Raw genomic sequence first — 72,089 nt, forward strand, 5'->3', positions numbered from 1 at the left:
TAAAAAATCAAACCTGGATTTTGTTTTTAAAGTTTATTTTAATCTTTTTTAAAATTTAATTTTATTATTTTGTTTTGAGACAGAGTCTCACTCGGTTTTTTGTTGTTGTTGCTGTTGTTTTGTTTTTTTGAGACAGAGTCTCGATCTGCAACCCAGGCTGGAGTGCAGTGGCACCATCTCAGCTTACTGCAACTTCCGTCTCCCGAGTTCAAGCAATTCTCCTGCCTCAGTCTCCCGAGTAGCTTGGGACTACAGGCATGCGCCACCACGTCCAGCTAATTTTTTTTTTGTACTTTTAGTAGAGATGGGTTTTCGCCATGTTGGCCAGGCTAGTCTCCAACTCCTGACCTCAAATGATCTTCCCCGCCTTGGCCTCCCAAAGTGCTGGGATTACAGGCATGAGCTACCAGGCCTGGCCATATTTTAATCTTTACAATAAAAATAATACACACCCATTATAGAAAATGTAGACAGACAATTCAAAAGAATAAAAGGAAATTATATACAATCTTTATACTCAGAAACAATCTGTTAATAATTTGGTGTCTTTCCTTCCAGTCTTCTTATTATGGATTTTGTTTGTTTTTCTTTTTTTTATATATATAGCCCTTAAATTGGTATATAATATTATGGATTTTTAAAAATAATTGTAATCATACAATTTTGTTTTCACCTTTTTCTCCCATTACAATATTAGCATTTTCCCATTTTATTAAGAACATAACTTTTAATGACTGTTTAGTAGTCCATTGTATGAATTGAATGTTGATCATTTAATCTCAGTTTCTCCATTGTAGGACATATGGGTTCAATTTTTTATTCGATTGAACAAACTATTTAAAATAACTGGCCGGGCGCAGTGGCTCACGCCTGTAATCCCAGCACTTTGGGAGGCCAAGGCGGGTGGATCATTTGAGGTCAGGAGTTCGAAACCAGCCTAACCAACATGGTGAAACCCCATCTCTACTAAAAGTACAAAAAAAAATTAGCTGGACGTTGTGGTGCATGCCTGTAGTCCCAAGCTACTCGGGAGACTGAGGCAGGAGAAATGCTTGAACTCGGGAGACGGAAGTTGCAATAAGCTGAGATGGTGCCACTGCACTCCAGCCTGGGTTGCAGATCGAGACTCTGTCTCAAAAAAACAAAACAAAACAACAACAACAACAACAAAACCAGGTAGTAAATTCTTATATGAAGTGAGGCATCCTTTGAAATATGAAAAGCCACTCCCAGATCCAGTCTATTTTTATAAGTTTGAATTCTCATTTACTGGAATTTGTTTAAGGTAAAAACACACCTGAACTTTTTTTTTTTTTCTTTTTTTAAGTTTTGGAGTTGTTTGAGGTTTTCCTACACATTTATGTTTTTTTAAAAAAATCCCAAATTATTGTCCTAAGAATCATTTGTGTTTTTCTGAAGCGTTTCAACATCATATATATTGGTAAATACCTAGATTTAGTGAAAAGAGTGATTTTGCCCCCTTCTTACTTATTCCTCCCCACTGAAGAGAGAAGAGAAACTTGGAGAGAATGGGTGCCAGTAGAATAGCAATTAGGGTTGGGGCACCGGGCGTGGTGTGGGGAGGAAAGGGACTGAGTGAGTATCAGGGGAGTTGAGGCAAGTCAAAGGTAGTATACCTGCCTCCAAATGTTTGCAGCCTAGCCAGTCAAAATGAAATCAAACCGGTGTGTAATATTTGGAGAGGCAGATTCTAAGTCACACAATGTCTTATTCTCTTATAGCCCTACTCCAGGATCTGGCCTAGTAATAGGCACCAAGAAGATAATAAATTCATTAATTTGACAGTAGTATTTACTGAGTATCTACTATGTATCAGGCACTGTTCTTGGTGCTTAGGGATATATCAATGAACATAAAACACACCAATCCCCTCACTTTGTGGCATTCACATTTTAATGGAAGAAGACAGATAGTAAGAGCACGACATTAGTAATTCAATTATATTTTGTGTTAGAGATAAGTGCTATGAAAAAATGGACAGGAAAAGGGAGTTTGAAAGTGTGTTGTGGGGGTGACATGAGTGGGAGGGGGGTCTCAGTGTTAAATAGTGTAGTCAGGATAAGCTTCATTGAGAAAGTGACAGTTAAGCAAAGACTTGAAGGAAATGAGAGAGTTACCCATCAGGATACCTGAGAGAAGAAAGTTCCAGGCAGAGCAGCCAGTGTCAAGGCCCTGGAAGTGGGAGTGTATCCGAAGAACAGCCAGAAAGCCAATGTGGATGGAGAGGAGCCAAGCTAATAGATTAAATGAAGAAATGGCTAGACATGTGATCACAAAGCAAAATGTTAGAAGTATGAAAAAAAATCCTACCCATACCATACATTAAAGGGATGAGGGCTGGGCGTGGTGGCTCATGGCTGTAATCCCAACAATATTGGAAGGCCGAGGTGGGCAGATCACTTGAAGTTCAGGGCTCAAGACTAGCTTGGCCAACATGGTGAAACCCTGTCTCTACTAAAAATATGCAAATTAGCTTGGCGTGATGGCGTGCACCTGTAAGCCCAGCTACTCAGGAGGCTGAGGCAGGAGAATCACTTGAACCCAGGAGGTGGAGGTTGCAGTGAGCCAAGATCACACCACTCGACTCCAGCCTGGGTGACAGAGTGAAACTCTGTCTCAAAAAATAAAATAAATAAATAAAAATAAAAATAAATAAATAAAGGTCTGAGTACTTGAGCAACTGCTGAGTTGGAAGGAAGTTATCTGATGAAGACGGTTCTAGGTATGCTCCCTGAAACTTGAGTTGTAAAAGGGAGGGGAGGATGCAGACGGGATATAAAATGGAGCCAGGGCCTCAAACTGCCCCACAATCATTGTCCAGACTTACAGGTTTCCAGAGGCTCTAGGGGATAATCTGTTTCCTTGCCTTTTCTACTTTATGTAGGCTGCCTAAATTCCTTGTCTCATGGCCTTCCTCCATCCTCAAGGGGAACAATGGCTGGTTGAGTCTTTCTCACTTGGTATCACTGTGACCTCTGCTTCCATTGTCACATCTCTGTCTTTGACTGACTCTGCTGCCTCCTTCTTTCACTTATAAGCACTCTTGTGACTACATTGGGCCCACTGGATAACCTTGTATAAGCTCCCTACTTTAAAGTCAGATGATAGCAACCTTAATTCCATCTGACACCCCAATTCCCCATTTTTCTGAGGATTAGGATATGGACCCCTTTGTCAGGGGCACATTGTTCTGCCTATCAGATCAAGTAACTCTGGAATGGGGGTAAGGGGTCTCTCTCCACTAGCTGTTTTGTAATGAGCAAAAAGTCAAAGGCTTTCTTCTGAAGTATTTGTGAAATAAAGTTTGATGGCATTGAACGTGACTTTCATTTCATAATATCACTGTTGAATGCCTTTTTTTTTTTTTTTTTTTTGAGATGGAGTCTCACTCTGTCACCCACGCTGGAGTGCAGTGGCGCTATCTCAGCTCACTGCAACCTCCGCCTCCCGGGTTCACATCTTTCTCCCTCCTCAGTCGCCCGAGTAGCTGGGACTACAGGCACCCGCCACCATGCCCAGCTAATTTTTGTAGTTTTAGTAGAGATGGGGTTTCACCGTGTTAGCCAGGATGGTCTCGATCACCTGACCTCATGATCTGCCCACCTCGGCCTCCCAAAGTGCTGGGATTACAGGCGTGAGCTACCGCACCTGGGCTTTTTTTTTTTTGAGATGGAATTTTGTTCTTGTTGTCCAGGCTGGAGTGCAATGTTGTGATCTTGGCTCACTGCAGCCTCTGTCTCCCTGGTTCAAGTGATTCTCCTGCCTCAGCTTCCTGAGTAGCTGGGATTACAGGCGTGTGCCACCACACCTGGCTAATTTTTGCACTTTTAGTAGAGACGGGGTTTCACCATGTTGGCCAGGCTAGTTTCGAACTCCTGGCCTCGGGTGATCCTCCCGCCTCGGCCTCCCAAAGTGCTAGGATTAGAGGCATGAGCCACAGCGCCCAGCCATGTATTTTAAGTTACTGTAAACTTTCTTCTCTAACTACTACTGAGGCACTTTCAGAAAGCTGTGGCATTCAAGTTGGTAGAGTGTTTAGAGGCCATCAATTCTAACTTGTCTTCTGATACTGAAACTCATATTTTCTGGACAAATGCTCAATTCAGCTTCTCTTTAAACAACACTTCCGGTGTCTCAGAACGAATAATTATGAGTTACTACTTTTTAAGGTTTTGTTGTTAAAAACTCTCCCTTCCTGCTAAACTGAACCCTGGCTCCTTTTAATGACAAACTATTCTTTTTACTTTGCTCTCCAGAGCTCTAGGAAATATCTTCTTCACTCTGCCCTGTGTTCATTGTACACAGGGCAGAAGGAAGACGGTTTGAAGAAGAAAGGTTTGAAGACCTACCTCAGCTACCCTGCTAAGACAGATTCTGTTCTCCAGCTTGAGCATGTCCCCATGGGAAGATTTTCCAGAGCCTCCCCAATTCTGGTCTCTCTATCCTGGAGGCTCTCTGGTATGTTAATGTCCTTCTGTAACTGTGGAACCCAGAACTGGATATACAACTCCATGGTAGAGTCCATTAGGATATTACCTCCCTTGACTTGCTTGCTTGAGCTTTCTACCTAAGTGGCCCAAGCTTGTACTTTCCACTTTTTTTATTTTTGAGATAGAGTCTCACTCTGTTGCCCAGGATGGAGTACAGTAGCACAATCCCGGCTCACTGCAACCTCTGCCCCCTGTGTTCAAGGTATTCTCATGTCTCAGCCACCTGAGTGGCTGGGATTACAGGTGTGCACCACCACGCCTGGATAATTTTTGTATTTTTAGTAAAGTTGGGGATTTGCCATATAGGACAAGCTGGTCTGGAACTCCTGGCCTCAAGCTATCCACCCACCTCAGCCTCCCAAAGTGCTGGGGACTATAGACGTGAGCCACCATGCCCAGCTCACTTTCATTTGGGGACTATAGACGTAAGCCACCATGCCCAGTTTACTTTCATTTTTAAGAAAAAAAAAAAAAGTCACACTATTGATTCATAATTTGTCAGTAATATAATCCTGCAGATCTTTTTCCTATGAGTTGTTGCTAATATGGTCTCTTCCATCTTGTGTTTTTGAGATAGACTTTTTTTTTTCTCTAAAGCTCCTAATACTAGATTTTATGTTTATCCCTGTTCACTTTCATCTCGTAGGTTTAGGCCCTCTGTTCCTGTTCTGGATAATTCAAAATCTTCAAGCATTTGAATCTGAATCGGTGGACTAGCTTCCCTCCTAAATTTGGATCATTTGCAAAATTTATGCTCGCTTAATTTTCATGAAAATGTTTCTGTCATTTAAAATGTATTTCTTTTCTTTTCTTTTCCATACTTATACTCACTTCTAGCACATTGGAAATTAGCATTGTCCTTCAGTTTGAATCATCAGTTTAATCTAAACGTATCTTGCTTTTTTCCTTTCTGTAGAGCAGACAACCATAATTGCTTAAGCAAGTAAAAGATAGATTATAACATTTTCTAAGTATAAGTGCATTTAGAACAGTTTCTCAAAGCGTGGCCCACATACCACATATATCTGTATCACCTGACTATTTTTCTTAAAATGCAGACCCCTGGGTCCCACGCAGGCCTTTAGACTCTGGTAGTGGGGCTCAGAAATCGTCATTTTTGTGTAAAACACAGGTGATACTATGGACACTGGAGTTTAAGAACCCTGCCCTAGAACTTCAACACAGTGATCTACAGCACTGGGTCTCAACTCTGGCTGTACATTAGAATCATCTGGAGCCCTCTTAAAACTGCTGACATTCAGGACACACCTTGTATTAACTAAGTCATTAGCCAGGCGTGGTGGCGGGCGCCTGCGTTCCCAGCTACTCGGGAGGCTGAGGCAGGAGGATCACTTGAACCGGGAAGGTGGAGGTTGCAGTGAGTCAAGATCACACCATTGCACTCCAGCCTGGGCAACAGAGCAAAACTCTACCTCAAAAATAAAATAAAATTAATTAATTGGTTAATTAAGTCAGAATCTCTGGAGGTGAGACCCTGGCATCTGTATGTTTAAAAGCGTTACCCAGGTAATTCTAATGTGCAACCATTATTGAGAAGCACTGATTTATATGATCCACAGTATAGAATTGAGGATTTAATACTACTGAACAATTTGTCAAATCTCATAAAACCCTTTTAGCTCATAAAATGTCATCTGTTTACTTTGGACTTTGAATTACATGTCCTAGAGTTAAAAGTTACTTATTGTGAGAAGAGACATGAGGTGCCTCTTGTTTGGCACTCAAAATTCCAAAAGCAACTGCCACCATTATTCTTCAGACAAAGAAGGTTGAGAGACACTAGTTGTGTGGCACAGTGCTAGGCACTGCTGGCAGTACTGGAGGCAAACTACAGTAGTAGAAGGCATGGTTCTCAAGAAACTTAGCCCAGTTGAAGAGGCAAACCTGGAAGAAACCAGAGTGAAACGTTATGCAAAAGCTTAATGTAATAAAGTACCAAGCTGCAGGACACTTGTTAAATATTAGTTCAGAAGTTCAACAGAAGAGATCAATGAAGTCTGCAGTGGTCAGGGGATAATTTGCCAGCAGGTGGGGTTTGAGCTGCTTCTTGAAAACATTTCAGTATTTAAATTGATGGTGGAATGAATGGACAGCTTCCTAGATGAAGATTATGGTATTAGTTCAGATGATTTCAAATGCAAGTAACAAAATCCCTGAATTATCAATGGCTTAAACTTTTACAGATAATTACTAGTCCACTTATCTTAGTCTGCTCAGGCTCCTATAACAAAATACCATAGAATGGGTGGTTTAAACAACAAACATTTATTTTTCTCACTCTCGAGGCTGGAAGTCCAAGATCAAGGTGCCAGCACATCTAGTGTGTGGTGCGGGCACTCTTCTTGGTTTGTAGATGGCTGCTTTCTTGGCTTTACCCTCACATGTTAAAAAGAAAGAGGGCTATGGTCTCTTCTTCTGCTGATAAGGACACTAATCCCATCATGGGAGCCCACCCTCAGGACCTCGTCTAAACCTAATTACCTCCCAAAAGTCCCACCTCCAAATACCATTACCTTGAAGATTAGGACTTCAACATAAGAATTTTGAGAAATAACATTCAGTCCATAGCACGACTTCACAAGATATCAGAAGCTGGGCAGTCCCAGAGTTTGTGTAGCAACTCAACAATATCATCAGTATTTTTATCTTTTTGCTTTGACATCCTCAGTGCAATGGCAATGTCTCCCTTCATGGCTCCAAGATGACTGCCACAGAGTCAAGCATCCTAACTCTGGTAACTTAAGCAAGAGATTGATGGAGCTCTTTTCCATGATCATCTCTTTTTCGGAGAGGAAAAATCTTTCCCAGAAACTCCCTCAGAGTTCTCCTTATGTCTCGTTAGCCAGAACTAAGTCACCTAGTCACCCCTATATCCTTTACTAGCAAAAATTTGCATGACCGGCTTAAAACAATTGTGATTTACCTCTTGGGGAACACACGATCACCTGTAACATAATCAAGGTTCTGTTACTAAGGAAGGAGGGGGAATAACTGGTAGGCAACAAGCCATATCTGCCACAGATGTAATATGAATGAAAACTTATGCAGCAGTAAGGAGGCCAGCCAAATTAGAGTAGAGAATGTGTAATGTGAAAAGTTTGGCTCGGTAGGGAGGAACCAGACTGTGAAGCCCTTAAAAGCCAAACAGAAGAATCTAGAGTTAATATAATAGGGGAGAAAGAGAGAGAGAGAGAGAGAGAGAGAGAGAGAGAGCTATCAAAAGATTTTAAATAGGAGGAGGATGCAGTAAAAGCAATATTTGAGGAAGATCACTGTGACATTGGTGTGTAAATAGATTGGAATCAAGGAGACCAATAGATAATAGAGACCTTGCCTAAGGTGGAAATAGAGTGCTAAGGATAGAGTGAAGAAAAATAATAAAAGGAAAATCAACAGAAGTTGATGTGTGGCTAGTTTGGGGTATTGAGGAGCTGGATTAAAAGTAATGTCAAGATTTCTAAACTGGGTGACTGGGAGAATGGTGGGAACAAAAAAATTGGGAGGGACGCCTGGCTTGGAGAAAAAGAGAAATGCTGAGTTTGGTTTAGGATATATTAAATTGGAGGTATCAGTGAGCAATCTGAGTCGATGTGTTCAATGGGCAGATAGGCTTTTCAGGGATTAGAAATAGCACTTGGTGCTAGAGACTTTTGCACAATAGCGTCATGGTTAGGAGCAGGGATGCTGGGGCTGGACTGCCAGAATTTGAAATCTGGCTTGGCTGCACCATTTACTAGACATGTGACCATGGGCAAGTTACTTAATTTTTCTTTTCTTTTTTTTTTTTTTTTTTTTTTTTTTTGAGACGGAGTCTGGCTCTGCCGCCCAGGCTGGAGTGCAGTGGCCAGATCTCAGCTCACTGCAAGCTCCGCCTCCCGGGTTCACGCCATTCTCCTGCCTCAGCCTTCCGAGTAGCTGGGACTACAGGCGCCCGCCACCTCGCCCGGCTAGTTTTTTTTTGTATTAGTAGAGACGAGGTTTCACCGTGTTAGCCAGGATGGTCTCGATCTCCTGACCTTGTGATCCGCCCGTCTCGGCCTCCCAAAGTACTGGGATTACAGGCTTGAGCCACCGCGCCCGGCCAATTTTTCTTTTCTATTTTTGGAGACAGAGTCTCACTCTGTCACCCAGGCTGGAGTGCAGTGGTACGATCTCGGCTCACTACAGCCTCCACCTCCTGGATTCAAGTCATTCTCCTGCTTCAGCCTCCCAAGTAGCTGGAATTACAGGCGTGCGCTACCCTGCCTGGCTAATTTTTGTACTTTTAGTGGGGACGGGGTTTCACCATGTCGGCCAGACTGGTCTTGAACTCCTGACCTCAGGTGATCCACTCGCCTCAGCCTCCCAAAGTGCTGGAATTACAGGTGTGAGCCACCGCACCTGGCCCCAACTAGTGTTTTAATTTCTAAGAAGCAACTTCCTGCCGTTGTCTATGTCCCTATTTCCTCCAAATTGGGGGGAGGGGGACAGATGTGTGTCTTAATTTGTATGTGGAGAGGGAGATCAGATGCAGGAAGGGGATGAAGTGACTTTCCTAATGTCACATAATAATCTGATGGCTGACTGGGCGCTGTCCCTGCCTATAATCCCAGCACTTGGGGAGGCCGAGACAGAAGGATCACCTGAGCTCAGGAGTTCAAGACCAGCCTGGCCAACATGGGGAAACCCCATCTCTGCTAAAAATACAGAAAAAATTAGCCAGGCATGGTGGTGCACACCTGTAATCCCAGCTACTCAGTAGGCTGAGGCAGAAGAATCGCTTGAACCTGGGAGGCAGAGGTTGCAGTGAGCTGAGATCGCGTCGCTGCACTCCAGCCTGGGTGACAAGAGCAAAATTCCATCTCGAAAAATAAAAAATAAATAATAAAGAATAATCTGATGGCTGAGTGAGTTCCAAAAATCTAGTTCAGCATCACAACTGCTGACCAGATGAGCAACGCTTATCTTGTGGCACGTTTCCAATTTTCAAAAAAGTCTAAATGGTTTATTAAAATTCTCTATAAAATAAAGTGGTGTTGTTCTATGATGCAATCCCTATACTAACCACATGGTGATGCTGCAGACAGATGTACAGATTTGGCGTTTAAGAATATTTTTTATGTTTGTAAATTATGGTACAGTTACACAAAGATTATGCAGGCTTTTAAAAGAATGAGGTAAACCTACAGATTTGTAAGAAAAATCTTCAAAAGATACCACTAAGTGAGAAAAGTAAGTCACTGAACAATATAAAGAACACGCTCATATTTGTCTATTTTTTTTTAAAGAATGTAAATATATATGCTGGTACATATATGATTTTTCTCCGCAGAATAAAAAAAAAAAAGACCAATAACAGTTGTTACTTTGGGCAATGGGACTGGGGTCCAAAAGAGGGGAGAGGGTGACTTTTTGGATAACTTTTTTTTGGCGGTGGGGGCAGTTCAACAATTCTCCTACCTCAGCCTCCCGAGTAGCTGGGATTACAGACAGGCACACGCCATCATGCCTGGCTAATTTTTGTATTATTAGTAGAGACGGGGTTGCACCATGTTGGTCAGGCTGGTCTCGAACTCCTGACCTCAGGTGATCCGCCAGACTCCGCCTCCGAAAGTGCTGGGATTACAGGCATAAGCCACCGCGCCTGGCTCATAACATTTTAAATGATTTGATTTTTAATAATTTACATTAATTTAAAACTCATTATTACAAAAAAAAATCCATTCGTTGTACGACTTTACTGCAGAAGTTAATAAAAAATCTCTTCTCCTTCATCTCTCTCTCTTTTTTTTTTTTTTTTTTTTTTTTTTTGAGACAGAGTCTTGCTCTGTCTCCCAGACTGCAGTGCAATGGCACAATCTTGGATCACCTGCCTCAGCCTCCTGAGTAGCTGGGATTACAGGCACCTGCCACCACGCCCTGCTAATTTTTGTGTTTTTTTGTTTTTTTAGTAGAGACAGAGTTTCGCCATGTTGGCCAGCCTGGTCTCGAACTCCTGACCTCAGGTGATCCACCCTCCTTGGCCTCCCAGAGTGCTGGGATTACAGGCGTGAGCCACCATGCCCAGCCCTCCTTCATCTCTTAATCTGACTCCCCAGAAGACAGAGAGCCCCTGCTGAGAGTTTGAGATCTCATCACTCAGAATGTGGTCTCCAGACCAGCAGCATCAGATCACTAGGGAAGTTGCTAGAAATGCAGATTCTTGTATCCTACCCCGGACCTGTTGAACTTCACAGTGGGGCCCAGTAATCTGTGTTTTAATAAGCCCTCCAGTGGTTGTAAGGCATAAATCATTTTGTTTTAGCAGATTGGATCAGATCTTTTGGCAGGGGAGGTTGAGAATACTACTGGCCGTGAGAACAAACAACTCAAAATGACACGTTTCCATTTCTCCAGAGAACTCTGGCTGAAGAGTTGGCAGCCCCTTGAGCCCACTGTGACCTCACTGTGGGGTTGAGCGATGACTATACTGTCATCCAGACAGTGGATATTATAGGTATTATCCAGAAAAAAGGGAAATGCCAGAAGGAGAAAGGAAAAAGAGGGAGGGTAGGAGAAACTTAAAAAAGGATGAGTAGGGAAAGGAAAAATGGGGCAGAGAAAAAGATAATGCAAATAAAAAAAGTAAAGATTCTATGGTGGCAAATAGATGACACCAATACCTCAGGGCCACTCATTTATTTATTTTTATTATTTATTATTATTATTTTGAGACAGGGTCTCACTTTGTCACCGAGGCTGGAGGGCAGTGGCGCGATCTTGGCTCACTGCAACCTTTGCCTCCCCGGTTCAAGCAATTCTTGAACCTCAGCCTCCTGAGTAGCTGGATTTACGGGCATGTGCCACCACACCCAGCTAATTTTTGTATTTTTGGTAGAGATGGGGTTTCACCGTCTTGGCCAGGCTGGTCTTGAACTCCTGATCTCAAGTGATCCACCCCTCTCGGCCTCCCAAAGTGCTGGCATTACAGGCGTGAGCCACCGCGCCCAGCCCATTTATTTAATCACTGTTTATTATTCTTCCATTCTAAACCTCTGCACCTTTAAGTTCATTTCCTCGGCTTATCCCCACATTTCATTGTCTATCATTTACCAAATATGATAGGGTCACCATTTCTTACATAATTCAGTATGTTGACATGTAGGGAAATGTTTGCCAGTGATTCCCTGCTCTTTGGCCAAAAAGTAATGCACTCTCAAAGGTGCTGAAAAGAATCTTAATCTCCCTATGATGGTAGGGGACAGTGTGGGGGGACTGCTGAGGAGTTTGTGCACTGGGGTGGTATGAGGTATATTCAGGAGAGCAAATAAAAGCACCCTAGGTACAGCAGTATCAACAATCAAGTCAACCTATGTGAAGCTAGATCGGAGGGGATCTCACAGATTTCCTCAAACACTAACCCCAGTCTCACGTATACATCTGCATCTAGCACCGAAAGCCAAGGAAAAGCTCCTTCAATCTGGGGCAGGGTAATGGGAGACTGTATACAAAAAGGGATCTTTCTCACAGTGTTTTTTGGGGAAAACGTTAAACAATTCTGAGTATGGGAGTTCAGCGCAAACAAAGATTTGAGAACTTTTAGCCTATTTATTCTGACAAAATACCCAGCATGTATCTACAACTTTCAAAACATTGTTGTGTCTCACGACGATGCCTGTCCCAGTCAAGGAGCCAACATTTGTATTTGCCTGAGGAAAAGGTTGTGATGGGGGCAAGGGTGGATTTCGCTTGTAAGGCTGCTCGTATTTCACTGTGTTTCTTTGTTTTTTTAATTTGATGACACCTTCAAGAGATAAATGGCGACAATTTGTTACACCAGATATTTGACAAATTGGGACAGTATTTTATTTTAATTGTTAGAGACAGGGTCTCACTCAATTGCACAGGCTGGAGTGCAGTGGCGCCATGATAGAGCACTGCAGCCTCAACTTCCTGGGCTCAAGCAATCCTCTCATCTCAGCCTCCCTGGTATCTGGGACTACAGGTGTGCACCACCATGGCTGGCTATCCTTATATATAAATATAAATATAAATATAAATATAAATATAAATATAAATATAAATATAAACATAAACATAAACATAAATATAGTATATGTATATATGTATATATGTATATGTATACATACATATATGTATGTATATATAAATATCTATATATGTATATATAAATATATGTACATATATAAAATATATATACACATATATACACATATAAATATATTTATATATAAATATATATGTATATATGTACACATAAATATATATTTATATATAAATATATGTACATATATACATATATATGTATATATGTATATATGTACATATATAAATACATATTTATATATACATATATAAATATATAATGTATAAATAAATACATTATATGTATTAAATGTATAAATAATAATAATAATAATAAATATTAAATGTATAAATAAATATATATACATATATACATATAAATATATATTTATATATAAATATATGTACATATATAGATACATATTTATATATAAATATATGTACATATATAAATACATATTTATATATACATATTTACACATATATATTTATATAAATATATACACATATATATTTATATAAATATATACATACATATATTTATATAGTTATATGTGTATTTATATATATACACACGCGCACATATATATATGTATTTTCAGAGACAGGGTCTTGCTCTGTCACCCAGGTTGGAGTGCAGTGGTGCAAACATGGCTGGCTCACTGCAGCCTCCACTTCCTGGACTTGAACAATCCTCTTGCCTCAGTCCCCAAGTAGCTGGGACTACAGGTGCACACCACCAAGCCCAGCTAGTTATTCATTTTTTGTAGAGAAGATGGGGTTTCACCATGTTGGCCAGGCTAGTCTCAAACTCCTGAGCTCAGGCATTCCGCCTGCCTTGGCTTCCCAAAGTGTTGGGATTACAGGTGTGAGCCACTGCGCCTGGCCAATTTTAAATAAATGAGCATTTACTCACATAGAACCCTTGACTTACAAAGCTGGTGCCACCTTAGAGATCATCTGAGGCCCACCAATATTGTTTTGGGGAGTTTTGAGTAAAACACCATGCCCAGGCCTGACTCCAGACAAACTGAACCAGAATCTGAAGGGATGGGACCAAGGGGCATTTCCACTTTTAAAGCTCCACAAGTGATTCCAACATGCAGCCAGGATCAAGAAACAGCTCTAGTCTCACTATTTCATTTTACCAATAAAGATCTAGAAGTTCAGACAGATGAAGTGACCTGCCTAAGGTCACACTGCCAGTAAGTGGTGTCTCACAACCAGCTCCTCTGACTGCCAACCCAATGTTCTTTCCACTATGTTCTTTTTTTGTTTCTTCTTATAGAAAGAACTTAGGGTTTTACTGAACATTAAAGTTATGCAATTTACAATTGAGAGAGAAGAGCTAGAGTCCAGTAAGTATTGGTGGGGCATCTCCAGAGGGCTCAACTCAATTGTGGGTTCTCTGAAGACTACTATGCCCAGGACATAGCTCCTGCCAAGTCTCACTGATGGCAGTCAAATGACATTTTGCTAAAGGCAATGACTAACACTGTATGCAGTGTTCATTAGTCTTGTGTTGGGTCACTTGTTCACAAATTAGTTTCACCTATGATAGTAAACATTCACTGACGAATGTTCTCACTTTCAGGAATTAATTACATTAAAGCAAACAATAGTGGGACAGATCAGTGGTTCTTAATGTTTGAATTAGGGTGGTTTATTAACCTTAATATTGGTTAGGGCAGGGAGTCACAGGTCCCATTGGAGAACTAGTGAAAACTACAAACTTCCCCACAAAAATACACATACATAAATGTTGCATGTAATTTCCGAGGATTCACTGACACCCCTCCCATCCTGTCTAAACTCATACATAGACTCCAGATTAAAATCTCCTGGACTAGATGATTTTGAAGCTCTCTTTTAGTGTTTCTCAAAGTGTGGTCCATGGACCACAGAATCAGAATCACTTGGGGTGTTTGTTAAAGAAGAGATTCGTAAGACTGCCACAGACCTACTGTTTCAGAATCTCTGGGGAATGAGGTACAGGAATCCGTATGTTAAAACAAACAAACAAACAAACAAAAACCAGACGGTTCTTTTGGAAACTAACACTTGAGAATCAGTGCTTTATTCCAACTCAACATTTTTAAATGCTTTCATCTGTTGAATATTTTAGGTTTTGTCTGTTCATCTATCGAGTATAGCAAACAGTATGCTTAGTATTAACTCATTACAGAATATTTGTGTGTATGTACATAGGAAAAACACCTGGAAGTGTAGATGTGGGTGTGTGTATATATGTGTGTAAATATATATAATAGTGTTAATAGTGGGAATACAGATCTCTATTTTTCCCCCTTTATCCTTCTGTTTTATTTCTCTCATTTTTTTTCTTCCTGTGTTTTAAAAAATATGCTTCTTGTTTCTGAGCTCAATTCCCCCATCTGAGAACAGGTGCTGTAACTAGGTGAACTTCAAGATCATGTCTTGTTCCAATGGTCCGTGACTCCATACTATCCTCTAGGTTCCCTCGTCCATCTCACAGCATGAACTGCATAGGTAACAACAGTGTTTGGAGAATAAGCATGTATTATTTTTGTATGTATTACGTTTGAGATGCCTAGCAACCGTTTTTGTGCCCGCAAAATTTTTCTCTTCTTTGTCAAGGAGCCAAAACGGAAATAGTCTACTATCTACGGCCCTCAAAAGTTCCTCCTCTCTCCTTAGCCTTAGAAAATACCGTCCGCCATAGGCATGGGCAAAGACTTCATGACTAAAACACCAAGAGCAATTGCAACAAAAGTCAAAATTGACAAATGGGATCGAATTACAAGAGCTTCTGCACATCAAAGGAAACTAGCATTAGAGTGAACAGGCAAGCTGCAGAATGGGAGAAAATTTTTGCAATCTACCCATCTAACAAAGGTCTAATATCCAGAATCTACAAGGAACTTAAACAAATTTACAAGAAAAAAACAACCCCATCAAAAAAGTGGGTAAAGGATATGAACAGACACTTCCCAAAAAAGACATTTATGTGGCCAACAACACGAAAAAAAGCTCATCATCACTGGTCATTAGAGAAATGCAAATCAAAACCACAATGAGATACCATTTCACGCCAGTCAGAATGGCGATTATTAAAAAGTCAGGAAACAATAGATGCTGGCGAGGCTGAGGAAAAATAGGAATGCTTTTACGCTGTTGGTGGGAATGTACATTAGTTCAGCTGTTGTGGAAGACAGTGGGGCGATTCCTCAAAAATCTAGAACCAGAAATACCGTTTGACGTATGCACACGTATGTTTATTGCAGCACTATTTACAATAGCAAAGACTTGGAACCAACCCAAATGCCCATCAGTGATAGACTGGATAAAGAAAACGTGGCACATATATACCATGGAATACTATGCTGTCATAAAAAAAAATGAGATCGTGTCCTTTGCAGGGACATGGATGAAGCTGGAAGCCATCATCCTCAGCAAACTAACACAGGAACAGAAAACCAAACACTGCATGTTCTTACTCATAAGTGGGAGTTGAACAATGAGAACACATGGACACAGGGAGGGCAACAACACACACGGGGGCATGTCAGGGGGTCGGGGCCAAGGGGAGGGAGAGCATTAGGAGAAATACCTAATGCATGTGGGGCTTAAAACCTAGATGAAGGGTTGATAGGTGCAGCAAACCACCATGGCACATGTATACCTATGTAACAAAGCTGCACATTCTGCACATGTATCCCAGAACTTAAAGTAAAATTAAAAAAAAAAAAAAAAAAAGACAGAAAAAGAAAAAGAAAATGCCGTCCGCGCATATTTCTTAGGAGCATAGGAAGGGTTGTGAACCAAAAAGCCAGGGCGTGGTCGCCCCGCCCACCGGCCTCTACATCACCACCCCTCTCGCCGCTTTCAAGCGCGGAGATTGGCTGTAAGCAAGAAAGAGCCCCGCCCCTAGTCTTATGACTCGCGCTGAAGCGCCGATTCCTGGCTTTTGCAAGGCTGTGGTCGGTGGTCACCCGTGCTCTTGACCTAGGTCCAGCGAGCCTTTTCCCTGGTGTTGCAGCTGTTGTTGTACCGCCGCCGTCGCTGCCGCCGTCGCCTGCTCTGCGGGGTCATGGTGTGCTTCCGCCTCTTCCCGGTTCCGGGCTCAGGGCTAGTTCTGGTCTGCCTCGTCCTGGGTGAGTTGTCGGGCCCTCCCGATTAGTCTGTCCGCCTGGGCCCGGGGCGCCAGTTCAAAGCTACAACCTGAAAGACTGGTCCGAGGGGGCGGGGGGTGAGAGGCTCAGCAACTGACACTGGGCGGCGGCGGTTGGCCCGGGGAGGCGAGCGGTGACCTAGAGAAGGCCTGACAGAGGGATGGCGGGGAAGAAGGGCCCAGGAGAGTAAGAAGGGGCCGGTAACGGGGGGTGGACGCCGAGGGTGTAGGCTGGGAGGAGTGAAGCGTGGAGAGGGTCAGGGTGGAAAGAGTAACTTGGGGAAAACACTGAGGAGTGAGCGTAGGAGGGTGGTACATGCAGATTTTGGGCGCCAGAGACAATTAGGAGAGTCCTGGTTTGCTGAGATCAGGGAAGAGTTTTGAAGATGGTGGAAAAACTATGGGGTGAGATAGGAAATTAAGAGAGGAGACCATGCCTGCCTGGAGTAGAGTGTGGGTGGGGGACAGATGGGACAGATAGGACAGTAGAGCCTGAGGGGCAGGGGCAGGGACAGGGTTGGGCATTTTGAAGGTTGGAATTTGAGGCTGTGAAGAAGGGGTGATTCAAGAGATTAGGAGTGATGCTGGGTTTGAGTTTGGTAGTCATAGTTTTAAGGGCGAAGGAGCCTAAGGTAGCTGGGGCAATTTCCAGGAAAGAAAACTTGGACCCAGCCTCTGGAGACTAAGGGGTTCGGTGGGAACTTTGATGGGGAGTGCACATCTGACTTGGAGGTATTAAGGATGTCGATTTTCTCCCAGTTTTGCTACTTCCTCCCAGCCAGACGCTGACAAAAAAATCCCCAGACGTTTCAGTTAGGAGGGCCTCCCAGATGAGAGGTTTTGATAGACTGAGTTTGGTAGACTACCTCTTTGCCTTCAGAGTCTCTTGTTTTCTTTCTTCCCCATCACACTAGCCTATTACCTCATTTTTTTGGGGGGGGGGGTGCAGGGAGCAGGTAGACAACTTGCTAAGGATTGGGTTGTTACCAGGGCCTCATTAGAATGGCTGGATGGGGCCGGGCGCGGTGGCTCACGTCTGTAATCCCAGCACTTTGGGAGGCCGAGGCAGGTGGCCTCACCTGAGGTCAGGAATTCGAGACCGGCCTGGCCAACATGGTGAAACCCCGTCTCTACTAAAAATACAAAAATTAGCCAGGCGTCGTGGCACATGCCTGTGCTCCCAGCTACTTGGGAGGCTGAGGCAGGAGAATCGCTTGAACCCAGGAGGTGGAGGTTGCAGTGAGCCGAGATCGTGCCATTACACTCCAGCCTGGGTGACAAGAGTGAAACTGTGTCTCTAAATAAATAAATAAATAAATGGCTGGGTGAATGTTCGCTGATTGTGTTGTGCCCTAATAGGCAGTGGGTCCCTAACAGCTTTAATGCCTAAAGATGAACTTTGACTAGTGTCTCTTCCTGACTTGATTCATGCTGTGCTTGTTGCTACCCACCTGCTCTTGCTATTTGTGACTTAATAAAATAACATAAAGAACAGACCCAGATGGAAGTGGGGAAGAAATAGACTTATTAGGGGTCTGAGAAAGCAGTGAGAGGTATACATTTTGTAATTCACATTTCAGTAGAATAAAATCAACACCCTGGAATAGTCATTCTCAACCAGGGGACATTTGGCAACTTTTGGAGACATTTTTGGTTGTCACAACTGAGGGATTGCTTTTAGCATCTAGTGGGTAGAGGCCAAGGATGCTGCTAAACATCCTAACTAAGCACAGGGCAGCCCCTCACAACAAAAAATTATCTTTCTGAAAATGTCATTGATAAACCCTGCTCGAAAACCATAGTATTGGAAGGGTTCTTGATTATCTAATTCAGTGACTCTCAAGGACCTTTTCATGGGTCTATGAAATCAAACCTTTGGAATAATGTTAAGAAGGTATTTGTCCTTTTCGGCTGGGCACAGTGGCTCACGCCTGCAATCCCAGCACGCTGGGAGGCTGAGGCGGGTGGATCACCTGAGATCAGGAGTTCAAGACCAGCCTGACCAACGTGGTGAAACCCAGTCTCTACTAAAAATACAAAAATTAGCCGAGTGTCATGACACATGCCTGTAATCCCAGCTACCTGGGAGGCCAAGGCAGGAAAATCGCTTGAACCCGGGAGGCGGAGGTTGTGGTGAGCCAAAATTGCGCCACTGCACTCCAGCCTGGGCAACAAGAGTGAAACTCCATCTCAAAAAAAAAAAAGAAAGTATTTGTTCTTTGTCCTTTTCACGCTCATCCTCTCACCAGTGTACAGTGGAGTTTACCAGTGGCTACATAACATGTGATGACCTCACCACTCTGATGTTCTTATATTTTATTCATTTCTCAGTTTTCATTTCTAATACTCTAAATACCAATACATATGACTCACATAAACCTCTCTGAAGTCCTCAGTGGATAAGAAAGTAAAGGGGTCCTGGCACCAAAACGTTTGGGAATCCCTGATGTAGTCCAACTGTTCATAGGGTGCAGGAAACTCTTCTGTAGCACTTCTGAAAGGTGGCCTTGAGGCAGGCTTTGCTTGAATACTTAATTCCAAGCCTTAACTGTCCCTTGGAGCACTTACTGAGGGCCAACTGACCTTAAGAAAGGATTGTTTACAATGGAAAGTACCTTATCAGTGACTAGAACACATCTGACCAAGGCATCTGTTAATCAGTAGTTCCCTGCCAGTTGAATCTGTGCACAAATACAACACTGCTATTGTTTGGGGAAAGTGAAAAAAATAATAGTTGTCCTACTTGTTGGCTTTCATGTCATTAAATTTTTTTTGTTTTTTAATGAAAGCTTTTTTGTTTTGTTTTTACAAAAGCAGTGCTTACTCATTGCAGAAAATAAACATGCAAAAAGAAGCACATAAAAAAACCCATCAGCTCATCTGCTAGTTTGCCATTTATTGATCGGGACTAACTAGATTCATCCTCTTGGAAAATTTCCAAGATTGATCCCCTCCACCTCCACGTTCAGAGCAGGATTTGGAAAAGTAAATATTGATAATGTACCTAGATCGGATTTTTAAGAGGTTCCAGGATGAAATAGAAACCATTTTTCTATACAGCTGCATTTTCTGATGGCTACTGGTTCAGTGTGGAGCCCAAAGTCCTCCCATATGGCTTTTTCTCTCAAGAATTTAGCAGTTGCTTGGTGGTTTTTGTGCAAGTTACTTTTCTGTATCAAAATGGATACCAAGAATAGGTTTTTGAAAACTCAGTAAATATTTGTAACGTACCTACTATGTAGCTAGATCAATAAATATTTGTGAAGTATCTACTATGTAGCTAGAACTGTGCCTGCGTACTGTACAGGGTGCCAATGAAGAAGGACCTGTCCTAAATTTATAGTCTTATTAGCATTAGTGCTCTAGCTGTGCCAGTTTGACTTTGTAACTTTATAACTCTATCCCAGCTTCACCCGTAACCTTTTAAAAACAGCAGCTTTAGAGTAAGTACAGAAAAGGATTCTTAGAGGCTATATATTGGTCTTTTTCATAGAGATTAAATTATGCTGGTGTTTATTTGGATGAATTGTAACTGACCAGATAACTTTCCGAAGAGAAGCTATATGATTTAGAGGTGTTATAAAGTGGATAGTGAAAATCCTTTCTTTATATAATTGCCTAATTACGGTCCTTTTGTGACATCATAGATTTCAGGATTCTTCTGTGGTTATTGATTCTTATAACTAGCTTGACTTCTGTTTTTTGGTTTCTTTGTGTTTTTTTTTGTTGTTGTTTTTTGGTTTTGGGTTCAGATTTTTCTTTTTTAGATTTGAGTCTTTTCTGGGTGGGAAAAACCTCACAGAAATATTCTTAGTGTCCGTCACTGGTAGGAGCCTCTCCCTTCCACACATGTTTACAGAATGCCTATTGTGTCCCAGCCACTATATTAGGTGAAAGTGACAGAGGAATGGATAAGACAGATGAGGTTCCTGCTCTCATGGAGCTTACATTTTAGTGGGAGAAGAAAGCTCAACAGATAAATAATATAATGTCAGATAGTGATAAACACTATGAAGAGGTTGGGTGTGGTAGCTCACACCTGTAATCCCAGCATTTTGGGAGGTCAAGGCAGGCAAATCACCTGAGGTCAGGAATTTGAGACAAGCCTAGCCAACATGGTGAAACCCCATCTCTACTAAAAATACAAAAATTAGCTGGGCATGTTGGCCGGCACCTGTAGTCCCAGCTACTCGGGAGGCTGAGGCAGGAGAATTGCTTGAATCCAGGAGACGGAAGTTGCAGTGAGCCAAGATCACGCCACTGCACCCCAGCCTGGGGAACAAGAGCAAAACTCTGTCTCAAAACAAAACAAAACCCTATGAAGAAGATTACACAGGTAATGAGAAAGGAGAATGAGTAGATGATAGGAATGGGTGATGGTGGATGATCCTTCTTTATATTATGTGGTCAGAGGGCCTTCCATGATTGGGTGACATTTGGGCAGAGACCTGGGTGTTGGCAGGAGGCCAGCCATTTGACCATATGGGGAAATAGGAATAAACCTTATCATTTGCAAAATCTTAGGTTACTGGCCTATTTTCCACTCTTTTTTGTTTCCTCCTAGTTTTAATCAAGTCTCTCCTATGGTAGCAGTCTGTAAGAGCAGAGACTACTTTATGTACTGTTATCTCCCATTTCCTACTTAGCATAGGGTCTGGTACATGGTTAACCCTTAGTAAATTTTTGTTGAAGATATTCATTGGTGGGCACTAGGGATATGATGGTAAACTAGACTCATTTAATCTCCTTTTTCTTCCATGAATTTTAAATGATGTTTTGCAAGAAGTACTTTTGGATTGAAAACTTCAAGATCAGTGCTAAGCAGTACAGATAATTATACAGTAATTTACTAAAGTATAATCCCATATAATAATGCTTACCTGTACTCCTTCAGATATACCTCCATAGTCTTGAAGGGGATGATATGGAGAATTAGGAAGTCCTTGGTGAGGAGAGTTAGGTTTTCACAAAGTTAGGTTTTCTCTGAGAGAAAACAAGCACTAAGATTTTTCTGTAGACTTAAAACATTTCATTTAACTGATAACTTTGATTTTGAGGTTCTACCAAATTATTCTAGTTATAATAGAGATATTGGAAAGGACAGGCTTGCATTAGTTTGTTAGTCATTGATTATCACATCTGATAGAGTTATAGATATTCAAATATGTCCCAAATACCAGATTAGTTTGTTAGTCATTGATTATCATATCTGATAGGGTTATAGATATTCAAATATGTTGCAAATATCAGATTATCACATCTGATAGGGTTATAGATACTCAAATATGTCCCAAAAGAACAGCTTTGTTCCCCTATATCTTTGGGTAGATTTTGTCTATAACCAAGGATTATTTCGTAGCACTGGAGCTGATTTAAATGACCCTTGATGCAGGAAGGCTGCTCTTCTTTCTGTAGTGCAAAAGCATTCTGATCATAATTTTTTATTAAAGTGATCAGAGATCCCCTCAGACCCAAAAGTATACTTTGTAAGTACTTGTTGGTATCCTGCTATGCATTGTGAAAGAATTCTGGAGGTGTGCCAAACACTCCTCAACAATAAGCACTTTCCATTCGTTGAGTAGTATTGAATCTTGTTTCCTACCCACTCTCTGGCCTTAAAAAATTAAGTCATTTTATAGCTTAAAAACATATTTTTATTAACTTCTAATGCTCTTTTTCATGTGTTCAACATTCTTACTTTAAAATCATATTACTTTTCTGTTTTAAGAAACTTACCAAAAAGCAAGGGTATAAGGTAACTGAATGCAATGAGTGTACCTATTATTAGGAATTATAAAGGAGAAGCGGTTAATCTGACTTAAACCTGTAGGAAAACCATCACTCCGAATAGAAAACAAAGACAAATAGGTACTGTATGCCTCTGTGTCCTGTATTTTAAGAAGACCTTTTGCTCAACATCATTCTAAATTCATGAGTTTGAGGATAAGAGTCCAGAATTTAATATGATGAAAGTAAACATAAAGCTAAAACTTGGGAAGGTTCCCTTTAGGTGCTGTGTTTACTAAAAAGGAGACTTGTAAATTGGTATCTAACTTGTTTGGCAAATTTCTTTTAGCTCTGAAGGGTTTATATGCTTTCAAAGAACCTATTGGAGAAATATGCACTATAATTCTAAACAAGGGTAACCTGCCCAAAGTCTCACAGCTAGGAAGTTGGACTGCCAGATTTGAATTCTAGCTCTTCAACTCCAGGAATGGGGACTCTTAATCACTTCATTTTATGATCAATCCATTATATCTTAGATCATTGTTCCATTTCTTTTTATTGGTCTTGTTTTATTGCTAGCATTATGTTCTTCCCCCACCCCTAATTTTGTGTGTTTATATTTTTTCAGCTACATTTTGGGTGAGATAGACTTGCAAAAACCTAGCCACTTTTTGCAGTGTCATACGCTTGGGGAAGTAAGGTCTGTGTTCTCTGTGAGAGGTTTTTTTTTGTTTGTTTGTTTGTTTGTTGTTTTTTGTTTTTGTTTTTTGACCAAGTCTTGTTCCATTCCCCCAGGCTGGAGTGCAGTGGAGTGATCTTGGCTCATGGCAGCCTCTGCCTCCAGGCTCAAGCAATGCTCCCACATCAGCCTCCCGAGTAGCTGAGACCACAGGCATGCACCATCACGCCCGGCTATTTTTGTGTATTTTTAGTACAGATGGGGTCTCGCCATGTTGCCCAGGCTGGTCTTGAACTCTTGAGCTCAAGTGATCTGCCCCCCTCCCCTTGGCCTCCCAAAGTACTAGGATTACAGGTGTGAGCCACTGCCCAACCAAGGTCTGGATTCTAAAAGAATTTACAAATGACCTTTTTGGAAAACAGGATTGAGAGGATATTTGACTTTGAGAACGTTGATTTTGAGGCATACCTTTTTCGTTTGTTTAGAGTACAAACTCTCAGCTCTAAAATTACACACTCTAGAATATATTCATCTATGGTTTTTTAATGTCATAAAGCCTTTTAACAATTGGGTATTGTAAAATCAAACACAGCAATAAGGATGGAAATTGCTTGCTAGAGACTTTTTAACAAAGTGTAAATATTTCAACTGTAAACTTACTTTGTGGGAAAAGCTCTGTTCCTAGCTTGAAATCCATGCCAAAATTTATTGAGGTAAAACCCAACATGGGGCTTGAGGGAATGTCAGAAGACTTATAGGTTCAAGACTTGGAAGAGCTAAAGGACTGGCCTCTCTGTAATTAGATTAAGCTACATTTTGGATCCCTATTGCAGTGTGTTTTCACCTTGATATAATCAATCAGTATTTATTGAAAATCTAATATGCATTCAACACTACTTGAAATGATAGGAGATAGAGGAAAAGTAATACACATGGTGTCCCCTACCATGACACACATGATAGGTGACATTCATATAAAAGACACACTGCTAGGGGTTGTGGCATAAATCAGATCATCTGGTCAAGGGAGCATACTGGAATTCAAATAAGTGACAGAAGTGTTATCTAAAGGGAATCTTGAATCTATCCATATATATCATTCATTCACAGACTTGGTACTTTTTTTATTAGTAACAAATTACTTGCTGTATATTATAATTTACCATGGCACACCAGTCTGTTATGAAGTGACAGTTGAAAACTGCTGTGTTGGAGCTTATGACAGTAGGAGGGACAGGATTTACTGCTATAAAATAACTGAATAATTCAGGATAATATAAAATATACTGAAATGGGATATGAATTATTACTGCTCCTTGAGGGCTTTTATAGTCAAGGAAAGCTTTGTGGAGAAAATGGCTACTGAAAAAACAGATAGCGTATCAGCCCAGGTTCTTAATTGTAAGGAAGAGAAATACAATCTGATTGATTTTAAGCAGAAAAGAATTTATTAAAAAGATACTGGGATGTAATGCATATCCTTTGGCGCCACAGTTTCATTCCTAGATATACAGCCAACACACACATATACATGTGTTTACCAATATATGCAAGAATGTTTGCAACAGTGTTTGTAATAGAATCAAACCAGAAACTATCTAAATGTCCATTAAAGGTAGCATAGATAAGTAGTTTCTTTTTCTTTTTCTTTTTTTTCTTTTTTTGAGACAGAATTTCATTCTTATTGCCCAAGCTGGTGGAGTGCATTGGTGCAATCTTGGCTCACTGCAACCTCTGCCTCTCGGGTTCAAGTGATTCTTCTGTGTCAGCCTCCTGAGTAGCTGAGATTACAGGCATGCGCCACCATGCCCAGCTAATTTTTACATTTTCAGTAGAGGCGGGATTTGGCCATGGTGGCCAGGCTGGTCTCAAACTCCTGACCTCAAGTGATCCGTGCTCCTCGGCCTCCCAAAGTGCTGGGATTACAGGCCGGAGCCGCCACACCTGGCCTGTATTCACCTGATCATAGAAGGTTATACAGCAGTGAGCACAGACTGCAATTACGCACAGCATGGGTGAATCTCACAAAACCTAAAATTGAGTGAAAGAAACCAGACACAAAAGAGAGCATAGTGAGTGATTTTATTTATATCAAGTTGAAAAATGGATAAAATTAATCTGTAGTGTTAGAAATGAGGATAATGGTTACCCTTGTGAAGGGAATAGTAACTGGAAGGGGAAATAAGGAGGGCTTTGGAAGTGTAGTTGACCCTTGAACAACACAAGTTTGAACTGTGTGGATCTACTTATGCATGGGTATAAGGCTCAAGCGATTCTCCTGCCTCAGCCTCCTGAGTAGCTGGGATTACAGGTGCCCACCACCAAGCCCAGCAAATTTTTAGTGGAGATGGGGTTTCACCATGTTGGCCAGGCTGGTCTCGAACTCCTGACCTCAAGTGATCCGCCCACCTTGGCCTCCCAAAGTGCTGGGATTACAGGTGTGAGCCACTGTGCCCAGCCCTCCTTATGATTTTCTTAACATTTTCTTTTCTCTAGCTTTATTTTCAAAACACAGTATATAATACATATATAACATACAAAATATGTGTTAATTAACTGTTTATGTTGTTGGTAATGCTTCCAGTTAACAGTAGGATATTAGTAGTTAAGTTTTGGGGGAGTCAAAAATAATATGCAGATTTTCAACTGTGCAGTGGGTCAGCACCTGTTCTGGTAATGTTCTGTTTCTTGATACAAGTGGGTTTGGTTTGTGAAAATTATTTGAGCTGTAGACTTAATATTATGTGCACTTTTCCCTTACATCTGTTATACTGTGCCTGTTTCTGTACATATGTTACATATGAAATGTTTATTAAAGGGGTATATTGGGTAACTCAGAATTTCTGGTGCTCCTGGCTATATATACCAAATCCCAATTCAGGATTCAACAACCCAGATCATGCCACTGAACTGCACTACCACTGCCAAGTGTGAAATTGCAGCTTGCTCTGCTGGCCTTGTTGCCTGGGAGCTTGATCCTGCTTCTGCCACTCCACACCTGCCTCCCAACCTGCTCCATTCCTGGCTCCATTTGCAGCCCTCCTTTCAGCATGTGGGGTGGATACCTTTGTTAGGCAGAGCCTAGCACAAGTGGTCCTCCTTACTGCAAGGGAGTCTGTGAAAGCAAGTATCCAGTGTTTTCAGCTTTTATAGTGGGTAGTGATTTTTGCCAGAAATTGTAACAAGGGGACAAGGGGTATTTCAGATTTGGGGCAGCCAAAAAGAGAGGAAAATCCATCTTTGAGGTGAGCATTTAGGCCAGTAGAAGAAAATAGACTTCAGGTGTTAGGAACAATAGAAGCCCAGGGTAGAGGTTGAATAGAGTATGGCATTTGAGCCCAGTGGAAACAAGTTTAACTGGATTAAAGGGTGTGCTCTGGGAAAATAGTTTGAGAAAAGTTGAAGCAATAGGATGGGACAAGATTAAAGATTACTTTGAAAGTCAGGCAGAGGAATTTAAATTTCATATGGGAATTTTGGAACCAGGAAAAGTTTTTGAACAAGAAAGTGTCGTAAAAGGAAATGGTACTTAAGGATTGTTAATCTGGCAGCACTTCTAGGGGTATCTAGGCATTGTTTGTCATAATTTAGGTATGGGGTGATAGATTGGGAGTAGAAATAAAAGGCAAAGATTGGATTTAAGAGAAGATTTGAAGGAAAAAAAATCAACAAGACTTCTTGAAGAGAAAGAAGTAGAGGCTATTTCTGAAGCTGAGCTTGAGTGACTGATCCCACTCTTCATTTAGAGCTAGCGAGGCTGAGGAGGGACCCAGTTTGGGGGAAGTAGAAGAATGAACTTTAGTTTGAGAATTGCTGACTTTGAGGTGAGAGATATTGAGTAAAAGTGGTCCCTGTGTAGTTAGAGTTGGGGACCAAGAAGTGGAAAGAATTGTACTCCCAGGCATAAAGACTGAAGGGAATGGAACAGAGTATGCCAGAACCCTCGGGGTGTTTCTCAGCTCTTGTTTACAGGCCACCAGGTATACTATCTTGAATTTGATTTCAAGTGATACGTTTGAACCACAACCTCTACCTTCTGTTTCATAAAACGTCAGTTCTCACACCCCAAAACACATTGATGCTATCACTATTATACATGATCTTCTTCCTGTTATTCTAATATCTTTGGAAAGAAAACGATTAACACATTTGAGGCTTTTCTTGGTTATTTTCAATACTTTTGAATGCTTTGAATACAAGGAGAATAATATACTAAAGCTAGAGACCTTAAACAAGACCAAGAAAGACTGAATATAAAAAGCAAACTTCCAGTTCATTAAAATTGTAAGTTGGAGCTCTTGGCTCCACGGCAGGGAGCCTTGGATCAGTAAGTGTGACAGCTCCCTTCCGTATTTTACTTAGAAAAGAATGATCATAAAACCTACTTAGGCCTCACAAGGTCTTTTTGAGCCTTAGCCAATGCATTTAGTCACTGTCAGTAACCACAAGCTTTAGTATAATATTCTGGCTTGCAAAGCAGCCAGGTCTCCAGAGCATGACGATAGGCTCTTGTATACGACTTGAATGCTGTTGCCGAGGCATACCTTCTTGATATTCATCTTAGCACTTTTCTCTAGTCTATAGCATGTCCGTACCTGTAGATGACAGTGGATTGCTCAGATATTATTAAAGAGTATGCAAGTATCTTAACAGGAAACAGCTTACTCTTTGGGTAATGTGTGATACAGTGAAGAAAATCCCTTAAATGGTTGCTCAATATTTATGCTGCTGGCATGTGTGCTGGAATATTTTTTCACCTCTGAATTCGTATTTTGAGTCCTTGGGCTCTTCAGTTTAATAGGTAATGTTTCTATGTTTAAGTGTAGAAGATCAATCATGTTAGCTGAAAAGTCCCAAGGCTTTTCTGTCTCTGTAATATTTCTCTGCCTAAAGAGGTAGCAGGTTGAAAATTTAGGAAGTAGCTTTGTGTCAAAAAATTCATCAGCCTTTCTAATCAATTAGATTTTAAAGTGAAACAAAGTGATAAACTTTGCATTTATAAGAATTCATGTTTTTCTTACGGATTTAACAGCCCTTTGCACCTCTGCTTCCTTGGTTACATGATACTTGGAAAGAATATCTGATCACATCAGAATAAAATCATTTGAGAAGACATCCATGTGTCATAGGTTATGTAGCTTGCAACAGGATTTAAAGCAACAAGATGATAGAATCTATCATTATTTTTGCAGAGAATGTTTCACCAGCTGGTTTGAGAGGAGTTTTACACCCCTACCAGGTTTCTCTTACCTCATTTACCTCAAAAATCACAAGTCCTAACAGGCAAACTGTAATAGCCTAAAACAAAACTAGTAAGGTATAAATGCATGTGGAAATGGTTATTTGAAGGCAAAAGGCAAATAAATGTCACCAGTCTGAGCCATTACCTAAGCATCCTAGGTCTAGTAACCATTCTTTTGGTAAGGGATAATGCCAACTTTTTTATCAATAGGATTCTGTTAAAAATACAAAGAAAAACAGTCAGCAGGATACTATATATATACACACACACACATATATATACATGTGTATGCGTATACATATATATGTATGTGTTTATATATAGTATCCTGCTGACTGCATGTATATGTATATACATACATATGTATATATGTATGTATATATATGTGTGTATATATGTATGTGTGTATATATAGTATCCTGCTGACTGCTGACATATATTTATGTGTATACAGAGATATACTTTTGTTTCATTTTAGAGCTGGTTGAACTTCAGTGGTGGATAGAGCTTGTTTTTAATTTATATGTATTTTTGTAGTACAATTTTAAAATCTTATTTTTTAAAATAAATCCAGGAGCTGTGCAGTCTTACGCATTGGAACTTAATTTGACAGATTCAGGAAAAGCCACTTGCCTTTATGCAAAATGGCAGATGAATTTCACAGTACGCTATGAAACTACAAATAAAACTTATGTAAGTATATATTTTAATTTTTCTTTGAGTTTTATAGTAGGAATTTAATTGACTTTTTTAATCCTTTAGATACATGTATACAAATGAAATTCCACATTGACTGACTTAATGCTTAAACTCTGGGAGTTTTTTTAAGCATATACACTCGGAAGTTATTCTGTTTAGTGTTAGAATGAATATTTCTTCTGATTCATTGGTTCTTGGGAGTTTTTGTAGGACTTGATTAAGGGCAAATGATCTGAAGATGACTATATGGTGTTCAGGTCTAACTATTTCTGTAAAGTGTTTAAAATGTACTAGCACCAAAGCTTGCCCTTTTAAAAAATAGCTTCCCTTCTGGGCGTGGTGTCTCATGCCTGTGATCCCAGCATTTTGGAAGGCCAAAGCAGGAGGATTGCTTGAGCCCAGCCTTGGCAACATAGTGAGACCTCATCTCTACCTAGAAAAAATTTAAAAATTAGCCAGGCATGGTGGCATATACATGTAGCTCCAGCTACTTGCCAGGTCGAGGGGGGAGGATTGCTTGAGCCCAGGAAGTTGAGTCTGCAGTGAGCAATGGTTGTGCTACTGCACTCCAGCCTGGGCAACAGAGCGAGACTCTAGCTCAAAAAAAAAAAAAAATGCTTACTTAGGTTGGTACAAAAGTAATTGCCATTAAAGGAACAAACCACAATTACTTTTGCACCAACCTAAGTAAGCGATTCTTTTTGGCACAAACTGCAATTACTTTTGCACCAACCTAACACTAAAATCTCCCCTTTTTTGGTGTCTCCTCTTGATCCCTTTGCCTTCTTATTTTCTTTTTGTTAAGGTCGTGACTACTTACAACCTAATTTTTTAAAAAGTCAGTTTAAGAACAGCAGCTCAAGCCAGTTTTCCTTTTCTTTTTAGACATACATGAATTTATCCAGAGGAGTGGTATGTAGCTGAAGAATCAGGGACTGGTTTACACAGCAAACCAGGCAAAGGGCAACCTGGCCACGGAGAATGTATGATTTAGGCTGAAGTGGCATGCCCTGCATAAATGGTTGGTGCTACTTGCTCCCTGTTTGTTTCTCACCCCCAAATTTCTATTTCTTTTAGAAAACTGTAACCATTTCAGACCGTGGCACTGTGACATATAATGGAAGCATTTGTGGGGATGATCAGAATGGTCCCAAAATAGCAGTGCAGTTTGGACCTGGCTTTTCCTGGATTGCGAATTTTAGCAAGGCGGCATCTACTTATTCAATTGACAGCATCTCATTTTCCTACAACACTGGTGATAACACAACATTTCCTGATGCTGAAGATAAAGGTAACCTTAAGAATGGATGTGTGTTATGTTCTCTTGCTTTTTATTAATGATAATGTAAACAATTTAAAAATTGTTATGAATGTCTGTCTTCCTAACTAGCATGGAAACTTCATGTCTTTATACCCCTCCCACCGACCCCATGCGTAGCACATATGCCGCCATCCAACACACTGATGATATTTGCTATCATTGCTTGAGTGACTTACTGTATACCAGGTATTACCCTAAGTGTGTCACCTGCAGCATCTCACTTAATTCTTTTTTTTTTCTCTTTTTTTAAAAATTTATTATTATTATACTTTAAGTTCTAGGGTACATGTGCATAACGTGCAGGTTTGTTACATACGTATACTTGTGCCATGTTGGTGTGCTGCACCCATCAACTCGTCAGCACCCATCAACTCATCATTTACATCAGGTATAACTCCCAGTGCAATCCCTCCCCCCTCCCCCCTCCCCATGATAGGCCCCTGTGTGTGATGTTCCCCTTCCCGAGTCCAGGTGATCTCATTGTTCAGTTCCCACCTATGAGTGAGAACATGCGGTGTTTGGTTTTCTGTTCTTGTGATAGTTTGCTAAGAATGATGGTTTCCAGCTGCATGCATGTCCCTACAAAGGACACAAACTCATCCTTTTTTATGGCTGCATAGTATTCCATGGTGTATATGTGCCACATTTTCTTAATCCAGTCTGTCACTGATGGACATTTGGGTTCATTCCAAGTCTTTGCTATTGTGAATAGTGCCACAATAAACATACATGTGCATGTGTCTTTATAGCAGCATGGTTGCAACCTTGGGAAGTAGATGTTGTTTCATTTTTACAGGCAAAGGAAATGAGACTTGATAAGATTAAATGACTTCCAAACATCTCACGATCTAGTAAGTGGGTGAGCTGGTGCTTGAAGCAGTCTATTGACCTGCAGAAGTTGTATACTTAACTCTTATTGATTTCATTCAGTAGTGGGTACGAAACAAAGGTTTGATGAATGAGAAAATGCTTTACTAATAGCTACTTTATTTTCAAGATGGGGAGTCTCACTATGTTGCCTAGGCTGGTTTCGAACTTCTGGGTTCAAACGATCCTCATGCCTCACAGCCTCCTGAATAGCTGGGACTACAGGCATGCACCACTGCACCTGGCTACTAATAGCTGTTTTAAATGTGTACAAGTTAAGTAACTTGAGATTAGGAGAACTGCCTCTTGTTCAAATCTTTTTATCCTTTAGGTTGGATTTTGATTGAAAAGCAAATGATGATTAGTTAAAGGTATAGTAGTCCCTCATTACACTCAGGGGGTATCATACTAAGACCTCCAGTAGATGCCTAAAACTGCAGTTAGTACCGAACCCTATACAGGAAATGCTATTTTTTTTGATCTGATAACCAAGATGGCTACTAAGTGACTAAACGGATGGATAGTGTAGACAATGTTGATATACTGGATAAAAGCATGATTCATGTTCCTGGTTGGGCAGAGTGGGACAGCAAGAGATTTCATCATGCTACTCAGAACGGCGTACATTTTAAAACTTATGAATTGATTACTTTTGGAATTCTCCACTGAATATTTTCAGAGCTCAATTGACCATGGGTAACTGAAACCAGGGAAAGCAAAAACTGGATAAGGGGAGACTAAAGTCAACATTTGCTGTTATTTTAAGACAATTTCAGGTCAAAATGAACTTGGGAAGGCATCGGCAATTAGGCCATTCTAGTAATTCCCAGAACTGAAATGCATGTTAAAATATTTTGAAGATATAGAGTGTAGAGGTTTTATTTTATTTTATTTTATTGAGCTGGAATCTCGCTCTGTCGTCCAGGCTGGGGTGCAGTGGTCTGATCTCAGCCCACTGCAACCTCTGCCTCAAGCAATTTTCCTGCCTCAGCCTCCTAACTGGGATTACAGGTGTGTGCCACCACACCCGGCTAATCTTTTTTAGTAGAGACGGGGTTTTGCCATATTGGCCAGGATGGTCTCGAAATCCTGACCTCATGATCCACCCACCTCAGCCTCCCAAAGTGCTGGGATTACAGGCGTGAGCCACTGTACCTGGTCGAGATTTTAATTTTGTTAGGGATGTAATTCTCTTCTTTCTCCCCCTGCCCGTTGAGACTAAGTTAATGTGGTATTTGTAGTAGCTTAGCTCTTCACACAGATAGTGTTTCATTCTGACCCCAGAAACACAGGTAGATGGGCTTCAGTTGCCTAGACCTGGGGATTAATAACTCATTTGGACTTATGGATATCAAAAGATCATATTTGAAAGAACCAGAAGTAAATAAGCTCATGTAAAACTTGGGAGGTATTGCAGAATGAGACTTGGAAATCAAATCCTAGTGTTCTTTTTACTAATCTCTTAGTTTGAGAGTATAACTAAAGCAAATGGTTATTGCCTATCTTATTAGTTTATCTTTGTACCCTGTTTTACCTTTCAGAGCTAGTATAAGATTTGCCCCTCACTTTCAAGTAGCCTAAGAATGAGCTGGGGAGACAAAGCTAAATGCTATTCCTGAGTTACATGGAAAAATTGGAAAACATTGAGCGCAGTCTGATTTTGTTGTTGTTGTTTGCGTTTTTGTTTGAGGGAGTAGAGGGTTCATAAATCTCTTCTGACAGTGTGAGGAAAACTTTAGACTCCCTCTGAAAAAAGAAAAAGTACACAGTAAACTTTGCATATGGAACATAGTCCCTGAACCCATATGTAGATCCCTGTGGTTAAGAGTGCCTGATTTAGGTCGAGCATGGTGGCTCATGCCTGTAATCCCAGTACTTTGGGAGGCCGAGGCAGACGGTTCACTTGAGCCAGGGAGTTCAAGACCAGCCTGGGCAACATAGTAAGACTTCGTCTCTCCAAAAAAAAAAAAAAAAAAGACTGGCTGATTTAAAAGTGTTCCCACAAGTGGTCCTGATTAGGAGGAGTGATAAAGGAAGGCTTAGTGTGTGTTAGAGTAGTGAGAAAGCTTGGTAGAGAAGTAGGACCTGAGCTGAAACTCAGCTGATGGTAGAATTTGAATAAGTGGAGGATTTTGAGCAGGATGTTTCCAGCAGGGGGAAGCACAGCATATGCGGCAGTAATTGGAGAGATGCCTGATTAAATCGGAGGCTGTGTGTGTAGCAGAAGGAAAATAAAGTTGGTTAAATGCAGTGGACCTAAATTATAGGGACCTTGGAAGCCAAGGAAAGACATTTAGCTTCATGGGGTAGGCACTGGGGAATCATTTTAGGTTTTTAAAGCAGGAAAATGATATAACAAAAGCAGAGACAGTAGCTTATAAAGAATATTCTGCAGGATTAGTTGAGAAGTGAGGAGACTGCAAGCAGAGATGCCGGCTTAAGAAGCTGTTATAGTAATCAAGGGCTGATGTAATAAATGCCTGGACTATGGGGGCAGCAGTTGTTAGCAGTTATTAGGAGGAGGTGTTTAATCTGACATATTTGGATAGAAAAACTATGGACCCTGAAATGTTAACACTTCTCTCTTTCCCCTTTTATTTAAAACAAAAGGAGGATTACTTTTTAAATTACTACCTTCTGTGTAATAATATTTGAAACTATTGGGAATGCTAAATGGCTTCCTGAAATGGACTATTGATAATTGTTTTTGATACAGTTCAGTGTTTCAAGAATACTAATTTATGGCCGGGCGTGGTGGCTCACACCTATAATCCCAGCACTTTGGAAGGCTGAGGCTTGTGGGTCATTTGAGGTCAGGAGATCGAGACCAGCCTGGCCAACATGGTGAAACCCTGTCTCTACTAAAAATACAAAAATTAGCCGGGTGGTAGTGGTGCATGCCTGTAATCCCAGCTACTTGGAAGGCTAAGGCAGGAGAATTGCTCGAACCCGGGAGGCGGAGGTTGTGGTGAGCCAAGATTGCACCACTGCACTCCAGCCTAGGCGACAGAGGGAAACCCTGTCCCCTACTCCTCCCCCCAAAAATACTAATTTAGGCCAGGTGCAGTGACTCATGCCTGTAATCCCAACACTTAGGAAGGCCAGGCAGATCGCTTGAGCTCAGGAGTGTGAGACCAGCCTGGGCAACATAGTGACACTCTGTCTCAAAAAATAACAATAAAAAACCACTAATTTATTTTTAGGCATGTGATAATTGAAGTAACATTGCAGTTGCTTTATTCTTTTTAAAATTTTTTTCATGATTAAAATATAGAAATGTACTGGCCAGGTGTGGTGCTGGCTCATGCCTGTAATCCCAGCACTTTGGGAGGCCGAGGCAGGCAGATCACCTGAGGTCAGAAGTTCGAGACCAACATGGCGAAACCACATCTCTACTAAAAATACGAAAATTAGCTGGGCGTGGTGGCGTGTGCCTGTAATTCCAGCTACTTGGGAGGTTGAGGCATCGGTTGAACCTAGGAGGTGGAGGTTGCAGTGAGCTCAGATCACGCCACGGCACTCCGGCCTGGGCAACAGAGCAAGACTCCATCTCAAAAAAAAATTATATATATAAGTTACATATATAATAAGGGTTTCTTAAAAGGCCCTGCATATATATATACAAATATTCTATATATATAAAGATTATATATGTATACAGAGAATAATATAGCAGACCCATATGTACCCATTATCCAGAATTCATAAATGCTGTTTTTTTAATGTCTATGTCACTGTTTGATTAAAAAGATAAAATGTTGACGATACAGTTTATATTTCCTTTGTCTTCACTCCCCAGACCCATTTTCTTCCTTGCCTGCTAAGAGGCAGACACTTTCACGAATTTGGGGTATAACCTTCCTGTCTTTATGTTTGTTTTTCACTACATAAGTACATGTTCATAAACAATACATAGTTAAAAAAAGCTATTCATAGTATAACTCCAATATGTCTGCAAGTTGTCTTTTCACTCATTTGTTTTTGAAGTCAGTCTATATACAGCCAGTTCACGTATCTATTCATTTTTGTTAATGGTGAGAAGCAATTCTGGGAAAAATGTTCTAGTTCATTGTTTTTTGTTTGTTTGTTTGTTTGTTTTTGGTTTTGGGTTTTTTTTATTCCTATGGCCATTAGGGGGTGCCAAGGCAGCATTATATGGCTGCTTGCTACATGATGGAGAGGCACAGAAGGCGGCATATATTAAGGACCTTGGATACTTTTCCTTTCTTGCTACTTCTCCAAAAGAAGCCAAACCACTTAGGTGACCATCATCTTTTGAAGTTTCACTATACGCAGGCTAATAAAAACTATACGAAATGGCTGTAACTTACTGCTTTCATATTCTGAAGATTCCCTGAAATTGAATCATCTTTAAATTTAATCCAGGAAGAGGTTCTATAAGCTCATTGGAGTTAATATAACTTACTTGGGACTAGTAAAACGAAAATAAGGATTTACTATACAAATCCATGATTAATCCGTCTCTCTTGCTTCCTTAGTTACAGTCACTAAGTCCTGTTGATTCTACCATAGATAAGTGTTTTCAGTTTGGCTTCTTTGCTCTCTTTCTGCTGCCCCACACCATCTTAGTTTAGGCAACCCTCCCTTACCCTTCACCTTAACCAGACCATCACCCTCTGGTTTCCCTCTTAAGTGGCTTCCCTGAAAAGTTTTCCCCCATGCCTATCCCCTACAAATTTGCTATCTTCCTTAAAATAAATTATGTATGTGTCATTTCCTGCTTTAAAAACGGAAGCTAGCCCTCCACTGCTAAAAAGAAAAGCCCAAACTGGCCTTAGGTCATAGAAGATGCTTCAAAGTATGATTACCTGCAACTTGTCTTTCCTTCTCAACCCCCATTTATTTTTCTTTTTTTCTTTTTTCTTTTTTTTTTTTTTTCTTTTTTGTCTTGAGACAGAGTTCTGCTCTTGTCATCCAGGCTGTAGTGCAATGGGCGATCTCGGCTCACTGCAGCCTCCACCTCCCGGGTTCAAGCGATTCTCCTGCCTTAGCCTCCCAAGTAACTGGGATTACAGGTGCCTGCCACCACACCCAGCTAATTATTGTCTTTTTAGTAGAGACAAGGTTTCACCATGTTGGCCAGGCTAGTCTCAGACTCCTGACCTCAGGAAATCCACCCACCTCAGCCTCCCAAAGTGCTGGGATTATAGGCGTGGGCCACCGTGCCCAGCCCCTAACCCCCATTTCTTCTTCCCCCTTACTCCTTATGTTTTAGCCACAGTGAACTGATCATGCCCTTGAGCATGCTATACCCTTTGTCACTTTAGGCCTGGGGTAGGGCAGGCAGAGAGAAGAAGAAAGCCTATACAAATATATTTACATTATCATTTTTCTCCTACCTTCTTGGAAATAGCCATTGTTAATCTTGTTTTATAGGAATTATTACTGTTGATGAACTTTTGGCCATCAAAATTCCATTGAATGACCTTTTTAGATGCAATAGTTTATCAACTTTGGAAAAGAATGATGTTGTCCAGAACTATTGGGATGTTCTTGTACAAGCTTTTGTCCAAAATGGCACAGTGAGCACAAATGGTGAGTACTTAAAGTATGTATTTCTCTACTTGGATCCTAATTTAAGAGTAGAGTATACCAGGTAGCCTTCATTGAAGTCATTATCTGAAAGCATTTGTGTATTAAGATTTATTCATAGCTTCTACTAGGCTATAAAGTTTTTGTAAATAATAGCAATTCGTATTATTGTGGAACTTACAATTTAAAGTTTTTGATGTACAAGTTGTGGAATGGTCTTTAAAAAGACACTAGCTATACTGTTCTCAACTGATAAAACCTAATCATTGTTTGAACAGCTCCTCGGATAGCTTGATTATCAGCTTTTTTTTTTTTTTAGCAGTTCCAAGACCAAAGCTTAGAAATCAGATGCATGTTCTAATCTTGAATTTTTAAAGTGGATTTTGTAATTTTTATATAGCTTTATGGAAAGGTAATAATTTTTCATTCACCAGTGCTGGAAAACTACTGACACTTCCTAAGAAGAGGTTGAAATGCCTATGATTTACCATAGGGCTAATGCAAATAAATGGTTCATTTGTATTTAAGTCCTTTGATGATTCCTAAGCTTTTTTCTGGTAAACAGTATCCGTCCTTATGGTGGTTGTATGTGGGAATAAATAACCAAAAAATTTAAGACTTAAATCTCTGAATTTCATATCAGGCAGGCAAAGTTCTTTGGGAATAAAAAGATTTAAGGGTCTGAAAAAGATGAGTATGTGGCCATGTGTGAGCTGATAAAGCATATGGATGTGTCCTGAGTTTGTCTGCTGTGTCATAACTCATATAGATAGTCTGTATATGAAGCAGCAGTTTAAGAACCTCTGCCTAATTTAGTTTCACATATACTAACAAGATATTCTCTTCCCCTAATATAACCCTTTTGGACTTCTATTATGAGAAATTTTTTTGGTTTTCCCTGGCCTTATGAATTAAGAAAATGTCCACTTTGGTTTCTTTTGTCCCTTTTTGCTTGTTTTAGAGTTCCTGTGTGATAAAGACAAAACTTCAACAGTGGCACCCACCATACACACCACTGTGCCATCTCCTACTACAACACCTACTCCAAAGGAAAAACCAGAAGCTGGAACCTATTCCGTTAATAATGGCAATGATACTTGTCTGCTGGCTACCATGGGGCTGCAGCTGAACATCACTCAGGATAAGGTATAGGTGTCTATTTTTATCAATACATCCTTTTTGTATTTCATTTCAAATATTCCGTATCCTACCTTCAGCCCAAAGGTAGTAGAATGGTTCAGTTTTTTGTTTTGTTTTGTTTTGTTTTTTTGAGACAGAGTCTCGCCCTGTCGCCCAGGCTGGAGTGCAGTGGCATGATCTTGGCTCACTGCAACCTCCACCTCCAGGGTTTAAGCGATTCTCCTGCCTCAGCCTCCTGAGTAGCTGGGATTACAGGCGTGCACTGCCACGCAAAACTAATTTTTTTGTATTTTTAGTAGAGATGGGGTTTTACCATGCTGGCCAGGCTGGTCTTGAACTCTTGACCTTAAGTGATCCACCCGCCTCGGCCTCCCAAAGTGCTGGAATTACAGGCATGAGCTACTACACCTGGCCTGATTAAGTTTTAAATGGAGATTTTATGTTGGCTTGTTGAACTTTGATTAGTTAGGGGTTACTATAACCATGAAGTGTTAATGTCACTTTCAGGTGTTGTGTTGGCCGGCAGAAAACCTAGCAGTTTAAAGTACTCTTTGGGGTTTAGATTCTATTTGCCATCAGTGGATCAGAGTACAAACAATTGGCCTTTATTTCGGTCAGTTTAAAATATAACTTCTTCACACTTTGATCTGAAATGCAGTGTAGGTTGGCGTACAGGAATGGCACAGCTATCCGTTTCTCCAGCTATTTGATGACTCGGATAGTGTAGATGTGCTCAAGTACATGATGGCACTTCTAGTTGCAATGTTCCACTGAGGCTATAGAGGGAGGGAGTGCCAAGGAACAAATCCGATTTCCAGGATCCTGTGACTTAAACAAGCGAGACAGATGGCTCTTGTGCTCCATAAAAATATGTGTGTTCATTTGGCTCATTACTGTAGAAGCTTTCCTCTTGTTTTTTTTTAAGTCATCTGAGTCATAGCTTGAGGACCCACGCCAACTTTGTTTGAAAGTTAAGACACCATGAATTTAAGTATCCAGACAAAAGATTTTTTGATCTATGCTGCAGTTGGTTTTGGTAGCATATAAGGCTTTGCTGGCCACTTTTATAGCTAACCTGTATATTTTCTCTTTTTTCTTCTCTTGAAGGTTGCTTCAGTTATTAACATCAACCCCAATACAACTCATTCCACAGGCAGCTGCCGTTCTCACACTGCTCTACTTAGGCTGAATAGCAGCACCATTAAGTATCTTGACTTTGTCTTTGCTGTGGTGAGTAACAGATTTTTCTAAAGTTAGGTTCATTCTCTTAGAAACACATCTGAAAGTCTAAATAATTGCATGGGGAGAGGGGGATATTTAGCTTTATTTTCCAGTTCTACAGTACTCAATTATAAAGTGTAGTCCATTCATCCCTCAGAGTCTGTGCAATGGTCTGTGGACTGGACTCTTGCATTAATGTTCACCAAGAGTGGCCATTTTGCCATTATACAGACTCTAGGGTAGGAGCAAGAATTAACTCACATCAAAAAAACACAATTGTCTAATCTATCCATATATAAGTAATTTCCATGATAATTTTTTCTCTGTTATTGGTTAGGTGATGCTCATGTTTTTCTATGATACTATTTTAAGCCATTTGGAGGCTATATTATTTGTAATAGTGTCAGTAATAAAAATAGGTAACATCTATTGAGTACTATGTACAAAGCTCTTTGTAAGTGTGTATATGAATTCATTAAATCAGGACAATTTATAATGGCAGCATTCAGGTTTTTGTTGTTGATCAAGAGCTGAAACCTAAACAGAAGGTTTTGGGTTAAGCATACCTGTTCTGCTTCTTGCTAGCATAAATTAATCATTGGGGACCTTTATTTCCACCTTCTCAGAAGCAATTATTATTCCCATAATTTCTTTGAGGGGATGTATGTGTGAACGTGTTGTGGCAAATGAGACTGGTGGAATAGAAGATAGCTATAAGTGAGGGAAAATGTTGAACCACCAACTATTCTCAAACTAAATATATTGTATAATTAGATAAAAACCAATTCTGCTTTTAAATCAGATTACTGTGTTTGGGGATGGGAAAATAATCTCAACATCTGATATATAAAAAGTAGGTATGTTGTTATTTCGTATGTGAACTTGGTATTTTGAATCTAAAGCACATTTTTCTCTTTAGAACATATGCCGAGTAATTGAGGATTACATTAAATGCTTACATTTTGGAAAGGTTTACGAAAATCTTCCTTTTTCCAGCATTCACATAATTCCTCTGTTAAGTACCATGTGACCAGTGAATTACTATTGAAAATGTCTAATTAAACTTGTCCTCTCCATTATGGTAAAAGCAAGCCTCAGGCACATTCTCTTTTAAAGTTACCTCATAGGGTCTGTGGTCAATAAGAACGAGGAAAGTAGTATTTTGGGTTTATTGCCTTTCAAGTGATTGAGTTTGATCTTTCTAGCTGTGGTAGACTCCTAAAAGGAACGTGATTTCTCTTGACTCTTATATGGCAATGTTTAGTATTTAAGAATTACAATATTTAAGTTACCCAGCAGGCTATTTTAAAATGTAATCCAAAATAGTGACATTTTAATCATGCTACAGGCACTCTGAAAAATCAGAGATACCTGCAATGTCCCCAGAGTTCAGTGGGACCCATTATTGCCTTCAACCCTGTCATGACAGATGCTCCTTAGGAGAATTTATAGAACTTGAGTGCGTTATGTGCAGGCTGCTATGGTGGGTTATGAGGAAGAAAGCCAGTATTCTTAAAGTGCCCACAGTTTAGTCGTAATGGGAGAAATCTACAAATAATTACCATTTTTGTGAAAGGCCTACATGCCATGACAAGGCTTTTGAACTCGATTCTGTGGGCAGTAGACTACTGTGGAAGGTGTATATGAAATGGGATGAGTGCCAGACCAGAGAATTGTACAAAGTGCTGCAGGAGAATGGAGGAGGGAGAGGTTAATTCTGGATGGAGGAGAGTCAGGAAGGTTTAATGGCAGAGATGGCATTTGAGCTGGGCCTTTGAGGATGGGTCAGATTTGTATATAGGGAGATAAGGAGAGTAAGTGGGAAAGTACAGGTTATCCCTGGATAAAGGGCATAATCAAGACCAGCTGGGAGAATGAGGAGTGTTATATGTTTAGTGAAAGTATGGAAAAGTCGTTGGGACAAATTGTGGAGTCTTGAATGCCAAGCCAAGATGTAGCCTAAGTTGAGGAGGGATGTGATGAAGGTGTGAAGTCCTCCTGTATGCTTCCTCCTGAAATTTCTCTCAAGTCTGTCCCCTAGCTTTTAATCCCCATTGCCTTTGCTCTGGGTCCAGTCCACATTACCTCTTGCCTGGACCATTCAAACAGCTCCTGCCTGATTGCTCCTCTTCCTCACCTTCTCCAATGTTCTACATCAATGTAACCTTCCTAAAGCACATCTCTCCATCAATGTTTCTCTCTTTCTTCCCCTTCCCTTCCTTCCCCTCCCCTCCCCTCCCCTCCCCTCCCCTCCCCTCCCCGGACTCTCGCTCTGTTGCCCAGGCTGGAGTGCAGTGGCAAGATCTTGGCTCACTGCAACCTCCGCCTCCTGGATTCAAGTGATTGTCCTGCCTCAGCTTCCCGAATAGCTGGGACTACAGGCACCTGCCACCACGCCTGGCTGATTTTTTGTATTTTTAATAGAGATGGGGTTTCACCATGTTAGCCAGGATGGTCTCGATCTCCTGACCTCGTGATCTGCCCACCTCACAGTGTTTCTCTTTTGCCAACAAAGTAACATCTAAAGTCCATGGCTGGGTAGTTCAAGCCCTCTTTTCTCCCATGCAATGCAGCCTGCATTTTCAGCCTTCACTCCCTCTTTATGAAACTTATGTTTCCTTCAGTTCCTTCAGGGTGCTTCCCTCACCCTGTCCTCTATGCACTTCTTGTGAGGTAAGAGAACATAGTAATAATAATTACATAGACTCTGCAGCCATACTTTTTGAATTTAAATCCCAACTCACTGACTACTAACCGTGTAGCTTTGGGGGAAGTTACCTAACATGTCTGGGCTTCGATTATTCCCCAAATGGGGATGATAACAGCACCTATTGCATAGGAGTGTTGTAATTACTCAGGGAAGCATCATATGTAAAGTTTTAAGAACAGTGCTGGGCACTTAGTAAGTGCTCAAATGCTAGCATAAAAATTTGAGATTATGCTTATTTTCTAACTACTGTTATTTATGCTGTTGCTCTCTCGAATACCCCTTTTCCTGCTTGTTTCCTAAGAGAATCCTGCCCAGTTCAAAATGCCCCGTCACTAAGCTGGCATTACTTTTTCTCCTCCCTTAGTTGGAAGTGATTTCTCTCCTATTTTCATGACTTCTTACTTTCTTTTTTGTAATATGGTTATTTATGTGTTTACCTTGCCTTCCCTGGCAGATTGCTAACAGGGTGAAGGTGGGATTGAAGTGTGGTTCATTTTGGTAGCTCCTGCTGTACTCGCACTCTGAAATTATTAGAATGACTGGCTGATCAGATGAGTACTTCAGAAAGATAATAACAGTGAAAAGGAAAGATTAGGGCTGGAGGGGCTGAAAGGCAGGGAGCCCACTTAAGAGGCTGCTATGATCCAGGCTGGAGGTGGTGAGGTCTCAGCAAGTGACGGGAGGAATAAAATTGAGGCCATAAATCTTCAAGTGTCTGAAGACTACAAGTGTCACATGACTACACCTGTGCTCCAAAAGTTGGAAAGAAAATACAGAGGAAAGGGGTTTCTGTCAGATTATGAGTTCTCTTTTACTTAGTTACAGTTTATTCTACAGCATGGTTTCTTCTTCTGTGTAATAGTGTTAGATTGCTTTTCTTCTGTGGATATTAACTGTATCTGTTATCTGTAGACAGCTGTGATATGTTAATTAACTGGAAGCTCTTTTTCAAACAGAAAAATGAAAACCGATTTTATCTGAAGGAAGTGAACATCAGCATGTATTTGGTTAATGGCTCCGGTAAGCGAAGCATTGGCCTGGGGAAAAAGACTGTGGGTTACCCTGAAGGATTAGAAATTACAGTGGTCTTATTGCCAAATTGCGCCTTATTTAATGAAACAGAAGATGCTATGTAAAAAGTGTGCCTTGATCATACCTTAAAATCAGTAACTTAGAACTATGATGTTCTGTCTTTTTCTGTATCCCATCTTTTCAAAGTATGGTAGATAATAATTAAGGATGTGACTGATTTTTAGACTATAGAAACATCTGTAGAAAGGTAGGGGAACCTAGTGATTGTAAGAATTGCTTTTTGTGGGTTGATCTTGTCCCCCAGGCTCCTGTGCTTCACTGAAAAACCCTGAGGACTGTTCCTTTTTTTTTTTTTTTTTTTTTTTTTTCCCTTTTTTTTGAGACAGAGTCTCACTCTGTGCCCAGGCTAGACTGCAGGGGCGTGACCACAGCTCAATCCCAGGTTCAAGCCAACCACCCACCTTAGCCTCCCAAGTAGCTGGGACTACAGCTGTGTACCATCATGCCCAGTTAATTTTTTTTTTTTTTTTTGGTTTTTTGTATTTTTTGTAGAGACAGGGTTTCGCCATGTTTCCCAGGCTGGTCTTGATCTCCTGGACTCACGTGATCTGCCCACCTTGGCTTCCCAAAGTGCTGGAATTACAGGCGTGAGCCACTGTGCCTGGCCAACTTTCCCATTTTTGATGTTGATAGGATAAGAAGTTACTAACCTGTTTCTTTTCTTTGAAGTTTTCAGCATTGCAAATAACAATCTCAGCTACTGGGATGCCCCCCTGGGAAGTTCTTATATGTGCAACAAAGAGCAGACTGTTTCAGTGTCTGGAGCATTTCAGATAAATACCTTTGATCTAAGGGTTCAGCCTTTCAATGTGACACAAGGAAAGTATTCTACAGGTAAGAATCAAGCAAACTTCATTAATAATTTATGTTCTTATGTTGACTGATAGGTGGCTTTTCCTTTGAATCACAGACATTTAAACGTTGAAATAGAGGAATATGAATTCACCAGAGGTCTCATAGCCTTGAGCAAATTGTGCATCTCTATATTTGGCTCCTCATTTTGCTCAACCGAGATGTTTTTGTGATCTTAAAATCATTTGCAAAAAAGTTCTTAAAGCTAAAAACTGATAGAAGCTTTAAGTGAGCTTTATTTGAGGTATGGGTTTTAGTTTGTAGAGAAGATGGCACTTGGGAGCGGCAGCTTTGAGCATGTTGCATCTGCTTCCTGAGGCCGTCTTCTCACTGGAAACATTTTCATACCTGAATGAAAGCAGTTTGGTCTGATTTTGTTAAGACAAAAGATAAAAGAGTGGTAGCAAAACCTCAAATATCATGAACTATGTTTTTACAAGCCAAAACGATCTGGAGAGTTTTCAAAGCATGTGCCAGTGTGAATGAGGCTTTTTGAAGATCACTCAGGGCTAATGGTAGTATTTATTAGATTTTTAATGAAACCCTTGTGAAGGGTTCATTATAATGTGTTCATACGAATATGAAAGACATATTTGGCACTATAAGATTAAAATTTGCATGAAGAAAAAAAGCACGTAAAATTCCTTAATTGACTTGTCCTTTTAAGCCCATTACCTAAAATTGGGGGTTTGTGGATCACAACTCTGTTGAGCAGAGCTATTCCAGTCATCCACATCCTTTTCAACCCTTAATTCTATGGTTTGGAAGGAAATGTGGAAGCTGTGTTTAGAAGCGAATATACTGTGAGCCATTCGACTGCTTTTGCAGTGGTGTTGCATACCTAGTCTGACTTGGTTAGGCCACAATAAATTGGGCTCTCCACCCTACCATTCTTGTGGTTAAAGACATTAGTTACACTTTAAAAATATTTTCAAGTATTCATTTTCCCTTTTGCCTGTTTTGCTTATGCACTTCAATTATTTTGATCCTTTACTAGCTTTATTTTTGGACTTTTTATTTGGCTCCTCTTCATTACTCCCCTAATTTTAAGACCAGATTTGTGTTTACAGTTTAAAATCATTTGCAGTATTAGTATCATCACTTCAAGATGGTTTATCTAGTCAACTGTAATAGAGATGAGCTATGCTCTTTCTCTCACTTTGAAACTTTGGTTTTTATGTATGTAGAATTAAAAATATCACCCAAAGAGATATACAACATTTAATACTAATATTGAATGTATAATCTATTCGTGGAACTAGGTTCTTGGCTGTGGGTACCTATAAATACAACACATAGGTAATATTTGACTGTAAGGGAAGGAAATAGAATTGCAATAAGGCAGAAGAGTGTTGATTGGATTTTACTGGATCAGACCACTTTCTAGAAATAGAAAAAAATAGCCCCTTTAGGCTGCCAACCCTGACCAGATAAGAAATGCAGTAAGCACACTCAAATTAGTAAGAGGTCCCAGTTTCTTGACTTTGCAGCCACTAAAATTGTATGTTCTAAGTCACGATCTGCAAACTTTAAAGTTCCAAACAGTAAGTGTTTTAGGCTTTGGGGCCATATGGTCTCTGTCACAACTATTCAACTCTGCTATTGTAGTACGAAAACAGCAACACATAAACAGATGATGGGCTGGGTTCCAATAAAACCTTATTTATGGACACTGGAATTTGAATTTTATATGCTCTCATGAGTCACAAAATATTTTTTTCAACCGTTTAAAAATGTAAAAGCCCTTTTTAGCTCTTGAACCAGATTTGGCCCATGGGCTACAGCTTGCTGACCCCTGACTCTAAAGGGACTCCAGAGCCAGCCGGGCTATTCTCATCACATGATACCTTCCTAATCCTGTTTCTACTTTCCCAAAAGACATTCATGCTACCACTGAGAGGCTAATCTGGCTATGTAAAAGTGGGCTAGATTAGCTCCCTTAATTTCTGATAAAGTAATACTCCTATTTTGGAAAGGACTTGGAATATAAACAAACATATATGTGTGTATATATGTATATGCAAACATATATATCATGTATATAATGTGTGCATTATATATCATGTATATAATTGCATTATATATCATGTATATAATGTGTGCATTATATATGTATATAATGTGTGCATTATATATCATGTGTAATGTGTGCATTATATATATCATGATATATATATTATGATATGAGCTGTGTTTATAGATGTAAATGAATATGCGTGTATTCATATATATGAATATCTACATATATACACATAAACAAATGAAAGAACAAAGTCTTAGAATTTTAATTCTAGAACAGTTCTCCATTTTCTATAGCTTTATCATAAAAATATACCTGTCTTAGTTACTTGAAGTTGATCTTGTAAGAACATTTCTGACTTTTAAATCAACATCTTTTACTTTAGGACATTCTTTTGTGATTATACTCATTATTTGTTACACACTTTTTCTCACCTACAGCCCAAGAGTGTTCGCTGGATGATGACACCATTCTAATCCCAATTATAGTTGGTGCTGGTCTTTCAGGCTTGATTATCGTTATAGTGATTGCTTACGTAATTGGCAGAAGAAAAAGTTATGCTGGATATCAGACTCTGTAACACTAATCAATACGTGATCTCTGTTACAAAAGAAAAAAGCAAGTACAAGTTCCAACATGCAATACTGGTCAATTTAAGGTATATTTAGTTGCAGTCCGGCTCTTTAGAATGGGTGGTGTGGGGGATTTCAAACTTAAACAAAAAACTATCAACTACAAATCAGTTGCCTGACTTTGGTTTCTCCAACCAAGCAATTTAAAACTTATTTTTACAACAAAAGATGTGCAAAATCACTGAATTATAGGTTCTGTTTTACTGTCTTGAATTAGTATTTCAGTGTTTTCATTTTAGACATTCAGACTAAAAATACACAGTTTAGAAAAAACAATTTTTGAAAAAGAGATTTTTTTTTTTCCCTGCATGTAGTTGAGTTGGAACAACATGTTCTACAGTGGATTTGTACTTGCTCCTTTTGCTCTTTTTTTTGTGATTTTTGTTTGCAGGTTAACTTAGCTACTTTGGCATTGCTGCATATTTGACCTATGAGAGATATATTAGTAGATTTGAACAGGGGCTGGTATTATTATGTTCTTAGCAATAAATGCTTTTCTAATGCTTTTTGAATATATTTGTATTTATGTGGCTGCAATGACAAAAGATACAAAAGCTTTTTAAAATTTAGAGTAGGTATTAATCTTATTGTTTAATCCTTTTTTTAAAAAACTGGATATTTCAATCTTTTAAATTGCAAGATACAAAGACTATTCCAACAGGGCATTTCAATCCATTTTTTAGGTGCTTTAGAGATAATTGCTTGCCAGTGCCAATTGAGGGCATTAGTACTTTGTGCTCATAAATTGGCCTCTGTATGCAGTACTTAAATTAATGCAGATTTCTCTTTAGCCTTCCAATATTTCTTGTTGGTAGTGATGTATTTTATTATTTTCTTTTTCTTAAGAAATGCCAGTGTGTCCTAGAACCTAGATAACGAAGTGCACTTACACTTATAAAATAACTTGCATCTAGGCTGGGCGTGGCAGCTCATGCCTGTAATCCCAGCACTTTGGGAGGCCGAGGCGGGTGGATCACTTGAGGCCAGGAGTTTGAGACCAGCCTGGCCAACATGGTGAAACCCCGTCTCTGTTAAAAATACAAAAAATTAGCTGGGCGTTGTGGCAGGTGCCTGTAAACCCAGCTACTCGGAAGGCTGAGGCAGGAGAATCGCTTGAACCCGGGAGGCAGAGGTTGCGGTGAGCTGAGATCGCACCATTGCACTCCAGCCTGGGCAACAAAAGCAAAACTCCGTCTCAAAAAAAAAAAAAAAAGTGAAAAAACAACAAAAAAAAAACTTGCATCTAACCCAAAAGTCTTGGTCTTCTCTTAATCCATTAAAAAGTTGTTCTTTGTTTCCAGCTTGCATTGATTGCTACAACAGTACTAATTTGGCTTTCACATTTAAATGGTTCTGTGCTAATCAAAACTTTCATTGTTATTATTCGTTATGGTAGAATCATTATTAATTCATGTGCTTTGTGTTCAGTTTTGTGCTCTGAGAGATGCACCAATTGTCAAATTACCGTGCACCACCTAATGTTTATAGGAGAAAGCAAAATACATCAGCTTGATAGTTAACACATCAAATATTTCTTGCTGCTTCTGGGAGAACTTCTTTGGTGTGTGTTGGAATGGCAGAGCAAATATTAAAATTGTTAATATGCAGCCATATATGGAAGGTTCTTTTGGTTTTTTGTTTTTTGTTTTTTTTTGGTGGGGGAATTATGTGCCTCCCATTCACTAGAAAATGAGAAAATGTTTGGGTTCCGAAGTATTGATATTGAATGGATCAATACACACACACAGACATACATACATATATATATATATATATATATATATATATGCACACATATATAGGCAGTTGCATGCTAGCATGTGTATTTTTATAACAATATAACTGAGTTATATTGGAATTACAAATATTTTCTGTCACTTAAATTTGCCCTTTATTTAGCCTGAAAACCTTTATGGCTCAAGATCAGATTCCTGACTAACCCCTGTCTTAGAGCTACAGCGAGCTGCATTACCAGCTTAAAACACTTCTTAAAGATTAAATATAGATGTGATTTTTCAAAATCATATTTTATTTAAACTGTGTTTTAGTGTAAAATTGTTAACCTTATAAGATGGATAATGCGTATAAGAATGTAGGCCTTAACTATTTCACATGAGTCAAAACAAAGCAGCTTTAAAAAAATAATTGGAAGCACAAGTGTGTGGCACTGACTGAATGCTGTTAATATTTCTAAAAGTTTCTACATTCAGATTATATGCCTGATTCATAGTAAAATACCTCTAATAAATACTGTTTTATAGAAAACCTGACTTCAGTGAATATTTTTGTATTTTACACGGGCCAGTTTATACACTGCTATTTACACTATTATTTCCTATAGCTACGTGTTCTTTGTACCTTTTGTAGTTTTATTTGTATTACTGGATTCATACCTTGATGGTAACCCTCTATTTGGTTTTGGGTGTTTTTCATGTTTTAGCATTTGTGTAAAGAAACTGGTCCATGTAAATACTTTCCATGTTTTCTTCCTCAAATGTTTAAACCACTAGTTGATGTATGGTATCTTTAGATATTTGCCTGTCTGTTTACTCAAAATTGCTTCTAAAACAATAAAGATTCTTTTATTTCTTAAGGCAATTTGCTCACATTTTTTCCCGTTGGTTAAAGTCAAAATTTTGTATGCTACATAATGGCAATTTCTTTCAAATGGAAAAACTTTGGAAATGTTTAGAAGTAGAACTAAATTATTTGCAAAATGTTCTGATGTTCTGTCTGTATATTACTATCTGGATGAATGGTCCCATACATAAGCCTCGACTGATGGTAGGCAGGCTACAGAATAAAATTCACTTGGGAAGCGTTTTATAAAATATAAAAATAGATTCCAGGCTCCATCCCTAGAGGATTTAACGTAGTAGGTCTAATGAGGAGAGAGAGAGAGAGAGTGTGTGTGTGTGTGTGCGTGTGTGTGTGTAAGCTCCCCTGCTGAACCTGATGCATAGTCAGTTAGGGAACCAGTGATCTAGAATAGTTATTTCATCATAAAAGCTTCAGAGTATCTCTCTGTACATTTTTCTCAATTCCTAAGTTGAGGTTGATATTTAATATCTCTACATAGTAGCTTTACATTGCAGCCATACATATTGAGCTATTGATCTGAACCAACGTAGGATTGTGTCCAGTCTCTCTCTTACTTAGATCACCCTAAAATACTTGAGCCTTCCAGTTTCCATATACAAATAGTTTCCTAAGTTTCCTAGTCACCTTACTATATCACATAAGAAAACTTAGCAATATAGGTGGTAACTTTTCTCTGAATTACCCAGTTAAGCCATGTGAACGCCAGTTAGTCATCACGGCTGCAAACTCTGCAGTTAACTACCATTGTCTTTGGCCAAGTTGTTTAACTTCTAGTGTCTCAATTTCTTCATCCAGTGGGTGGGGACTTTAAAATCCTGCTACTCATTTCTTTGAATGATAATTTGCATTTCAGAGGAATGCATCTTAGTATTTCATACATCTTAGTATTTTAGAAGGAATCTGATAGGAAGCTACTTGTTACGTATCAAGAACATACTGTAAGTTCAGTGTAAAATGTACCACTTAAGTTTCCTGCAGTTTTTCAGTAGGAATTCTTATAAGACTCAGACATTTTTAAGATTATAGTATTTCATCTGTTTATTTAGATAGATCATGTTAACTTGTCTTGGGCTCATCTTCCACCCATCTCCTTTTCTTTTACCCTGGTAGCTAACTTTCTGCGTTAATAATTACCATTTCTTCTCCTTGAAACTGGTATACATTTTCATGAATGATACTGAGTAGCTTCACAAATCTTTTCAGATGCATGTGATTTACTTAACACAGTTTGATTATAGATATAAAATGTATATAACAAATAAGATGTCACCTAAGAATGTGCTTCTTAATGTTGATTCTTCCAAAAAGAAGTTTTGACTCAATTGTTTTTTTGTTTGTTTGTTTTGTTTTGTTTTGTTTGAGATGGAGTCTCGCTCTATTGCCCTGGCTGGAGAGTGTGTGTAGTGGTGCGATCTCAGCTCACTGCAACCTCCGCCTCCCAGGTTCAAGCAATTCTTGTGCCTCAGCCTCCCAAGTAGCTGGGATTACAGACAAGTGCCACCATACCTGGCTACCTTTTGTATTTTTTTAGTAGAGATGGGGTTTTGCCATGTTGGCTAGGCTGGTCTCGAATTCCTGACCTCAAGTGATCCGCCTGCCTCGGCCTCCTGAAGTGCTGGGATTATAGGCGTGAGCCACTGTGCCTGGCCTCAATTGGTTTTTAAGAGAAATTGTACTAGTTTTTGTTGTATACCTCAGCTTTCCAGTTCTTGTGTTGAAAATTGTATTTGAAAAATATCTGAACTGGTAGAAAATTGAAGATTAACAGCATTTTTAATCTACATGAAACTTCTTATTGAAATTTTAGTGGCCATGGAACTTTTTAAACTTTAAAAATCTTTATTGCTTCTGTGGCTATTAAATTCTTCTGCAAATACACTTTTCTTTTCCCCAGAAGCATTTTCAATATAGTGTTAAGTATACATTAGGCAAGTAGATAGGTCAAAATGACTTATAGGATAAGACTTTCTTTTCTTCAGAATGTGATCCCATTAAAGTTACTGTTTTACCAAAATTTTTTCCATTAACTAAAGAATTTTTAAAGGTTGAATTCATACAATCAATAGTTATTATAAATTAATATTTCACATACTAATTGAGAGCATTTTAAGTAAGTGACAGTATCTAGAAAGATCTTTGTATTAGCGGAATTGCCTTTTTGAGCTACTCTGGGAATATTTGTCTTACATGAAAGCCTTATTGGCAGTATTTATGAAAGTCGTTTCAGTACTAGGTCAAATACCCAATTTGGGAAAGAGAGAACTATGAGTCTGTTGCCAGAATAAGAAATTAATCTACTAATGAATCTTTTAAAAACCAAGTTATATTAAACCCACGGCATAATACTTTATGGTACATGTCACCTAATAGTTTATGGGCTGGGTGGTAATTTGGGAAATTGTAGGGGAGGTGCTAACTGGGGACTCTTAACACCATCTATTCACAGGTCACATCTAGCAACCTCAGCTATCTGGATTCTTAACAGAACCAAGAAGCAAGTAAAAAAAATAATTGAACTGGCAGCCAAAGTCAATGTCAGAAAAGTTCATAAACTCCAGGGTTGCATTTTGTTCCTAGTTATTGCCCCAGAGGCTAGTAGGGGGTGGGTGGAAAGCTTGGCACATTTCTTGAATGCAAGCACAATCACAATTGCCATGCAGCCTATTTGTCCTATCTTTGATACAATTCTAATAAGCTTAGTTATCTGATTTATCAGTCCCTAATAGACTACAAGCTAGGCAGAGAACTAGGGCAACAAGACACAGGAAATGGGAAATAGAAGTAGCAGTTAACATCCTTCCTGCAAGTGTATCCATCTGTATCATTCCTTCCTCCTCTCCAGTCTCAGAGTAGATTTTCTTTTCCTGGTTAAACTGAGGCAAACAGTTATGTCATCAAGGCCCATTTATATCTCTTTTTCCATTACTGAGTGACCCCCGATTGTTATGTATTGAGTTCTTATGTCTTATGCTTTTGGAATCCCATTTCTCTTGCCTTGTAGGAGAACTTGTACCAAAGCATCTTCTGTCGATTGCTAGTAGCTCTTTCCCCCATCCTATTTAAGTTCTTCTAACCTGAAGCTATCCTTTCTTATCCCTATGTCCCCCTTCTAATTACCTCCCTTTTGTCCTGTCTTAATCATTCCAAACTTCTCAAAATGAGTATTGTATTCGTTACCCTGCCCAAGTTCTTGATGTCCTAACCAATCCCTTCCCATTCCCTCTTAAACCTGCAGCAATTCTACTCATATCTCCCACCCTTCATATTGCTAGAGGCAATGGACATGTTTCAAAGCTCTCTAATATTATTTGCTGTCTTTCCGCCCTAATTGAAACTTTCCATCCTAGGCTTCTCTGGTGCCATTTTCTACCTGCCCTTTTACATCTTTTTCCTACTCCATTGTCTATTCCACAGGTATTGGTGTTCCCAAGGGTTTTTGTCTCTGGTCCTCTTTTTATTCTACTTCCCCTTACTGAGAAATGTTCTTGCCTCATGTTTTAACTACCACTTAGGTTCATATAGCCACTTGGTCACGACATAGTCTTTTTTTTTTTTTTTTTTTTTTTTTTTTTTGAGATGGGTTCTCGATATGTTGCCCAGGCTGGTCTTAAACTCCTGAGCTCAAACAATTCTCCCATCTCAGCTTCCCAAGTAGCTAGGACTATAGGTGTAAGCCACCGTGCTCAACTAAGGACACGGGTATCTTAAACTCACATATCCAAAACTGAGCATCTCTCTCTTCCACGTATCCTTTTCGCCCCCTGTTCCATATAACTACAAAAAACTGAAATGCATATATTCTTCCTCTTTTATAGACTAGCACCAGCATCTACATAATCAGTCAAGTGTGGAATTGGAAACCATTCTATTATCTCCTCCTCCTACATCCCCTACATCCATTTGGCCAATTTTGCCTTCTAATTTGATCTCCAGTCTGTACCTTCTGCTTTTCTTCTGCACCTCATTAATCCAGCTCAGGACAATATTATTGGTTACCTGGACTCTAGTGATAGAGATGCCCCCTACCTTACTACCTCCATCTGCCATAACTTCTGAAATGAAATCCTGCTTAATATCCTGCTGCTGAATTTTTTTTTTTCCATCAGGATAAGGCCAAACTACCTAAGAGCATATAGGACCTTTGTGACCTGGGTCCCTGTACACTTTTTCTGCCTTCTGTCCAGCCAAAATACCTTTGATCCATTGTTCTAGCTATGCCAGCCTGCTTGCGTTTCCCTTGAAGTGCTGTGTCTTTTTACTCTCCATATTTTTGTCTGTGCTATTTCTTATACCTGGAATGCCCTTCCCCCATTACTTGCATCGTTAATTCCTATTCATCCTTAAAATCTCAGCTGAAGTGTCACCTTTTTAAAGTGTGTCTTATGTAATAAGGCTGAGCTTGAGTGTGCCTCTGAAATTTTTCCATGGCACTTTGTGTTGCCTGCTCCTACCACAACACATTTTGAAATTACAACCACTGATTTTTCTTGTCTGATTCTCACACTAGGACTGAGCATCTTGAGGCAAACAGTTATGTCATCAGGGCCCGCTTATATCTCTTTTCCCATTAGTAAATGACCCCAGATTGTAATGTATTGAGTTCTTATGTCTGCTTTGTATAGTTGTTCATTCAGTGAGTTAATATTTAACAATCTGCAATATTTGAAGCACTGTGCTTCTTCAACATCGTAACAGTTTGCCTCTGAAAGCTCACGGTCTGATCATCAAGGCGAGGCTAATTATATTTGTTTATTATGTTCTGTTTAAGAAATCTGGGAAGTATGTGACCATGTTGTACATTTTTCATCCAAAATGAGTGCATTTTTACTTGGTACTAAAAAGTGTATTATTTGGTTATTTGGGAAATCACTTTTGTGGAACATCTCATTTGCTGATAATGAATGCCAATGACTTGTTACCTTGGTATAAAAAAAACAAAATATGTGTGTTAGGAAGTACTGTCATTTTACTCAAAATACACAGATTTGAAAGTTTGTCACTGTTTCTGTTCTCAATTGTCCTTTCTCCACATCTAGCTCAAGACTGCAGTGCAGATGACGACAACTTCCTTGTGCCCATAGCAGTGGGAGCAGCCTTGGCAGGAGTACTTATTCTAGTGTTGCTGGCTTATTTTATTGGTCTCAAGCACCATCATGCTGGATATGAGCAATTTTAGAATCTGCAACCTGATTGATTATATAAAAATACATGCAAATAACAAGGTTTTCTTACCTCTCAGTTGTTGAAACACTTTGCTTCTTAAAATTGATATGTTGAAACTTTAATTATTTTATCAATCCCAGCATTTTGATATCAGTCTTTATTAATAAAACCTGTTCTCTTTAATCAGCTTAAAATCCAAAGTGTCATATTTACTGGTCCTGGAGACAAACTTGTTCAAAGGAACCTCGATGTGCAATGTTTTAAAGTCTATCTTAAGAAGCCTTGGCCAAATTTTGATCCTAACTTTGAAGTATACATTGAACTTATTAACATGGCCATTATAAGAATAAAATATATAGTTGTGTCTTAATGGAATTAATAAATATCATTTCACGACTGGTATTCTGTTTCAGTGTATAAGGGCTATAGTGATTTAAACTCATCAATGTGCCTTTGTATAAAGTTCATTAAATAAATGTTGATGTGGTATAAATGCCATCAGATGTGCTTAAACTTGGTTTTCAGCTGAATAAAGTAGAGAATGTCCTCAGGACCATCAGCATTTTAAAGGTTATGTGACTTCTGCTGATTTCTCTGAGTTTAAGTTAAGCATGAAGTTAGTACCTCAGGCTTGTGATTTTTTCACTAGGGATGATACAGACCCAAGAGGCTACAACAGAACTTAAACTGGCTTCATAATTAGAGTTTTTAAGAGAATTGTTTGTTTTTCAGCAATATAGACTGAAAAGATTCAAGCATATTTAACCACTTGCTTTTTTGTTTCTTGTTTTGTTCTTCTTTGGATGCCTGATTAGTATTGAAAGATAGAAATATTCTATGAACTAATTAGGACAGATTGTGTTGTGTTTCTCTACCTCATCTTGTTGATCTCTGGAGCATTAAAATCTATTTAGTGTTGTCATCAGAGTGGTACTTATGAAATGTAAGCTAACAGCAATCTCAGAAGGGAGGCAGTGAAGCAATAGCAACTAGGCTCTTGTTTCTTCAAGATGGCCCCTGTGGGACAGTGCATAGATAGGGTTGTAAAGAGAAGCTGTTGGCATTAAAATGAACTAGATAATCAGCCCTTGTTGAAGCATATTCCGTGGTATAAGAGTAGCACAGATATGAAACATAGATAAAGAAGGAAGATTAATAGACTAGAAGACTTTCGCGTTGAAGTATTATTAACCCATTGTATGTATATATGGGCATGATCAGAGTTTCTATAACTTCTGTACAGCGTATCTTGTTACCCAGCTCTCAGTCTTTGAGAGCTTTCAGTAAAATATAGTAAGTTCTTTCAACATAGGCTAATGTGTGGTTACTGAAATGAGTGTTATGTACTCAGAACCGTAGCAACATTTTTATGAATGACAAAAGTACAAGAGGAGGAAAAGTTAAAATTAGAAGAAAAGTACAAGTCATTGCTTAATCATAAATCACACCAGATAACACATTTTGTTAATTTCATTAGCTATTACTGGAAATGACCTTAACGATTATTTACAGAAAGGGGAGTGAAATTCATTGAGGTTCCATATCAAGTGGGCAACAAAACTATTGTTAGCATTTTGATAAAAATTGCCCCTAATGAAATCTAGTCACTCAACAGTAAAACAACAGCTGGTTTACACTTGAAATTATGAGATCAGAATTGGGCACTTTGGGCTTCCATACTATGTTTTGCTTAAGTTTTTTTTTTTTATACTAATATGGACTTTTTCAATAGTAATATACCAAAACACTCCTATTTTAATCTCTGTTTGCTACTTCAAAACCTAATCCTTCTCAGATGGGACCATGAGCATAAGAGGAAAAGAGATGAGAAGGAACACTTGTTGACCTCCTGATGTGTATCAGGTGCTTTAAAAATAAAATGGTATTTAATCCTCAAATTCCTTATGGGTATTATCCCCCTCTTACAGATGAGGAGAGTGAGGCCCAGTTTAAATAACTTGCCCAAGGTCCTTTGGCTAGTACTGGAAGGAGTCAAGATTTAAACTCAGTTCTGTCTGAATCCAGAACTCAAAATCTACATTGCACATGTTGCTTTCCTGGTGGTTCGGTGGAATGGACTGCAATGAATTAAATACTGCTGTTATTCTTCCAGGCCACTGCTCAGCTAAAAGTAATTGTGTATAACCTGATAGCTACTTAATGCCTATGCAAAAAAAAAGTATATACTGCATTCTTGATCCTAAGTCTTTTTTAACTTATATTTTATTACTTATACAGAATTCTTATTTATACTTTAGTTATAGGTGTAACAAAGGAGAAAGAGAGTAGGGAAATACACAGGCAGTGGTTTTAAGTGAAGATGATGGCTCCTTAACCCAGTGTCATTAGATAATCAAACCTAAAGTCTTCCCATATTAGGCAAGCACAATTCTCTATTTTGGGCCCTTCCTATTCTTCCGTTACCTTCTGCTTTTTGTACTGAGGAATTTCGTGTGCTTTTAAATAAAGCGATAATGAGATATTGAGCAAATAAAATAGAGGTAATGCTATAAAAGACTAAGCTATGTACACTTTAAAAATGCTTGTTTCTCGCATGCTTTTTACTACTTAATTGCATTCTTTACTAATTTCCTTTCCTTGCTGTCTGTTCTTTTCTAACAGCTGAAGAATGTTCTGCTGACTCTGACCTCAACTTTCTTATTCCTGTTGCAGTGGGTGTGGCCTTGGGCTTCCTTATAATTGTTGTCTTTATCTCTTATATGATTGGAAGAAGGAAAAGTCGTACTGGTTATCAGTCTGTGTAATCAATTAAATCTAGTGGGGTTTTTTTGTTTTGTTTTGTTTTCAGTTAGAAGTTACGTTTCCATTGGCTAAAAGCCAGGACATGCTGTGCAATAGATTGTTTAAGATATGCAGACAAACTTAAGTGAGTTGCTAGCTAACTTGGGCATGAGTACACTTATTTAAGACAAAATATATTAGGACCAATTTTTTTGTTTTTTTTCTTCCTTTGTTAAAGTATAATTAAAAGAAAAATTGTGGCTTAGAATTTTTTAAGTAATGATTTTAAGCCCCTAGATCCAATTATGAAAGCATTTTTACTGATGTGTAATTTTATATGTTACAGTTACTTATATTTTACTACTTTGATGTTATTTGCAAAATCAAAGGTGTTAAAGAATTTGACTTGCTTCAGGAAATAAATTCAAGAACATAATGGATTCATTTTCATTAGTGGCAGAAACGAAATTTGGTTCATGATAAGACTTCCTTTCCCCACCTCCTGATCAGCATTATTTAAATCTGTATTTTTTTGGTTAAGAAAGAAATGGCTTCATGATATCGTATTTAATAGCAAAAGTTTGGCTGTTTTCTTCATCACTGTTAATAGCTACTATATTTTAACAAGGAAATTTCTTTTTTTTTTCCTGGAGTTTGGAATATACTGATTATCTCAGACTTGACATTTATACTGAAGGATGAAGACCTTCAGCTTTTTTTAAAAGGTGTTGATTTGGAACACCTGTATGGGTTATGGTTTATTAAGGTTGTGGTTTAGAAGGTTTTTTCCCTCAGAGCCTTAACTTGTTAAGAAGGTTCATTTATCCTGCACTGAAAACAAAAACTCTATATACTTTGTTTGTGTGCCTCCTGCACTCTCCCATTCCCTACATGAATATGCTCTAGTTGATATTTTTAATGTATTGATTTCTTTTTTCTCACAGCAACAAGTGCTTACTCTAGAGGTTAGTGGGCCCTGATATGTCATCAGTCAGATGCCTGCCTAGCCAAAGCTGGACCAAGATTATTCTGTACATTTGTTGATCTTGATGTAGACTTATATCCCTGTAGGGACCGCTAATGGCTCTGGCTTCTGGAGTAAGGTACTAGAGACCGCTCATCCCCGTGTCTGCTTGATTGGTTCAGCTGTTCAATTGCCCTTTTATTTGGAAGCACAGTGTTGAAGTTGTCTGCAGTTCAAATGGCTGCTTTGTACACCTGTCATTAGTGTAAGGCAGATGTTTATTTTATCAAGCTATTTTATCTCTATATTTAACTAAAAACAAAAGTTCGCAAAGGTCTGCCTTCACTTCAGAAAATATTTTTTGGATTAAAAAAATTAAGCCTAAACCTTAAATAAAGTGAGTTGGTTATTCAATCCAAGGATTAAGTCCCAATCTACCTCTCAGCACAATGCAGAAGCTCACCACTGTATTGCTGCCATTAACTCATGCCAGAACCCTTTGCCAATAACTGGAATTACAAAATTTTGTTAAAGAAAATTTATCAAGATCTTTCTTTACTGCCTTCTCTATATGTACATCTCAAAAACATGTACATCTCAAAAACTGGAGTAGAAAGAGTGCTCAATTAAAACTCCTCTAGAACTCTATAGCTCTGACATGCAGATTCACACTCTCCTCTATTTGCTAAGTATGTAAAGAATGTTTTCTTTTAAAATGTTCTCTTTTGAGAACAACTGCTTATTTGTTATAAAAGCATTTGGTTAAATTGATGGCATCATAAAAAACAGTGACTTCATTTCAATACATATTTTTGAGATGATTGTCTAGAAGCCAGATTAATTAAATCCAGCTTGTGACCTTGCTAAGCATATAAATTGGAAATTCAGATACATTCAAAATTATGGGTTCATTTAAAAGTGTTCTACCTTTTGGGTATGGGACTAATATCACTAATTCCTCAATAGTTATCATGGCTCTATCTTAATTAATTAGAAAATATGTGTGTTTAATTCTTTGAGAATTAAAATACAGAATATGAACAGAGGGTTAAAAACTGCTTCAACTCCAATAAGATAAAGGAAGCTGAAAATCTATGAGCTGAGTGTTTAATTAGCTTTGCCTACTGGGTTCATTTTTATGTCAATACAACAGTGGATCAGACAGTACGACTTTGAACTGGTGAATGTAAAGAATTGTTTTTCACCTAAGCTGCTTTGGAAGAACTGATGCTTGCTGCTAACTAAAGTTGTGGATGTATCAATTTAGAGAACCAATTACTACCTGCAAAATAAAGCATACTGTGGTACTTCTGTTTGATCTAGTATGTGTGATTTTAGATTGATGGATTAAAAATTAATAAAGATCATACATTTCATGCCACTATGGATAACCTCATTTTTATTCTATATGCTCAGCCTTAAGAGCTTAGAGTTAATTGTATAACCTAAGTTCCTTAAATTCTAGTCTCTTGGATTGTCAACAGGAATCATAGGATCTCATGGATCTGCAACTTAACCAAGTCCTGTCATTAGGAAGGCACTAGTACAGAACCTTTAGTACAGACACCTCAAATAGGGGGACCTACATAGTCATGGAAATTACAAGAAAACATCAAAAACAAAATATGGAAATCTAACAAATGTAAGAACATCTTAACAAATGTACTTTCAGCGTATGTCTGTCTGCATTGATGAACTGTACTCATTGTTGAAGTTCATTTCATTCTGAGTGAGATATACCTCAGGGATGTGGTGGGGCAAGGGGAGGAGCTATCCATTTTCTGAATTTCCTTTAAATTCCTTACAATCCAATCTAATGCTCAATTTTTATATAATTGGATAAAATGACAACACATACATAAACATACTCATTTTTACATAAGAGGTATTTTTGGTGGGAGAAGGAATTAGACATTGGCTCCCTCCATAGTTCCAGAATAATAGGGTTTCATTTTCTGAAAGACGTTTAATAGCTTGTAATTAAGTCAGAAAAATGGCTTTCATAACTGCCACCTCACGAGGCCTCTGAAAGAAGCACTTTAAGTTGACTGATCATCAGGAAGAGTGGTTCCATATATGTTGCTGTGAGGGTTACAATGTATCTAGAAAGTCAATTTGGAGGGTCATCTTTTTAGGTTCAATGCGTTTACTTTTTGAATGCCAGAACTGCCTTTAGAATTCTGATGAAATGTGTTTCCTTTGTTTTTGCTGTCTGCATGTATTTTGATAGCAGTGTAAGTTTGGGTCCCTTTAATTTCAAGAGGTATGCATAATGAATGTGAGAAATCTTGCCATACAATGCATCTTTAGTAGGAAAAAGCCATAATTTTATTGAGCAGTTACAGTGCTGTGCACTTTAAACACATTGTTTCATTTAATACACCAACTGTCTGAGGTTGGGGGTATCATTTCCAGTTTACAGATGAGATAACTGAGGCTCGAGTTGGTTGCTTAACCAAAGTCACACAGGATTAAGTGGCAAAATGGATATTTGAGTCCAGTTCTGTTTGACCCCAAAGAACATGCAGTTAACCACTATACATCCTGCCTTTTGCAGAAACAATAGATTTTTTTAAAGCACATGCCTTACATTAAATGATTACAGAAATCTGACTTCTGTACTCTTCTATCTTGTATGTAGTTGCCTTATAAATATTCTTCAATATTCTTAAAATAACTTGAATTTTATCCAGCCCACTTGTGGGGCAGATGGATGTTGTGGCAGCATGCCTTTTGGAAGATCAAAACCAAACCCAGTTTGCACTGTACCTCATCAGTAATATTAAGCCCTGAATGTCACTTTTTTTCAGGGTAGCCTCATCTAGTTATTCTGATCACATATCATTGTCATTCTGCCCTCAAACTCTTGTGCATCATGAATCATTTTGACTGTGCATTAGTGTCTTTAAGAAACTAAATGGAACTGTCTCTCTCTTCTCACTTTCCTTAATAGCATTCATACCCCTTCCCCTCGTCCCTCAGCTTTAAGTGCAGTGTAGCCATGACACTCAACTGTCTTTGCCAGGTGGTTCTGAACCCTATTAATACACAGTTCCTATTCCCAAATCTAAGGCCTTTTGGGAAGGGTTTCAACAATTTTTTTTTATTTTGTTATTATTATTTTTTTTTTTTGAGACAGAGTCTCACTCTGTTGAACAGGCTGGAGTGCAGGGCACGATCTCGGCTCACTGCAACCTCTGCCTCCTGGGTTCAAGCGACTGTCATACCTCAGCCCCCCGAGTAGCTCCCAAGTAGCTGGGATAGCCACCACGCCCAGCTAATTTTTGTATTTTTAGTAGAGACGGTTTCACCGTGTTGGCCAGGCTGGCCTCGAACTCCCGACCTCAGGTGATCCACCTGCCTTGGCCTCCCAAAGTGCTGGGATTACAGGCGTGAGCCACTGTTTGCACAGCCGATTTCAAGAACTCTTTACCTGCAGTTTCCAGCCATAATCTGGGGCAGCCCCATGCCCCTCCCTCCTCATCTACTACTTTCCTGTATTCACGTCAGCCATATTGACCCCCTTGCTACACCTGGCTAATTTTTGTTTATTTTTGTATCTTTAGTAGAGACAAGATTTCACTATGTTGGCCAGGCTGCTCTCAAACTCCTGACCTCAAGTGATCTGCCCGCCTCAGCCTCCCAAAGTGCTGGGATTATAGGCGTGAGCCACCATACCTGGCCAATGTTAGCTTTTTATTTATATCAATCTGGACTTCTTCCTAAAGATGACAGATGTCAGCTGTTTAGATGAGATCATAGAAAGAGGAAGTGGAGAGAGAAAATAAGGCTGAGGTAAAACCTTAAGGAACAGAAATCTACTTAGACTGGGTTAAAAAGAAAAAAAGAGGCCAGGCGCAGTGGCTCACTCCTGTAATCCCAGCACTTTGGGAGGCCGAGGCGGGCGGATCATGAGGTCAGGAGAGCGAGATCATCCTGGCTAACACAGTGAAACCCCGTCTCTATTAAAAATACAAAAAATTAGCCGGGCTGGTGGCAGGTGCCTGTAGTCCCAGCTACTCGGGAGGCTGAGGCAGGAGAATGGCGTGAACCTGGGAGGCGGAGCTTACAGTGAGCTAGCACCGCTGCACTCCAGTCAGGGCGACAGAGCGAGATCCGCCTCAAAAAAAAAAAAAAAAAGAAAAAAAAAAAGAGAAAAAAAGAAAAGATCAAATTGTGAAGCTTTGGGGTAAGTCTCACAGAATCCAATTGAAAGAAGTACATCTTGGACTCAAAGGAATACAGAATTAGATTTTAAAGCTTCAACTGAGAGAATACAGGGGTGATGACTACCAAGAAAGGTTAGGACGAAATGAATAATGAGTAATAACTTTCACTGCATTTGTTAAAATGTATTAGAAAGCTAGAATCAGATGTTAGGTGGGTATAAGAATAGACCAACAGTTCAAAGGACAAGACACAGTATACACACAAATATATACAGCAGTATGTATTTATGTGTATGTGTACATACATTATGTATGTATATACAGTATGCGTGTGTGTGTGTGTATATATATATTTGGTATTTGATAAGGATATTGTTTTCAGATGAGTGGGGAAAGAATGGAACGTTTACAAATGATGCTGAGGGCCAGGCATGGTGGCTCATGCCTGTAATCCCAGCACTTTGGGAGGCCAACGCAGGTGGATCACTTGAGGCCAGGAGTTTGAGACCACCCTGGGCAAAATAGCAAGACCCTGTCTCCACAAAAAATAAAAAATAAAAATTAGCTGGATGTGGTGGCACATGCCTATATTCCCAGATACCCAGGAGGCTGAGGTGGCAGGATTGTTTGAGTCCAGGAGTTTGAGGTTGCAGTGAGCCATGATTATACCACCGCACTCTAGCCTGGGCAACAGAGGGAGACCCTGTCTTAAAAAAATAAATTAAAAGAAATATGATGCTGAGATACTAAGATACTAGGTTAGCTATTTGGGGGAAAATACACTTAGTTGCCTACTCACAATACCAAAAAAATTCAAGGATAGAGTTAATTTTTTTTTTTAAACTATAAAAGGTATAGAATCAAATATAATGGCTGTTTATTTTATCTCAAAATAAAGACCCTCCTAAGAATAGAAGAAAAAGAAGAAATGGCAGTGGAAAAAAAGATTTCCGTATAAAAACATTTAATATATCTGACCACTAAAATGCTACCAGACACAAATTTACAGGTAAACTACAAAGGAAAGTTTTTGCAATCTTAAGTATAACAAAGAGTTAAGGTGATATTTTTACTATCAAATAAATACAAACAAGATAAGATGAATATTCCCTGAATAAGCTGGAATAAGGACATGAATAGCAAAGTCATGCTAGAATTGCTGATGGATAAGTAACTTGAAAAAATGTTCCATCTCCCTAGTAAACAAAGAAATACAGGTCGAGTATCCCATATCTGAAATGCTTGGGACCAGAAGTGTTTTGGATTTTAGATTTTTTTTTTTTTAGATTTTGGAATATTTACCTTATATTTGCCAGTTTAACATCCCTAATCTGAAAATCTGAACTGCTCCGATGAGCATTTCCTTTGAGCGTCATAGTGGTACTCGAAAAGTTTTGGGTTTTGGAGCATTTCAGGTTCTGGATTTTTGGATTACAGATGTTCAGCCTGTATAAATTAAAACAATGTATCCTTCAAACTGGCTAAGATATTTTTAGTGATAATATTCACTCTTGGCCATGATACAGAAGACTGCACACTAACAACGTTGGGAGTGAAAATAAAAATTTGGAAACAATCTAAGTACCCAGTAAGATAGAACTAAGTAAGCATATTGTGAAATGTTGACATGACAAAATGTTACAAAGCCGTTTAATATCACAATATCAAAAGTTAAGAATATGAGACTGTGCTTGTGTCTTACTGTTAAGTGAGAAATGAACATTAGAAAGAAATATGTACCATTCTGTTTTGGTAAATAAATCTCTCTACCTCTATCTCTCTTTCTCTCTACGTATCTACATCTAACTACTGGTCTACTACCCAAAAAGTGTTTCTGCCTGTCCTTATACCTTACCATGTGACTGGTACAGAGTCCACCACAGGAGGCTCCAGATTGGAGCCATTACTTCTACAGTTGAGGCCACAACAGAATGTGTACTGTGTCCTGTCTTGGTATATATGTACGTATATCTGTAAATATGTGTGTGTATATAAAGTAAATACATCAAAGTATAAACAGCAGTCACCTCCAGGTTTTGGGATTATGGGTGGTGTGAATTGTTTTTCATAGTTCTTTTTTGATAAATGCAGTCTATTTTGATAATCAGAAGGGTCTCGGGAAAATGACTTCCCAAGAGAGTGGATTTAAATCTCCTTGATTCTTTCCTGTGTGTCTTGGTTTCTGGTGTTGGTGCTCGAAAAGGAGTTAGCAGGAGAGGATTGGGGACATGGCTCCTAGGGGTGTTGGCCTGGTTCTTTCTTGCGTTCTGCATGTAAGTGAGAGCTGGTCCCATGAGAGGACAAAGCCTCCACTTCTACCAGATATCAGGGCACTCCCCTCATTTGAAACATGTTTTTATCAAGAAAAATTCCTTTATTTTACATTGTTCATCAGTCCAGTCACTTAGCCTTGATCACGCGCCGCTCTCCCGCCCCCACAGGAATACAGAAGCACATTTATCCATCAGTCTATTGTTCTCTCCTGTGACGCCTGACAGGTGCTTCCCCCTAGCCCTGCATGTTATCTGCAGAGGTTTCCATAGTAAGGGTCTGAGTTGGAGCCACTACTTGCAGCTGAATGAGAGTGGAAGTTTTGATGGCAAGAGCCTTGGTGGGGGTGGGGATGGGGGACATGCCAAACATCACATGCTGTCCATCTCCTGCATCTCTGTCTCTGCAGGTTTTGCCAGGCCAATACTCCTAGGAGCCATGTCCCCAACCCTCTCCTGCCATTTCCTTTCCTAGCACCAATACTATCCATAGCAACGAAGCCTGACTCTTTTGGCACGTCAACCCACTTCCCTTTCTACCATACTGTCTCTATGACTCAAATTTCCTTTATTATCATCAATTCTATGGGTCAAGGTATTGGCATACCCTATTAACTGCTATTAATTGGTAAGGGTAAAAAGTTAAGGCACTGTGTTATAGTAGAAAAAGCATGGAGTTTGGTGCCAGGCAAATTGGAGTTTGAACCCAGGCTTTACCAACTCCCAGCTGAATGACTTTGGGTAGGTGATTGAGTTGCTCCATCTGTAAAATAGGGTAGAATATCCTCCTTGAAGAACAGTTAAAGGGGGGGTAGCTATTATACCTATAACTTTACAGAGATGTGATGGTTACTAATAGGATAATGGCCATAAAGTCTCACATAGAAGGCACTCAGTGGTATGAGTAGAAAATCGAGAGGCATCCCTTATACTCATTACCCCAGCATCACAAAGCAGAACCCCGAGGGTAGGGGAAGGGAATCAACACTTTTTCAGAAACTTGTTCAAGGTTGCACACCTAGTGAATAGCAGAGCAGGTATTTGAACCCAGTTCTCTCTGGTGCCAAAGCTCAGGCTTTTCCCACAAACACCTCACTTACTGCTTTTACCTACATGTCCAACTCCCAGAACGAAGGGAGAATTGACAGCCAACTTCAGTGATTCTGGCCAACCTTCACAGATTGAGGCAGGTTACTGTGAAAAAAGCCCTGATATGTGGGGTAATCACACTGAGCTATATAAAAAGCTATGCACAGAACTTCATACATTCCAGTAGACATCAGAGTACATTGTGAAGCCCTAAACGAACCAACTATAATGAGAACTAGGGTTATTCGTTCACATTACACTATGGATGAAAACAAAAGTTCTCAAACTTCAGTGTGCATCAGAAACACCTACTGGGCCCCACTTCCGGAACTTCTGGGGTCAGGAAGTCTGAGTGGGGCCTGATCATTTGCATTTGTAGCAAGTTCCCAGGTGATCCTGATGCTTCTGGTCCAGAAACCACACATTGAGAACCACATTAAAATGTACTATAACACTTCCAAGTCCCATCTGTGTCCTATCTTCCAAAAATTCCAAGGAGCTATCAGCATACGAGTATCACAAAACCTTAGCTGCCAATCCAGAAACCCTAGCTTTGGGTTTGATGTCTCTGATGGACCCTTTCCCCTCCAGCACTCCAAAGTAAGTAACCAAGGCCTTCCTGGTAATCGTGACTGTCAGGGAAATGAGAATGCTGGTGGGGCAGGGGCACTTTTGTTCTCTGTCCCCATTCCTGTGCCCATACCAAGCAGGTAGCCGGCCTCCCCTCCCCTTCACCTCAGGGAACATTTGTCTTGTGAGCAGACAGGCTACAGCCTGGCTGTTTTCCAGAATCCTAAACACCTTGATAGGATTATGCATAGGAGAGAGGGGACAGTGACTTGGCAGGCAGAAATGCATGAGGGAAGTTTCTGCACATGGGACATCAGGGGACCTCAGGGAGACGGGATCTCAGGGAAATGGCTTAGTGGTACACAGGAGGCTGGATCCCAGGCATCAGAGCGCCAAGCCTAGGTAGAAGAAGCATCTTCCTCACCTGACCTCTCATGCCCCACCATCCCTGGAGCAGCCTGCCCTAGAGCAGTCCCATCTTCAAGGGACCATGTGGACAGTGAGGGTAGCAGAGAAAATCACGATGTACTGAAGGTCCCACAGAGGTGCCCCTAATCCTTGGGTAACTTGTTGGAAGAGGAAGGGCCCTCCAGTAGTGAATGAGATTGAACACAGTGGGATGGAGGGAAGATACAGATTTAAGCTGCCACCTCTGAGCAAACTGCCCTGACATACACATGACACAGAAGACACAGCAGTGTGCACACTCTTTATTACTAGTTAGGATCAGAAAACCCTTGACAAAGATTGATCTTGGTGAGCTGGGCGGGATCTCGTGGGGTAACCGGCGGACACCTTTAGCTCAGATTGAAGGTAGATCTAATTAACCATTCCTGGCTCCCTTCCTGCCTTGTAGCAGCTGCCTTAGGGAGCAGACAGCCTGCAGTGAACACACCAAGGGGGAGAGAAGGGGCCCAGAGGCATTCTCAAGAGTACTCGCTCAGTCCAGTTCTATTTTTAACCCACATATTCCTCCCAAGAGAAGCACCATCCAGAGCTTGGTGCCCCTGAGGTCTGTCCTTGGAATCCATTTTGTTCTTCATCCACTGTTGACTGGAAAGGGACTTGGGATGAAGGCAGCCCCAGGCTGAGGGCTAGAGTGTGTAGCCAGCACCCCCTGCCCTCAATCACTGTCTTTCTTCAAGATACCCCAGTGGTCTTTCAGTCAGGCTGGTGGGCAACCAAGAAAATGCCTGTCCCAGTGCGGTGGCTCATGCCTGTAATCTCAGCACTTTGGGAGGCCGAGGCGGGCGGATCATCAGGTCAGGAGATCGAGACTGTCCTGGCTAACACGGTGAAACCCCGTATCTACTAAAAATACAAAAAAATTAGCTGGGCGTGGTGGAGGGCGCCTGTATTCCCGGCTACTCGGGAGGCTGAGGTAGGAGAATGGTGTGAACCCAGGAGGCAGAGCTTGCAGTGAGCTGAGATCGCGCCACTGCACTCCAGCCTGGGTGACAGAGCGAGACTCTGTCTGGAAAACAAACAAACAAAAAAAAAGAAAGAAAGAAAGAAAGAAGGAAAGAAAAAGAAAAGAAAGAAAGAAAAGAAAATGCCTGTCCCTCTCAAGGGAGGAAATTAGTAGGCAATCAGAAAAGCCCTGCCTGCACTTTCCTAATATTTGCCACTGCCCATTCATTTCCATTGGGACTAATGTGATGAGCAGTTCAGTCACTCAAGGCCTTTCATGAAAGTCTGTTTGACACTTCCCCAAGAATTACAAGAATAGATCTTGATGTTATTTCAATTGGGTTTATCCGAAGGGCACACTATGTGCAAGGGTACAGAGACATCCCCGATCTACACTGTATTTCAAATTAGGCTTTCTTGGCTGGGCGCGGTGGCTCATGCCTGTAATCCCAGCACTCTGGGAGGCCGAGGCTGGTGGATCACCTGAGGTCAGGAGCTCGAGACCAGCCTGGCCAACATGGTGAAACCCCGTCTCTACTAAAAATACTCTACTAAAAATACAAAAAATTAGCCAGGCATGGTGGCAGGTGACTGTAATCCCAGCTACTCAGGAGGCTGTGGCAGGAGAATCGATTGAACCCAGGAGGCCGAGGTTACAGTGAGCTGAAATTGAGCCATTGCACTCCAGCCTGGGCAATAAGAGTGAAACTCCGTCTCAAAACAAACAAACAAACAAAAACCCAAAAACAAACAGAAAAAACAAATTAGGCACTCTTATCTAACCAAACTCACCCAATTGGATTATAATGTGTGCACCAGATGACAACATATAATTATAGTTTCTAACACACACAAGGCCATCAATGACTATTTGGTCAATAAATTAACAAATGAAATTAAACAAACTTGCTATAATCTCTAAAATATTATTAATGCTATTTTCCCAACCCCCTTTGAACTCAGCTATATCAATCCCTTTTCTCCAGCAGGATTAAGTTCTAACAAAATCTGTCTGTTCTCCCTTGTTCCAAAATACATGCAGAACATCTCCTTCCTGATTCCTTTGCATTATTTTCAGCAGCAGCCAGTTGAGGTCTCACTGAGGTGAAGGATGCTGAGAGCCAGAAGGGTTATTTTGTGAGGTTTCACATGCTGAGAGCCAGATCATTTTCAGTTTCATGCAAGATTCCTGGAGTTTAGAGACACAAAAAACAGGCCCTCACCTATGAATGTTATAGGAATAAATCAAACAAATATGAAAACTGCTATAGTTTATAATATGACAATAGCAATCTCAAGGAAAAAGCAATGTTCTAGAAGATGATGTGTCTTATGTTCTAAAAGCATGGCTATTCCCAGCCAAAAGCCTAGTGTTGAGGAGAGAGGCGGTTAAGGAAAATGCAGAAGGAGAAAAACAGAACGCTCCATAACATCAGCTTCAGGGTGTCAACTAATTAGTAGCAGTCACCTAGAGTCCACCACCTGTAAACTTAAATGCAATTGGGCAAATTTTCCTTTTAAAGATGGACATATTCAATAGAATCTCATCTTTCTTGAAAACAATACTCGGCTGGGAGCAGTGGCTCACACCTGTAATCCCAGCACTTTGGGAGGTCAAGGTGGGCAGATCACTTGAGTCCAGGACTTCAAGACCAGACTGGGCAACATGGCAAAACCCTGTCTTTAATTTAAAAAAAAAAAATGCAAAAACTAGCCAGGCATGGTGGTGTGCACCTGTGGTCCCAGCTACCCAGGGGGCTGAGATGGGAGGATTACCTGAGCCCAAGAGATTGAGTCTGTAGTGGGCCATGATAACACCACTGCACTCCAGCCTGGGTGACAGAGTGAGACCCTGTCTCAATAAATAAATACATAGTAATATGTGCTATCAAGATAATATAAGTTTATATGAGAGACAGGGATTCTACAGGGAACTGAGATTGTCCCCTGTATAAAAGGTGTTTAGGGAAGGTCTCTTTGAGATGACATTTGAGCTGAGATCTAGAACTCCAATAACAAAAGTCTTGTGTAGAAAAAGCTTCAAATCTCCAAGGAATAGAAAAGATCTTGGCCTGGTGCGGCTGGGATTACACCTGTAATCCCAGCACTTTAGGAGGCCAAGGCAGGCGGATCTCTTGAGCTCAGGAATTCAGGGCCAGCCTGGACAACATGAAGAAAAGCCATCTCTACCAAAAAATACAAAAAAAAAAAATTTAGCTGAGCATGGTGGTGCACACCTGTGGTCTCAGCTGCTTGGGAGCCTGGGGTGGGAGGAGGATGGCTTGAGCCCAGGGAGGCGGGGTTGCAGTGAGCTGAGAACATGCCACTGCACTCCAGCCTGGGTGACAGAGTGGGACAGTGTTTCAAAAAAAAGGAAAAAGAAGAAGAAGAAAGAAGGAAAGGGAAGAAGGGAGGAAGGGAGGAAGGGAGGAAGGGAGGGAGGGAGAGAGGGAGGAAGGAAGGAAGGGAGGGAGGGAGGGAGGAGGGAGGGAAGGAAGGGAGGGAGGGAGGGAGGGAGGAGGGAGGGAAGGAAGGGGAAAAGAAAGAAGAAAGAAGGAAGGAAGGAAGGAAGGAAGGAAGGAAGGAAGGAAGGAAGGAAGGAAGGAAGGAAGGAAGGAAGGAAGGAAGGAAAGAAAGAAAGAAAGAAAGAAAGAAAGAAAGAAAGAAAGAAAGAAAGAAAGAAAGAAAGAAGAGAAAGAAAGAAAAAGAAAGAAAGAAAGAGAAAGAAAGAAAGAAAGAAAGAAAGAAAGAAAGAAAGAAAGAAAGAAAGAAAGAAAGAAAGAAAGAAATGGATGGAAGGAAGGAAAGAAAGAAGAGAGAGAGAAAGAAAGAAAGATCTTAGTGTGACCAGAGCATGATAAGTTTGGAAGAAAGTGGAATGAGATGATGTTGAGAACATACATAAACAAAGATATTATCTTGCATGGCCTCAGAAGCAATAAGAAGAAGATTGAATTTTATTCTAGGTGTGAGTCGGTGACATTGTAGTGTTTTTTTTGTTGTTCTGTTTTTTTATTTTTATTTTTATTTTTTTTAGTGATAGCGTCATCAGATCTGAAACGTTTTACTCTGAATGTGGCGTGGAATAGAGATTATATGGAGATTAAGAATATAAATAGGGATAATAGTGTGGAAGTTGTTGCAACTGACAAAGCAAGTAATGATCAAGATTTGGTTTAGTCTAAAGTGTTGTTATTGGAGACGAACACCAACTCCAGTAATATGTGGAATGGGGTTCATCTGGGGAGAGGCTGAGAATATATTTTGAAAGTAAACTTGACAGGCATTATAGATTGTTTGGCTGGGGGGGTGTAAAGATTGCGAGAAAGAAAGGAGATAAGGGTGACCTACAGTTTTTAAGTTTGAGCCAAGTGGCTGAATAGTGGTACCATTTCTGAGATGGAGAAGAATGGGAAAAGAAAGGAAACAGCAAGAGTACTGTTTATATATGTATTTTAGTTTTAAATTTACTTTTATTTCTATTTTTATTTTTTGAGACAGGGTCTCACTATGTTGCCCAGGCTGGTCTCAAACTCCTTGGCTTAAGCAGTCCTCCTACCTCGGTCTTCCAAAGTGCTGATATTATGGGCATAAGCCACCGTGCCCAGCCCAGGAGTACTGTTTCAGAGATTTGGTTTGTGGTGTCTCTTAGCAACCAGGATAGAGATATCAAGTAGGACTTCTGGGATTCAAAGGTCTGGAGCACAGGGAAGAAATTGTGTTGGAAATATAAATTTGGAAATCTATTGATGGTATTTAACAACCATGGACCTGAATGAGACTCCCTAGGGGGAAGAGAGTCATATAGAGATAAGTAGAAAACAGTGGACTGAGTCCTGGGGCACTCCAAATGTTAGAATCATAGTTACAGTCAGTCATTGAAAGTGCAAAGATGATTCCATGTTAATTTGGATTTAACCTTTAAAATCAGATAATTATGGTGATGTATGTTATTTCAGCCAATGAAAAATATGAAAAACTCCCCAGATAATTTTGTGTATCTATAATCACACCCAGTGATAAAAATATATTATCAAAAAGAATGCTATTGGCCTATCTTATTTATAAGTATAGTTGCAAAGAGATGGCACTGACATGTCTACGTTATTTTTGTTTAATATCCAAGAGCAATTCCTTGTGAGATACTTGCATTATACATGAAGTAGTACAACTTTTGAAGGTATATTATGATAAGTTAAAGATGTACATTATAAGTTAAAGATGTATATTCCATACCATAGAAAAAGAGGGACAACTTCCAGGCTCATTTTGTGAAGCCAACACAATTTTAACAGTCAATCAGGAAAAATAGTGTATAAAATAATACTGTACAAATTATACTGACACATCTGCAAAAATTCTACATAAAATATCTGTAAAGTTACTGTATCAACATTCCTGTGGCAGATATTGTTGGTTAATAACCAACAACAAAGTCCACTCTTTTGCTAACACAGCCTACACATTGCTCAGTGAGTGGCAAGCCCTGGGTAGCACCTCATGATTGGTTTCAGGCAATGTTATTCTGTGTCAGTGACTGGTTTAGGGGTAGACATGTAACCCTGTGATGGTCAATAAGATATATCAGGAAATTTTCTGGGTGGGTTTCA

At 39.8% G+C, this 72,089-nt stretch overlaps 1 protein-coding gene across 2 annotated transcripts; it reads left to right on the forward strand.

Annotated features, from left to right (window-relative positions):
- The first annotated feature begins 16,485 nt into the window (after nucleotides 1-16,485).
- LAMP2 (lysosomal associated membrane protein 2) lies at nucleotides 16,486-54,766 on the forward strand. 2 transcript variants are annotated; one of them, XM_008019455.3, is made up of 9 exons: nucleotides 16,486-16,729; nucleotides 28,969-29,087; nucleotides 30,171-30,384; nucleotides 36,679-36,837; nucleotides 37,796-37,980; nucleotides 39,082-39,204; nucleotides 42,862-42,925; nucleotides 43,667-43,831; nucleotides 54,139-54,766. In XM_008019455.3, exons 1-9 carry the CDS (start codon nucleotides 16,666-16,668, stop codon nucleotides 54,276-54,278), a joined length of 1,233 nt encoding a protein of 410 aa, XP_008017646.1. In that variant the 5' UTR covers nucleotides 16,486-16,665; the 3' UTR covers nucleotides 54,279-54,766. The 2 variants fall into 2 exon arrangements, with proteins under 2 accessions (XP_008017646.1, XP_072869526.1); XM_073013425.1 differs by lacking the exon at nucleotides 54,139-54,766 and adding an exon at nucleotides 46,304-47,755 and having other exon boundaries at nucleotides 16,520-16,729; nucleotides 43,667-43,825.
- Nucleotides 54,767-72,089: the final 17,323 nt, after the last annotated feature.

Source organism: Chlorocebus sabaeus, chromosome X, assembly GCF_047675955.1.
Source record: "Chlorocebus sabaeus isolate Y175 chromosome X, mChlSab1.0.hap1, whole genome shotgun sequence".
Lineage (NCBI taxonomy): Eukaryota > Metazoa > Chordata > Mammalia > Primates > Cercopithecidae > Chlorocebus > Chlorocebus sabaeus.

Coding starts and splice junctions, on each gene's coding strand:
- LAMP2 (XM_008019455.3), top strand. CDS start 16,666: ATGGTGTGCTTCCGCCTCTTCCCGGTTCCGGGCTCAGGGCTAGTTCTG. Junction 36,838..37,795: donor TGGCACAGTGAGCACAAATG/GTGAGTACTTAA, acceptor TGCTTGTTTTAG/AGTTCCTGTGTGATAAAGAC. Junction 43,832..54,138: donor ACAAGGAAAGTATTCTACAG/GTAAGAATCAAG, acceptor CTCCACATCTAG/CTCAAGACTGCAGTGCAGAT.